The 64,292-nt window shown below is 62.0% G+C and overlaps 3 protein-coding genes across 3 annotated transcripts; 2 read left to right on the top strand and 1 right to left on the bottom strand.

Annotated features, from left to right (window-relative positions):
- Positions 1 to 3,644: 3,644 nt before the first annotated feature.
- LOC148590531 (uncharacterized) lies at positions 3,645 to 16,513 on the bottom strand (the record flags this gene model as incomplete). The annotated part of the gene is made up of 8 exons (XM_088538954.1): positions 16,493 to 16,513; positions 15,642 to 15,783; positions 14,763 to 14,915; positions 11,723 to 11,831; positions 10,215 to 10,314; positions 7,973 to 8,126; positions 4,559 to 4,660; positions 3,645 to 4,381 (listed from the first exon to the last, which is right to left on the bottom strand). Coding segments are annotated over exons 1-8 (1,518 nt in total), but the record flags the coding sequence as incomplete, so codon positions are not given.
- Positions 16,514 to 17,457: 944 nt separating this feature from the next.
- LOC148590530 (serine protease 53-like) lies at positions 17,458 to 45,357 on the top strand. Its single transcript, XM_088538953.1, has 12 exons — positions 17,458 to 17,539; positions 18,114 to 18,149; positions 18,567 to 18,735; positions 23,232 to 23,512; positions 24,932 to 25,113; positions 26,698 to 26,917; positions 28,086 to 28,239; positions 30,790 to 30,814; positions 30,950 to 31,127; positions 40,474 to 40,529; positions 41,669 to 41,760; positions 45,126 to 45,357. The coding sequence occupies exons 1-12, from the start codon at positions 17,458 to 17,460 to the stop codon at positions 45,355 to 45,357; spliced, it is 1,707 nt and encodes a 568-aa protein (XP_088395079.1).
- A 5,462-nt stretch (positions 45,358 to 50,819) lies between these two features.
- Positions 50,820 to 63,878, top strand: LOC148590529 (mitogen-activated protein kinase 7-like). The gene is given in 9 exon segments (XM_088538952.1): positions 50,820 to 50,946; positions 52,217 to 52,382; positions 57,895 to 58,809; positions 59,194 to 59,603; positions 60,604 to 60,861; positions 62,258 to 62,355; positions 62,358 to 62,399; positions 62,716 to 62,837; positions 63,731 to 63,878. Coding segments are annotated over 7 exon segments (1,974 nt in total). The 5' UTR covers positions 50,820 to 50,946; positions 52,217 to 52,382; positions 57,895 to 57,913.
- Positions 63,879 to 64,292: the final 414 nt, after the last annotated feature.

Here is a 64,292-nt window from a genome sequence, read left to right as displayed (position 1 = left end):
CTCGCCGTCACCCCTGCAGCCCCCGCAGCCACCGGGCCGTGCGGCGCCGGGCCCGGGCCCAGCTGTAGAGCAGCCGATAGACCAGGCCCCGTAGGCCCCAATCTCCCAATTTCTCCCCATTTTCTCCCAAATTCTCCCACTTTCTCCCCATTTTTGCCCAATTTCTCCCCATTTCTCACCCTGTCGACGTCCCCCCATGTCCCCCATTGTCCCCCATTGTCCCCAAGTGTCACCACAGCCCCCAGGTCCATGCAGCACCTGGTCTGGCCCCAGCTCTAGAGTAGCCACTAGACTAGGCCCTGTAGGCCCAAATCTCCCAATTTCGCCCCATTTTCTCCGAATTTTCTCCCAAATTCTCCCAATTTCTCCCCATTTTCACCCAAATTTTCCCAATTTCTCCCCATTTCTCACCCCGTTGTCACCCCTGCAGCCCCCGCAGCCACCGGGCCGTGCGGCGCCGGGCCCGGGCCCAGCTGTAGAGCGGCCGGTAGCCCAGGCCCCGTAGGCCCCAATCTCCCAATTTCTCCCCATTTTCTCCCAAATTCTCCCACTTTCTCCCCATTTTTGCCCAATTTCTTCCCATTTCTCACCCTGTCGACGTCCCCCCATGTCCCCCATTGTCCCCCATTGTCCCCAAGTGTCACCACAGCCCCCAGGTCCATGTGGCACCAGGCCCGGGCCCAGCTCTAGAGCAACTGCCAGACCAGGCCCCGTAGGCCCAAATCTCCCAATTTCTCCCATTTTCTCCCAAATTCTCCCATTTTCTCCCAAATTTCACCCAAATTTTCCCAATTTCTCCCCATTTCTCACCTCGCCGTCACCCCTGCAGTCCCCGCAGCCACCGGGCCGTGCGGCGCCGGGCCCGGGCCCAGCTGTAGAGCAGCCGATAGACCAGGCCCCGTAGGCCCCAATCTCCCAATTTCTCCCCATTTTCTCCCAAATTCTCCCACTTTCTCCCCATTTTTGCCCAATTTCTCCCCATTTCTCACCCTGTCGACGTCCCCCCATGTCCCCCATTGTCCCCCATTGTCCCCAAGTGTCACCACAGCCCCCAGGTCCATGCAGCACCTGGTCTGGCCCCAGCTCTAGAGTAGCCACTAGACTAGGCCCTGTAGGCCCAAATCTCCCAATTTCTCCCCATTTTCACCCAAATTCTCCCAAATTCTCCCAATTTCTCCCCATTTTCACCCAAATTTTCCCAATTTCTCCCCATTTCTCACCCCGTTGTCACCCCTGCAGCCCCCGCAGCCACCGGCCCGTGCGGCGCCGGGCCCGGGCCCAGCTCTAGAGCGGCCGGTAGACCAGGCCCCGTAGGCCCAAATCTCCCAATTTCTCCCCATTTTCTCCCAAATTCTCCCAAATTTCTCCCAATTTTCTCCCAATTTCCCCCATTTCTCACCCCACCAACGTCCCCCAATGTCCCCCATTGTCCCCAAGTGTCACCACAGCCCCCAGGTCCATGTGGCACCAGGCCTAGCTCAACTCTAGAGCAACCGCCAGACCAGGCCCCGTAGGCCCAAATCTCCCAATTTCTCCCCATTTTCTCCCAAATTCTCTCAATTTCTCCCCATTTTTGCCCATTTTCTCTCCATTTCTCACCCCACTAATGTCCCCCCATGTCCCCAAGTGTCACCACAGCCCCCAGGTCCATGTGGCACCAGGCCCAGACCCAGCTCTAGAGCGGCCTCTAGACCAGGTCCCGTAGGCCCAAATCTCCCAATTTCTCCCCATTTTCACCCAAATTTTCCCAATTTCTCCCCATTTCTCACCTCGCCGTCACCCCTGCAGCCCCCGCAGCCACCGGGCCGTGCGGCGCCGGGCCCGGGCCCAGCTGTAGAGCAGCCGATAGACCAGGCCCCGTAGGCCCCAATCTCCCAATTTCTCCCCATTTTCTCCCAAATTCTCCCCATTTTCTCCCAAATTCTCCCACTTTCTCCCCATTTTTGCCCAATTTCTCCCCATTTCTCACCCTGTCGACGTCCCCCCATGTCCCCCATTGTCCCCCATTGTCCCCAAGTGTCACCACAGCCCCCAGGTCCATGCAGCACCTGGTCTGGCCCCAGCTCTAGAGTAGCCACTAGACTAGGCCCTGTAGGCCCAAATCTCCCAATTTCTCCCCATTTTCACCCAAATTCTCCCAAATTCTCCCAATTTCTCCCCATTTTCACCCAAATTTTCCCAATTTCTCCCCATTTCTCACCTCGCCGTCACCCCTGCAGCCCCCGCAGCCACCGGGCCGTGCGGCGCCGGGCCCGGGCCCAGCTGTAGAGCAACCGCCAGACCAGGCCCCGTAGGCCCAAATCTCCCAATTTCTCCCCATTTTCTCCCAAATTCTCCCACTTTCTCCCCATTTTTGCCCAATTTCTTCCCATTTCTCACCCTGTCGACGTCCCCCCATGTCCCCCATTGTCCCCCCATGTCCCCAAGTGTCACCACAGCCCCCAGGTCCATGTGGCACCACGCCCAGGCCCAGCTCTAGAGCAACCGCTAGACCAGGCCCCGTAGGCCCAAATCTCCCAATTTCTCCCCATTTTTTCCCAAATTCTCCCCATTTTCTCCCAAATTTTCCCAATTTCTCCCCATTTCTCACCCCGCCGATGTCCCCCCATGTCCCCCATTGTCCCCAAGTGTCACCACAGGCCCAGGCCCAGCTCTAGAGCGGCTGGTAGCCCAGGAACCCGTAGGCCCCAAATCTCCCAATTTCTCCCCATTTTCTCCCAAATTCTCCCAATTTCTCCCAAATTTCTCCCAATTTCCCCCATTTCTCTCCCCATCGATGTCCCCCATTGTCCCCCATTGTCCCCAAGTGTCACCACAGTCCCCAGGTCCATGTGGCACCAGGCCCAGGCCCAGCTCTAGAGCGGCCACTAGACCAGGCCCCGTAGGCCCAAATCTCCCAATTTCTCCCCATTTTCACCCAAATTCTCCCAAATTCTCCTAATTTCTCCCCATTTTCACCCAAATTTTCCCAATTTCTCCCCATTTCTCACCCCCATGTCACCCCTGCAGCCCCCGCAGCCACCGGGCCGTGCGGCGCCGGGCCCGGGCCCAGCTGTAGAGCGGCCACTAGACCAGGCCCCGTAGACCCAAATCTCCCAATTTCTCCCCATTTTCACCCAAATTCTCCCAATTTCTCCCCATTTTCACCCAAATTTCTCCCAATTTTCCCCATTTCTCACCCTGCTAATGTCCCTTCACTGTCCCCAAGTGTCACCACAGCCCCCAGGTCCATGCAGCACCCGGTCTGGCCCCAACTCTAGAGTAGCCGCTAGACCAGGCCCCGTAGGCCCAAATCTCCCAAATTCTCCCCATTTTCTCCCAAATTTTCCCAATTTCTCCCAAATGTATCCCATTTCTCACCCCGCCGACGTCCCCCGTTGTCACCCCTGCAGCCCCCGCAGCCACCGGGCCGTGCGGCGCCGGGCCCGGGCCCAGCTGTAGAGCGGCCGGTAGCCCAGGTAGCCCCGGGCCTTCCCGGGCCTCACGCTGAAGGCCGTGGAGGCCACGGCCAACGTGTAGCCATTGAGCAAAGATGGCCCCGTCCCCGTCACCGCGGCCACCAACGGGGCCAATAGGGCCAATATGGGCGGGAGCCACCGCGGGGACACCCAGGGTGGCCTCGTGTCCCCCCCGGCCGCCGCCACCAGCCCCGCGTTGAAGGCGTCGTAGGAGGCCGCGGGGGAGCCGTCGTAGCAGAAGAAGGCCAGGCCCCACGGCGACCCCGTGGTGGCGTCGTCGTTGTCACCGTTGTCACCATCGTCGTCGTCATCGGGGTCGTCGTCGTCGTCCGATGAGCTGGGGGGGGCTTGGGGGGTCTTGGTGGCCTCAATGGTGGCCCCGATGGCCTCAATGGTCTTGGGGGCCTCAATGGTGGCCCCAGTGGTGGCCTCAATGGTCTTGGTGCTCTCCATGGTCTTGGTGGCCTCAATGGTGGCCCCAATGGTCTTGGTGGCCTCCATGGTCTTGGTGGCCTCCATGGTCATGGGGGCTTCAATGGTAGCCCCAGTGGTGGCCTCAATGGTCTTGGTGGCCTCAATGGTCTTGGTGGCCTCCATGGTCTTAGTGGCCTCAATGGTGGCCCCAATGGTGGCCTCACTGGTCTCAATGGTCTTGGGGGCTTCAATGGTGGCCCCAGTGGTGGCCTCAATGGTCTTGGTGGCCCCAATGGTCTTGGTGGCCTCCGTGGTGGCCCCAATGGTGGCTCCAATGGTGGCCTCAGGGGCCTCAATGGTCTTGGTGGCCCCAATGGTGGCCTCAATGGTCTCAGTGGCCCCAATGGTCTCGGTGGTCTCAATGGTCTTGGGGGCTTCAATGGTGGCCCCAGTGGTGGCCTCAATGGTCTCGGTGGCCTCAATGGTCTTGGTGGCCTCCATGGTGGCCCCAATGGTGGCTCCAATGGTCTTGGTGGCCTCAATGGTCTTAGAAGCCTCAATGGTCTTGGTGGCCTCAATGGTGGGTCCAATGGTCTTGGTGGCCTCAATGGTGGCCCCAATGGTGGCTTCAATGGTCTTGGTGGCCTCAACAGCCTTGGTGTCCCCAACGGTGGCTTCTTTGGTCTTGGTGGCCTCCTTGGTCTTGGTGGCCTCCTTGGTGGCCTCCTCGGTGGCCTCCTCCCGCAGGGCTGCCCGGGCCACCAGCAGGTGCATCCAGGCCACGTTACCTGGGGGGACACGGGGGGTGTCACCAAGGGGACCCAGGGGACACTTAGGGGACCCTTGGGGACACCCAGGGGACACCCAGGGGACACTTAGGGGACCATTGGGGACACTTGGGGACACCTGGGAGACCCTTGGGGACACCCAGGGGACACTCGAGACCCTTGGGGACACCCAGGGAACCCTCGGGGACACCCAGGGGACACTTGGGGACACTTGGGGACACCCAGGGAACCCTCGGGGACACCCAGGGGACACTTGGGGACATGCAGATGGCACTTGGGGACACCCAGGGGACACTCAAGAGACCCTTGGGGACACCCAGGGGACCCTCTGGGACACTTGGGGACACCCAGGGGACACTTGGGGACATGCAGGTAGCTCTTGGGGCCCCTTGGGGACACCTGGGAGACCCTTGGGGACACCCAGGGGACACTTGGGGACACTCAAGAGACCCTTGGGGACACCCAGGTGACACTTGGGGCCCCTTGGGGACATGGGGCAACCCTTGGGGACACCCAGGGGACATTTGGGGACCCTTGGGGACACGCAGGGGACAATTGGGGACACTGGGGCCCCCCCAGGTGACACTTGGGGACATCGAGGACCCTTGGGGACACTGGGTGACCCTTGGGGACATTGGGGACCCTTGGGGACCCCTTGGTGACATTTGAGGACATTGGGAACCCCCAGGTGACACTTGGGGACACTGGGTGACATTGGGGACCCCTTGGTGACATTTGGTGACACTTGGGGACATTGATGATGTCACCGCTCACCCGCGTACACCCGGCTGTGCTCCGCCCCCGGGGGACCCTTGGGGACATTGGGGACCCCCAGGTGACACTTGGGGACACTGGGTGACATTGGGGACCCCTAGGTGACACTTGGGGACATTGGGTGACATTGGGGACCCCTTGGGGACATTGGGGACCCTTGGGGACCCCCAGGTGACACTTGGAGACATTGGGTGACATTGGGGACATTGGGTGACCCTAGGGGACATTTGGGGACATTGGGGACCCCCAGGTGACACTTGGGGACATTGGGGACCCCTTGGGGACATTTGGGGACCCTTGGGGACTCCCAGGTGACACTCGGGGACATTGGGTGACACTGGAGACCCCTGGGGACATTGGGGACCATGGGGGACCCTTGGGTGACACTTGGGGACATTGGATGACCCTTGGGGACATTGGGGACCTTTGGGGACATTTGGGGACCCCCAGGTGACACTTGGGCGACCCTTGGGGACATTGGGTGACCCTAGGGGACCCCTAAGTGACACTTGGGGACACTGGGTGACATTGGGGACCCTTGGAATCACTGGGGACACTTGGGGACACTGGGTGACACTTGGGGACATTGGGGACCCCTAGGTGACACTCGGGGACATTGGGTGACATTGGGGACCCTTGGGGACATTGAGGATCCTTGGGGACCCCTAGGTGACACTCGGGGACATTGGGGACCCTTGGGGACCCCTAAGTGACACTTGGGGACATTGGGGACCCCTAACTGACACTTGGGGACATTGGGTGACATTGGGGACCCCTTCAGGACATTGGGGACCCTTGGGGACATTGGGTGACCCTAAGGGACATTTGGGGACATTGGGGACCCCCAGGTGACACTTGGGGACACTTGGGGACATTTGGGGACATTGGGGGACCCCTAGGTGACACTTAGGGACACTTGGGTGACATTGGGGACCCCCAGGTGACATTTGGGGACATTGGGTGACCCTAAGGGACATTGGGGACCCTTGGGGACCCATTGGTGACACTTAGGGACACTTGGGTGACATTGGGGACCCCCAGGTGACACTCGGGGACATTGGGTGACACTGGGGACCCTTAGGGACATTGGGTGACCCTAAGGGACATTTGGGGACATTGGGGGACCCCTTGGTGACACTTGGGGACATTGGGTGACATTGGGGACCCCGTGGGGGCACTGGGTGACCCTAAGGGACATTTGGGGACATTTGGGGACCCCCAGGTGACACTCGGGGACATTGGGGACCCTTGGGGACATTGGGTGACACTGGGGACCCTTGGGGACATGGGGTGACCCTAAGGGACATTTGGGGACATTGAAGACCCCCAGGTGACACTTGGGGACATTGGGGACCCTTGGGGACCCCTTGGGGACATTTGGGGACACTGGGTGACCCTTGGGGACATTGGGTGACACTGGGGACCCTTGGGGACATTGGGTGACATTGGGGACTCCTTGGGGACATTGGGGACCCTTGGGGACATTGGGTGACCCTAAGGGACACTTGGGGACATTGGGGGACCCCTAGGTGACACTTGGGGACATTGGGGACCCTTGGGGACATTTGGGGACATTGGGTGACCCTAAGGGACATTGGGGACCCTTGGGGACCCCCAGGTGACACTCAGGGACATTGGGTGACACTGGGGACCCCTTGGGGACATCGGGTGACCCTAAGGGACATTTGGGGACATTGGGGACCCCCAGGTGACACCCGGGGACGCTGATGACGTCACCGCCGATGACGTCACGGCTCACCCGCGTACACCCGGCTGTGCTCCGCCCCCGGGGGACCCTTGGGGACCCTTGGGGACATTGGGTGACATTGGGGACCCTTGGGGACATTGGGGACCCCTTGGGGACATTTGGGGACACTGGGTGACACTCAGGGGACATTGGATGACACTGGGGACCCTTAGGGACATTGGGGACCCCCCAGGTGACACTCGGGGACATTGGGTGACACTGGGGACCCTTGGGGACATTGGGTGACATTGGGGGCCCCGTGGGGACATTGGGTGACCCTAAGGGACATTTGGGGACATTGGGGACCCCCAGGTGACACTTGGGGACACTTGGGGACATTGGGGACCCTTGGGGACATGGGGTGACCCTAAGGGACATTGGGGACCCTTGGGGACCCCCAGGTGACACTTGGGTGACATTGGGGACCCTTGGGGACATTGGGTGACCTTAAGGGACGTTTGGGGACATTGGGGACCCCCAGGTGACACTTGGGGACACTGGGTGACACTGGGGACCCCTTGGGGACATTGGGGACCCTTGGGGACCCCCAGGTGACACTTGGGGACATTGGGTGACATTGGGGATCCCTTGGGGACATTGGGGACCCTTGGGGACCCCCAGGTGACACTTGGGGACATTGGGTGACATTGGGGATCCCTTGGGGACATTGGGGACCCTTGGGGACATGGGGTGACCTTAAGGGACGTTTGGGGACATTGGGGACCCCCAGGTGACACTTGGGGACATTTGGGGACACCGATGACGTCACCGCCGATGACGTCACGGCTCACCCGCGTACACCCGGCTGTGCTCCGCCCCCGGGGGGAGGAGCCGCAGCCGCCCGGCCCCGCCCCCCCGGAGCAGCCGGGCCAGGAGGGGGTGACGCTCCCCATAGACCCCGGTGGGGCGGAGGGCGCAGGTGCGGAGACGGCGACCCCCGGCGACCTATAGAGACCCATAAGTGACCCATAGAGACCATAGGGACCCATAGGGACCCATAGAGACCATAGAGACCCATAGGGACCCATAGGGACCCATAGAGACCTATAGGGACCCATAGAGACCCATAGAGACCATAGAGACCCATAGAGACCCATAGAGACCCATAAAGACCTATAGGGACCCATAGAGACCCATAGGGACCCATAGAGACCCATAGGGACCATAGGGACCCATAGGGACCATAGAGACCCATAGAGACCCATAGAGACCATAGAGACCCATAGGGACCCATAGCGACCCATAGGGACCCATAGAGACCTATAGAGACCCATAGAGACCCATAGAGACCCATAGGAACCATAGGGACCCATAGCGACCCATAGAGACCCATAGGGACCATAGAGACCCATAGAGACCCATAGAGACCCATAGGGACCCATAGGGACCCATAGAGTCCCATAGGGACCCATAGAGACCCACAGCGACCCATAGAGACCCATAGGGACCCATAGAGACCCATAGAGACCATAGGGACCCATAGAGACCCATAGAGACCCATAGGGACCCATAGAGACCCATAGAGACCATAGAGACCCATAGAGACCATAGGGACCCATAGAGACCCATAGAGACCCATAGGGACCCATAGAGACCCATAGGGACCCATAGGGACCATAGAGACCCATAGAGACCCACAAGTGACCCACTGAGACCCATAAGTGACCCATAAGTGACCGAAACGGGACCCACAAGTGACCCACAAGTGACCGATCCACCCCCTGGCGACCTGCGACCCACAGAGACCCATAAGTGACCCACATGTGACCCACAAGTGACCCATAAGTGACTGAGTGACGCACAAGTGACCCCCGAGTGACCCCCAAGTGACCGACCCGGACGCCTGGGCCCCTTCCCGGACACTGGGGCCCCTTGTGGATCCCACCCGGACGCCTGGGTCCCCCCTGGAACCCGCCTGGACGCCTGGGCCCTTAAAGGAGCCTGGATGCCTGGGCCCGCTATGGGGCGAGCCCGGACGCCTGGGCCCATCCCGGACTCCCGGACCCTTCCCGGACTCCCAGACCTCTCCCGGACGCCTGGGCCCCTTCCTTGATCCCACCCGGACGCCTGGGCCCATTAATGGAGCCCAGACGCCTGGGCCCATCCTGGATCCCTCCCGGACACCTGGGCCCCTTCCCGGACTCCGAGACCCTTCCCGGACGCCTGGGCCCCTTGTGGATCCCATCCCACCCGGACGCCTGGGCCCCTTCCCAGATCCCACCCGGATGCCTGGGCCCCTTGGGAGGTTATTGGGGTCCCCCGGACGCCTGGGCCCCTCCTGGCTCCCTGAGACCCTCCTGGATCCCACTCGGACTCCTGGGCCCCTTCCCAGACTCCCGGACCCTTCCCGGACTCCTGGACCCTTCCCGGACGCCTGGGCCCCTTCCCGGACGCCTGGGCCCATCCCAGATCCCACCTGGACGCCTGGGCCCATCCCGGACTCCCGGATCCCACCCGGACGCCTGGGCCCTTAAAGGAGCCCGGATGCCTGGGCCTGCTACGGGGTGAGCCCGGACGCCTGGGCCCCTTCCCAGACTCCCAGACCCTTCCCGGACGCCTGGGCCCATCCTGGATCCCTCCCGGACGCCTGGGCCCCTTGTGGATCCCATCCCACCCGGACGCCTGGGCCCTTCCCAGATCCCACCCGGACGCCTGGGCCCCTTGGGAGGTTATTGGGGTCCCCCGGACGCCTGGGCCCCTCCTGGCTTCCTGAGACCCTCCTGGATCCCACTCGGACTCCTGGGCCCCTTCCTGGACCCCCAACCCCTTCCCGGACTCCTGGGCCCTTCCCGGACTCCTGGGCCCCTTCCCGGACGCCTGGGCCCCTTCCCGGACTCCTGGATCCCTCCCGGACTCCTGGGCCCCTTCCCGGACTCCTGGGCCCTTCCCGGACGCCTGGGCCCTTCCCGGACTCCTGGATCCCTCCCGGACTCCTGGGCCCCTTCCCGGACTCCTGGGCCCCTTCCCGGACTCCTGGGCCCTTCCCGGATTCCTGGGCCCTTCCCGGACGCCTGGGCCCTTCCCGGCTCTCACGGTGGCTCCGTTGGCGTCCAGCACCAGCCGCTCGGCCTGGGCCTTGCTCAGCGGGTAGGGGTGCGAGTGGTGGACGGGGTAGGGGGTGTCCTCGTCCCCCCTGCGGGGACAGCGCGGACGTCACCGCCCGGTGACACCGAGGGGGCCCCGGCGTCCGGGAAGGGGCCCAGGAGTCCGGGGAGATGGGAGGGGATGGGGGAGGACCCGGACGCCTGGGCCCCTTATGGGGTTGTCCCATCCCGGACGCCTGGGCCCTTCCTGGATCCCTCCCGGACGCTTGGGCCCCTCTTTGGATAAACGCCCATCCCGGACGCCTGGGCCCCTTCCCGGATTCCCAATCCCCATTCCCAGATTCCCGGTCCCCATTCCCGGATTCCCGCTCCCATTCCCGGATTCCCGGTCCCCATTCCCAATCCCCATTCCCAATCCCCATTCCCAATCCCCATTCCCAATCCCCATTCCCAATCCCCATTCCCCATCCCCATTCCCAATCCCCATCCCCATTCCCACATTCCCATTCCCATTCCCCATTCCCTTCCCCATTCCCTTCCCCATTCCCAATCCCCATTCCCAATCCCCATTCCCATTCCCCATTCCCAATCCCAATCCCCATTCCCATTCCCCATTCCCATTCCCCATTCCCAATCCCCATTCCCATTCCACATTCCCAATCCGCATTCCCAATCCCCATTCCCATTCCCAATCCCCATTCCCAATCCCCATTCCCACTCCCCATTCCCAGATTCCCGGTCCCATTCCCAGTCCCCATTCCCGGATTTTCCCCATTTTCCCACCTCACAAACGGGTCCCCCCTGGTGTTGGGTCCCACCACCTCCATGCTGCTCGTGTAGACCAGGGCCCCCCATTGGATCCCATTCCCACATTCCCAATCCCCATTCCCAATCCCATTCCCAATCCCCATTCCCATTCCCCATTCCCAATCCCCAATCCCCATTCCCACATTCCCAATCCCTATTCCCAATCCCATTCCCAATCCCCATTCCCAATCCCCATTCCCCATCCCCATCCCCAATCCCATTCCCGATCCCCATTCCCACTCCCCATTCCCATTCCCAGTATTCCCATTCCCATTTTCCCACCTCAGGAACGGGTCCCCCCTGGTGTTTGGTCCCACCACCTCCATGCTGCTCGTGTAGACCAGGGCCCCCCATTGGATCCCCATTCCCGGATTTTCCCGCATTTTCCCGGATTTTCGCGGGTTTTCCCGGGTTTTCCCGATTTTCCCGGTCCCCATTCCCAGTATTCCCATTCCCATTCCCAGTATTCCCATTTTCCCACCTCACGAACGGGTCCCCCCTCGTGTTTGGTCCCACCACCTCCATGCTGCTCGTGTAGACCAGGGCCCCCCATTGGATCCCCATTCCCGGATTTTCCCGGATTTTCCCGCATTTTCCCGGATTTTCGCGGGTTTTCCCGGGTTTTCCCGATTTTCCCGGTCCCCATTCCCAGTATTCCCATTCCCATTCCCAGTATTCCCATTTTCCCACCTCAGGAACGGGTCCCCCCTGGTGTTTGGTCCCACCACCTCCATGCTGCTCGTGTAGACCAGGCAGGTGACGCCCCCCGCGCGACACCCGGCGATGACGTTGAGGGTCCCTGGGGGCGGGGCCTCAACGTGACCCCCGGGTGACCCCCGGGTGACCCCCAGGTGACCCCCATGTGACCCCATGTGACCCCAATGGGACCCCCTGTGACCCCAATGTCCCCAATGTCCCCCCATTGTCCCCAGTGTGACCCCAATGTGACCCCCATGTGACCCCCATGTGACCCCAATGTGACCCCCATTGTCCCCAATGTGACCCCAATGTGACCCCCTGTGACCCCCATGTGACCCCCGGGTGACCCCGTGACCCCAATGTGACCCCCATGTCCCCAATGTGACCCCCATGTGACCCCCTGTGACCCCCATGTGACCCCCGGGTGACCCCCTGTGACCCCAATGTGACCCCCATGTCCCCAATGTGACCCCCATGTGACCCCCATGGGACCCCAATGTCCCCAATGTGACCCCCATGTGACCCCAATGTGACCCCAATGTGACCCCCATGTGACCCCAATGTCCCCCCATTGTCCCCAATGTGACCCCCATGTGACCCCCATGTGACCCCCATGTGACCCCCATGTCCCCCCATTGTCCCCAATGTGACCCCAATGTCCCCCCATTGTCTCCAATGTGACCCCCATGTGACCCCCATGTCCCCAATGTCCTTCCATTGTCCCCAATGTGACCCCAAGATGACCCCAATGTGATCTCATGTCCCCCATGTGACCCCCATGTGACGCCAATGTCCCCAATGTCCCCTCATTGTCCCCAATGTGACCCCAATGTGACCCCCATGTGACCCCATTGTCCCCAATGTGACCCCCTGTGACCCCCATGTGACTCCAATGTGACCCCATTGTCCCCAATGTGACCCCCATAGGACCCCCATGTGACTCCATTGTCCCCAATGTTCCCCCATTGTCCCCAATGTAACCCCAATGTGACCCCATGTGACCCCCATGTCCCCCCATTGTCCCCAATGTGACCCCCATGTGACTCCATTGTCCCCAATGTTCCCCCATTGTCCCCAATGTGACCCCAATGTGACCCCCATGTGACTCCAATGTCCCCCCATGTCCCCAATGTGACCCCCTGTGACCCCAATGTGACCCCATTGTCCCCAATGTGACTCCCATGTGACCCCCATGTGACCCCCATGTGACCCCAATGTCCCCCCATTGTCCCCAATGTGACCCCAATGTGACCCCAATGTGACCCCCATGTGACCCCCATGTGACCCCAATGTCCCCAACGTGACCCCAATGTGACTCCCATGTGACCCCATGTCCCCCCATTGTCCCCAATGTCCCCTCAATATCCCCCATGTCCCCCTGTGCCCCCATTGTCCCCAATGTCCCCTTGTCCCCCCATCTCCATGACCCCCCATGACCCCCAATGTCCCCCCATATCTCCCATCCCCCCCATTGTCCCCAAGTCCCCATTGTCCCCAATGTCCCTTCATGTCCCCCCTTGTCTCCCTATTGTCCCCATTGCTCCCAATGTCCCATATCCCCATATTCCCCATGTCACTTCATGTCCCCCCATGTCCCCCATTGTCCCCGTGTCCCCCCATTGTCCCCAATGTCCCTCCATGTTCCCCTATTGTCCCATTATCCCTAATGTCTCCCGTGTCCCAAACGTCCTCCCACGTCCCCAATTGTCCCCATGTCCCCAATTTCCCCCCATGTCCCCAAGTCCCCCATTGTCCCCCCACTGACCCCAATGTCCCCCCATATCTCCCATGTCCCCATTGTCCATGTCCCCAATGTCCCCATTGTCACCAATGTGTCCCCATTGTCCCCATGTCCCCCATGTCCCCAATGTCCCCATTGTCCCCAATGACCCCATATCCCCCATTGTCCCCATATCCCCTATTGTCCTCATTGTCCCCAATATCCCCCCATGTCCCCATGTCCCCCCATATCCCCCAATGTCCCCATTGTCCCCAATGTCCTCAATGCCCCCATGTCCCCCATGTCCCCATTCTCCCCATTGTCCCCCCGTTGTCCCCATATCCCCCACTGTCCCCATTGTCCCCATTCCCCCCATGTCCCCCAATGTCCCCATGTCCCCCATTGTCCCCAATGTCCCCATATCCCCTATTCCCTCCAATGTCTCCCACTCCCCCCATGTCCCCATTGTCACCAATGTCCCATTATCCCCATTCCCCCCATTGTCCCCATTGCCCCCATGTCCCCCATTGTCCCCATGTCCCCCCATATCCCCCAATGTCCCCATTTTCCCCATGTTCCCAATGTCCCCATTGACCCCATAATCCCCAATGTCCCAATGTCCCCATGTCCCCCATTGTCCCCATTCCCCCCAATGTCCCCCATATCCCCAATGTCCCCCCATTGTCCCCTATTGTCCCCTATTGTCCCCATGTCCCCCCATATTCCCCAATATCCCCATTGTCCCCATTCCCCCCATTGTCCCCCATATCCCCAATGTCCCCCATATCCCCATTGTCCCCAATGTCCCCATTCCCCCCATGTCCCCCATTGTCCCCATTCCTCCCATTGTCCCCATGTCCCCCCATATCGCCCAATGTCCCCATTGTCCCCAATGTCCCCATTGTCCCCATTCCCCCCATTGTCCCCCCATTGTCCCCATTGTCCCCATTCCCCCCTTGTCCCCCATATCCCCAATGTCTCCATTGTCCCCAATGTCCCCCATTCCCCCCATGTCCCCCATTGTCCCCAATGTCCCCATTGTCCCCATATCCCCCATTGTCCCCGTTACCCCCCATTGTCCCCATTGTCCCCAATGTCCCCCATTCCCCCCATGTCCCCCATTGTCCCCATTCCTCCCATTGTCCCCATGCCCCCACATATCGCCCAATGTCCCCATTGTCCCCAATGTCCTCCATGTCCCCCCAGCTCCCATTGTCCCCATTGTCCCCATGTCCCCATATCCCCCATTGTCCCCCATATCCCCCATTGTCCCCATGTCCCCCCATATCCCCATTCCCCCCCATGTCCCACCCTGCACGTTGACCCTCCCGATCTCCTCGGCGCTGGCTCCTCCCCACACGTCGACCAGGGCGGCCGCGTGGAAGGCGACGTCGGCGCCGGCCAGGACGGCGGCAACGGGGGCGGCGCGACCCACGTCCCCCCGCACGAACCGGACCCGGGAGCCTGCGGAGCCGCCCGGACGCCTGGGCCCTTCCCGGCCTCCTGGGCCCCTTCCCGGATTCCTGGCCCCTTCCCGGCCTCCTGGGCCCCTTCCCGGACTCCTGGGCCCCTCCCGGACTCCTGGGCCCTTCCCGGACGCCTGGGCCCCTTGGGAGATTATTGGGGTCACCCGGACGCCGGGGCCCCTCCTGGCTCCCTGAGACCCTCTTGGATCCCACCCGGACGCCTGGGCCCCCCTGGACCCCCAACCCCTTCCTGGACGCCTGGGCCCCTTCCCGGACGCCTGGGCCCTTCCCGGACTCCTGGGCCCCTTCCCGGACCCCTGGGCCCCTTGGAGGGTCATTGGGAGTCATTGGGGTCCCCCGGACGCCTGGGCCCCTTCCCGGATCCTACCCGGACACCGGGGCCCCTTGGGAGGTTATTGGGGTCACCCGGACGCCTGGGCCCCCCTGGAGCCCCAACCCCTTCCCGGACGCCAGGGCCCCTCATGGGGTCAATCCCGCCCCGAACGCCTGGGCCCCTTTCCGAGATCCCACCCGGACGCCTGGGCCCCTTGGAGGATCATTGGGAGTCATTGGGGTCCCCCGGACGCCTGGGCCCTTCCCGGACTCCTGGGCCCCTTCCCGGACTCCTAGGGCCCCTTCCCGGACTCCTGGGCCCTTCCCGGACGCCTGGGCCCCTCCCGGACTCCTGGGCCCTTCCCGGACGCCTGGGCCCTTCCCCACTCACCCCTGGGCCCCCGGGCCAGGCTCGGGTCGATCCTCTGGTCGAAGATCCGGAGTTCCCGGAGTTCCGGCTCCTGCTCCAGGATCAGCTGGACCAGGTGGGAGCCCAGGAAGCCGCAGCCGCCGGTGACCACGAAGACCAGGCCCTGCCCGGACGCCGGGGCCCCTCAGAGCCCGCCCGGACGCCTGGGCCCCTCTTGGATCCCAGCCGGACGCCTGGGCCCCTTCCCGGACGCCTGGGACCCCCTGGACACTGGGCACCCCCTTAGATCCCACCAGGATGTCGGGGACCCCCTTTGGATCCCACTCGGACGCCTGGGCCCCCCATTCGTCCCACCCGGACACCTGGGCCCTCCCGGACGCCTGGGCCCCCTTTGTACACTGGGGACCCCCTCAGATCCCACTCGGACGCCTGGGCCCCCCATTCGTCCCACCCGGACGCCTGGGTCCTCCCGGACGCCTGGGCCCCCTTTGGACACTAGGGACCCCCTCAGATCCCACCCGGACGCCTGGGCCCCTCTAGGACACCTCGGGCTCCCCTCCCCTCCCCCCGCAGGAAGGGCCCAGGCGTCCGAGCCGCCCCCCCCCCTCCCCCCTGGCCATTTCGACCGGGACCAAAGTCCAAAAGTGACCACGGAGCCGGGGGGGGGTCCCGGACGCCTGGGCCCCTTCCCGGGCCCGGAACCACGAGCGGAACCGGGAACCTAAAGGGAAAAGGGGCCCAGGAGTCCGGGAAGGGCCCAGGAGTCCGGGAAGGGGCCCAGGAGCCCGGGAAGGGCCCAGGAGTCCGGGAAGGGGCCCAGGAGTTCGGGAAGGGGCCCAGGAGTCCGGGAGGGGCCCAGGCGTCCGGGCTACCTTGCCGTCTCCTCCCGCCATGGTCCCGGTTCGGTCCGGTTCGGTTCGGTTCGGGGTTATGGGGGGAGCGGAGGGGCCCAGGCGTCCGAGCGGCTCCTTCCGTAGGCGCCGCCCGGCCCCGCCCCCCCGGGGGGAGGGGCTCGGACGCCGGGGCCCCCTGGCGGGGCCGGTCAAGGCCGAAGAGGGGCCCAGGCGTCCGGGAGGGGGGGCGGGGAAAGGGGAGGCCCGGACGCCTGGGCCCCTTCCCGAGCTCCTGGGCCCTTCCCGGACTCCTGGGCCCCTTTTAGATCCCACCCGGACGCCGGGGCCCCCTTTAAATCCCACCTGGACGCCTGTGTCCCCCTTGGATCCCACTCGGACGCCTGGGCCCCTTCCCGGACTCCTGGGCCCTTCCTGGACACCTGGGCCCCTTTGGACACTGGGGACCCCCATGGATCCCGCCCGGACGCCTGGGCCCTTCTGGGATCCCACCCGGACGCCTGGGCCCTCCCGGACGCCTGGGACCCCCCCGGACGCCTGGGCCCCCTTTAGATCCCACCCGGACACCGGGGCCCCTCATTCATCCCGCCCGGACGCCAGGGCCCCATCCCGGACTCCTGGGCCCCTCTTGGATCCCACCCGGACGCCTGGGCCCCCTTTGGACACTGGGGACCCCCATGGATCCCGCCCGGACGCCTGGGCCCCATCCTGGACGCCTGGGCCCTCCCGGACGCCTGGACCCCCTTTAGATCCCACCCGGACGCCTGGGCCCTTCCCAGACGCCTGGGCCCCCAATGGGGAATCCCCCAGGTGCCCCCAGGGTTCTGGGTTAGGAAAGGGGAAGGGGGAAGGGCCCAGGCGTCCGGGAGGGGCCCAGGCGTCCGGGGAAGGGCCCAGGCGTCCGGGAGGGGCCCAGGCGTCCGGGTTGGGGGGTGGGGTCAGGGTTAAATCCGGTTCCGTCCCCGGCTCCGGCCGCAGTCGCCGGGATGGGGACGAGGAGGAGGATGAGGAGGATGAGGAGCCTCCGCGGAGCCTTCGCGCTCGTCCTGGCGCTGGCGGTGACGGGATGTGAGCGGAGGGGCCCGGGCGTCCGGGTGGGATCTGGGAAGGGGCCCAGGCGTCCGGGAAGGGTCCGGGAATCCGGGAAGGGACCGGGAATCTGGGGAGGGGCCCAGGAGTCCGGGAAGGGCCCAGGAGTCCGGGAAGGGACCGGGAATCCGGGAAGGGGCCCAGGAGTCCGGGAAGGGCCCAGGCGTCCGGCCGGACCGGTCCAACTGGAAGCGCCGACCCGACGGCCGCAGCCAAAGGGGACCCAGTCACCTCTGAGGCATCCCCGGACGCCTGGGCCCCTTCCCGGATTCCTGGGCCCTTCCCGGACTCCTGGGCCCTTCCCGGACTCCTGGGCCCCTTCCCGGACTCCTGGGCCCCTTCCCGGATTCCTGGGCCCTTCCCGGATTCCTGGGCCCTTCCCGGACTCCTGGGCCCTTCCCGGACTCCTGGGCCCCTTCCCGGATTCCTGGGCCCTTCCCGGATTCCCGGTCCCTTCCCGGACTCCTGGGCCCTTCCCGGACTCCTGGGCCCCTTCCCGGACGCCTGGGCCCTTTCCCAGGATCCTGATTCTGACCCTTCTCCCCCCCTCCAGATGCTGCAGAGGAGCCTGAAGACGATTGGATGCCGGGTGAGTTTTATGCAAATAACGGCCCATTATGCAAATGCCTCCATGTATATTCATGAGGAGCCCCCTCGCTGCCTCCCTATTGGCTGGGGGTTGTGACCCCCCCCCAAGGGGCCCCGGCGTCCGGGCGCTGCCCAAACGTTTCCTTCCCCCCCGGGGGTTGCGAAAGGGCCAAATGGGGCAACATGGGGTGGGGGGGGCGGGGAAGGGCCCAGGCGTCCGGGAAGGGCCCAGGAGTCCGGGAAGGGGCCCAGGAATCCGGGAAGGGGCCCAGGCGTCCGGGAAGGGCCCAGGAGTCCGGGAAGGGCCCAGGAGTCCGGGAAGGGCCCAGGCGTCCGGGAAGGGGCCCAGGCGTCCAGGAAGGGCCCAGGCGTCCGGTAAGGGGCCCCGGCGTCCGGCCGCGCTCACGTCCCGTCCCAGGCGGCCCCTGCGGCCTCCAGCGGCACCGGGGCCGGGTCGTGGGCGGTTCCGCCGCCCTCCCGGGTCAGTGGCCCTGGCAGGTCAGTCTGCAGCACCGGGGGGTCCACGTGTGCGGGGGGACCCTGGTGGCGCCGACCTGGGTCCTCACGGCCGCCCACTGCTTCCAAGGGTGAGTGATGGGGCCGGGGGGCGCGTGGGGGCTTCATTGGGTCCCCTTGAACCTCGTTGGGTCCCCTTGGAGTCGTTGGGTCACCTAGAGCATCACTGGATCCACTAGAACATCATTGGATGCCCTAGAGCTTTCTTGGGTCTCCTACAACTTTGTTGGGTCCTTTAGTTCTATTGGGTCCCCTAGAGTGTCAGTGGGTCCCGTTGGAACCATTGGGTCACCTAGAGCATTTTTGGGTCCCCTAGAACCTTCTTGGGTCCTTTGGCCCCATTGGGTCCTTTAGAGCATCAGTGGGGCACCTTCGATGTCATTGGGTCCCTTTAGTCCTCGTTGGGTCCCCTAGAGCATTTTTGGGTCCCCTAGAACCTTCTTGGGTCCATTGGCCCCATTGGGTCCTTTAGAGCATCAGTGGGGCACCTTCAGTGTCATTGGGTCCCTTTAGTCTTCATTGGGTCCCCTAGAGCATCGGTGGGTCCCCTTGGGCATCGTTGGTTCCCCTTGGCACCATTGGGTGACCTAGGATGTCACTGGGGACCTGGAGCTTTGTTGGGTCTCTATGGTCCCCATTGGGTGCCCTAGAGCATCAGTGGGGCCATTCTAACATCATTGGATCCTTTGGCCCCATTGGGTCACCTAGATTGTCATTGGGGCTCTTGAACGTCATTGGGTCCCCTTGGAACCGTTGGGTCACCTAGAGCGTCAGTGGGGCTCCTTGGACGTCATTGGGTCCCCTAGAGCGTCATTGGGTCCCCTGGCCCCGTTGGGTTCCCAAGAGCATCAATGGGACCCCTTGAATGTCATTGGGTCCCCTTGGAACCATTGGGTCACCTAGAGCGTCATTGGGTCCCCTAGAACCTTGTTTGGTCCCTATGGTCCCCGTTGGGTCCCCTAGAGCGTCAATGGGGCCCTTTGAACCTCATTGGGTCCCCTTGGAGCCGTTGGGTCCCCTAGAGCGTCAATGGGTCCCCTAGAACCTGGTTGGGTCCCCTAGAACCTTGTTGGGTCCCTTGGTCCCGTTGGGTCCCCTTGAACATCATTGGGTCCTCTTGGAGTTGTTGGGTCACCTAGAGCGTCTTTGGGTGTCCTTGAACGTCATTGGGTCCCCTTGGAACCATTGGGTCCCTTTAGAACCATTGGGTCACCTAGAGCGTCATTGGGGCCCCTTGAATGTCATTGGGTCCCCTTGGAACCACTGGGTCCCCTAGAGTGTCAATGGGCCCCCTTCAACATCATTGGGTCCTTTTGGAACTGTTGGGTCACCTAGAGCATCACTCCGTCACCTAGAACCTGTTTAGGTCCCCAGGACCTTGTTGGGTGCGCTAGAACCTTGTTGGGTCCCTATGGTCCCCGTTGGGTCCCCTAGAGCGTCATTGGGTGTCCTTGGATGTCATTGGGTTCTCTTGGAACTGTTGGGTCCCCTAGAGCATCAATGGAACCCCTTGAACCTCATTGGGTCCCCTTGGAACCGTTGGGTCACCTAGAGGGTCATTGGGTCCCCTAGAACCTGGTTGGGTCCCCTTGGAACCGTTGGGTCACCTAGAGTGTCGTTGGGTCACTTAGAACCTTCCTGGATCCTTTGGTCGCCCTAGAGTGTCATTGGGTCCCCTTGGAACCACTGGGTCCCCTAGAGCATCAATGGGGCCCGTTGAACGTCATTGGGTCCCCTTGGAGCCATTGGGTCACCTAGAGTATCATTGGGTCCCCTAGAACCTTGTTGGGTCCTTTTGGCTCCCATTGGGTCCCCTAGAACCTTGTTGGGTCCCTTGGTCCTGTTGGGTCCCCTTGAACATCATTGGGTTCCCTTGGAACCATTGGGTCACCTGGAGCGTCATTGGGTCCCCTAGAACCTGGTCGGGTCTTTTGGCCCTATTGGGTCCCCTTGAACCTCATTGGGTTCCCTTAGAACCGTTGGGTCACCTAGAGCATCAATGGGCCCCCTTGAACGTCATTGGGTCCCCTTGGAGCCGTTGGGTCACCTAGGGTTTCACTGGGTCCCCTAGAACCTTGTTTGGTCCCTATGGTCCTTGTTGGGTCACCTAGAGCGTCACTGGGGCCCCTTGAACCTCATTGGGTCCCCTAGAACCTTGTTGGGTCCTTTGGCCCTGTTGGGTCCCCTAGAGCATCAATAGGGCCCCTTGAACGTCTTTGGATCCCCTTGGAACCGTTGGGTCACCTAGAGTGTTGTTGGGTCACTTAGAACTTTCTTGAGTTCTTTGGTCCCCCTAGAGCATCTTTGGGTCTCCTTGCAACCGTTGGGTCACCTAGAGCATCATTGGGTCACGTAGAACCTGGTTGGGTCCCCTAGGACCTTGTTGGGTCTCCTAGAACCTTTTTGGGTCTCCTTGAACGTCATTGGTTTCCCTTGGAACCATTGGGTTACCTGGACCGTCATTGGGTCCTCTAGAACCTTGTTGGGTCTCTTGGTCTTCCTAGAGTGTCATTGGGTCCCCTTGGAACCACTGGGTCCCCTAGAGTGTGAATGGGCCCGTTTAACGTCATTGGGTCCCCTTGGAGCCGTTGGGTCACCTGGAGCGTCATTGGGGCCTCTAGAACCTGTTTGGGTCCCCTAGAACCTTGTTGGGTCCCTTGGCCGCCTTGGGTCCCCTAGAGCATCAATGGGTCCCCTTGAACCTCATTGGGTCCTCTTGGAGCCGTTGGGTCACCTAGAGTGTCATTGGGTCCCCTAGAACCTCATTGGGTCCCCTTGGAGCCATTGGGTCACCTAGGGTGTCATTGGGTCTCCTTGGACGTCACAGGGTCCCCTTGGAACCGCTGGGTCACCTAGAGCGTCATTGGGTCCCCTACAACCTTGTTGGGTGCCCTAGAACCTTGTTGGGTCTCTTGGCCCCGTTGGGTCCCCTAGAGCGTCATTGGGTCCCCTAGGGCATCATTGGGTCCCCTTGAAACCACTGGGTCATCTAGACCCCGTTGGGTCTCCTAGGGTGTCAATGGGGCCCCTTGAACATCATTGGGCCCCCTTGGAGCCGTTGGGTCACCTAGAATGTCATTGGGGCCCCTTGAACGTCGTTGGGTCCCCTTGGAACCGTTGGGTCACCTAGAGCGTCATTGGGTCTCCTAGAGCATCATTGGGTCATCTAGAACCTTGTTGGGTCCTTCTGTCCCCATAGAGTGTCATTGGGTCCCCTTGGAACTGTTGGGTCCCCTAGAGCGTCAATGGGGCCCCTGGAACCTCATTGGGTCCCCTTAGAACCATTGGGTCACCTAGAGGGTCATTGGGTCCCCTAGAACCTTGTTGGGTGCCCTAGAACCTTGTTGGGTCCCTTGGCCCCGTTGGGTCACCTAGAGCGTCAATGGGGCCCCTTGAACCTCATTGGGTCCCCTTGGAACCGTTGGGTCACCTAGAGCGTCATTGGGTCCCCTTGGACCTTGTTTGGTCCCTATGGTCCCCGTTGGGTCCCCTAGAGCGTCACTGGGTCCCCTTGAACGTCATTGGGTCCCCTTGGAACCGTTGGGTCACCTAGAGCGTCATTGGGTCCCCTTGGACCTTGTTTGGTCCCTATGGTCCCCGTTGGGTCCCCGAGAGCGTCACTGGGTCCCCTTGAACGTCATTGGGTCCCCTTGGAACCGTTGGGTCCCCTAGGGTGTCATTGGGTCCCTTGGCCCGATTGTCTGCGACGTCCCCAATGTCCCCAATGTCCCCATTGTCCCTGTTATCCCCAATGTCCCCATTGTCCCCATTATCCCCGTTGTCCCCATTGCTCACCCCATTGCTCACGTTGTCCCCATTGCTCACGTTGTCCCCAATGTCCCCATTGTCCCCATTGTCCTCGTTATCCCCGATGTCTCCCTTGTCCCCAATGTCCCCAATGTTCCTGACGTCCCCATTATCCCCAATGTCCCCAATGTCCCCAGTGTCCCCATTGCCCCCAATGCCCTCATTATCGCCAATGTCCTCATTGTCCCCAATGTCCCCAACGTACCCATTGTCCCCATTGCCCCCATTGTCCCCAACGTCCCCAACATCCCCATTGTCTCCATTATCCCCAATGTCCCCATCGCCCCCAACGTCCCCATTGTCCCCAATGTCCCCATCGTCCCCAATGTCCCCATTGTCCCCAACGTCCCCATTGTCCCCCATGCCCTCAACGTCCCCATGGCCCCCATTGTCCCCATTGTCCCCATCGCCCCCAACATCCCCATTGTCCCCATTGCCCCCAATGTCCCCATTGTCCCCCATGTCCCCAACATCCCCATTGCCCCCAACATCCCCAATGTCCCCATTGCCCCCATTGCCCCCAACATCCCCAATGTCCCCATCGTCCCCAATGTCCCCATCGTCCCCATTGTCCCCATTGTCCCCATCGCCCCCAACATCCCCATTGTCCCCAATGTCCCCATTGCCCCCAATGTCCCCAATGTCCCCATTGCCCCCAACATCCCCATTGTCCCCATTGCCCCTAATGTCCCCATCGTCCCCAATGTCCCCATCGTCCCCATTGTCCCCAATGTCCCCAACGTCCCCATCGTCCCCGCAGCGCCAACGGCTCCCGCGGGGCCCTCCGCGATTGGCTGGTGGTGGCCGGGCGCCTCCGCCTGGGTGACGCCGGGGGACAGGAGCGGCGCCCGGTGGCCCTGTGGCCCCACGAGGGCTACGACGGGGACGTGCGGGGCGGCCACGACCTGGCCCTGCTGCAGCTGGGGACAGCGGTGACGTGGGGACCCCGCGTGGCCCCCGTGTGTCTGCCCCGGCCACGGCACCCGCTGCCCTTCGGGGGCCGCTGTTGGGTGACGGGGTGGGGACACGTGGGCGAGAACGGTGAGATGGGGACGGGGGTGGCACTTGGGGACATTGGGGAGAATGGGGACATTGGAGACAATGGGGACGTTGGGGCCAATGGGGATGTTGAGGTCAATGGGGACAATGGGGACATTGGGGTCAATGGGAGTGTTGGGGCCAATGGGGATGTTGGGGCTATTGGTGACAATGGGGATGTTGGGGACAATGGGGACAATGGGGATGTTGGGGATGTTGGGGACAATGGGGACGTTGGGGGTCAATGGGGACAATAGGGGTCAATGGGGATGTTGGGGACATGGAGGGTGTTGGGGACACCAGGGAGATGGAGGGCACTGGGGACGTTGGGGCCATTGGGGACAATGGGGACATGGGGGACAATGGGGGACAATGGGGACATTGGGGACAATGGGGACATTGGGGACATTGGGGAAAATGGGGACATTGGGGACGTTGGGGGTGTTGGGGGCATTGGGGACAATGGGGACGTTGGGGATATTGGGGACAATGGGGACATTGGGGTCAATGGGGACAATGGGGGTCAATGGGGGCAATAGGGGTCAATGGGGATGTTGGGGACATGGGGGACCCTGGGGACATGGGGGACACTGGGGACATTGGGGATGTTGGGGACGTTGGGGTCAACGGGGACAATAAGGGTCAATGGGGATGTTGGGGACAATGGGGACATTGGGGACGATGGGGATGTTGGGGCCATTGGGGACAATGGGGACAGGGGGATATTGGGGACATTGGGGACAATGGGGATATTGGGGACAATGGGGACGTTGGGGACATTGGGGACACTGGGGATGTTGGACCCATTGGGGACAATGGGGACGTTGGTGACAATGGGGATGTTGGGGACGTTGGTGGAACATTGGGGACGTTGGTGACAATGGGGACATTGGGGACACTGGGGATGTCGGGGCCATTGGGGACAATGGGGACGTTGGTGGCGCTTGGGGACGTGGGGACCCCGCGTGGCCCCCGTGTGTCTGCCCCGGCCCCGGCACCCGCTGCCCTTCGGGGGCCGCTGTTGGGTGACGGGGTGGGGACACGTGGGCGAGAACGGTGAGATGGGGACGGGGGTGGCACTTGGGGACAATGGGGACAATGGGGACAATGGGGACATTGGGGATGTTGGGGGGGTTGGGGGGATTGGGGGCATTGGGGAGAATGGGGACATTGGGGACAATGGGGACGTTGGGGACAACGGGGGTGTTGGGGCCATTGGGGACAATGGGGATGTTGGGGACAATGGGGACGTTGGGGACAATGGGGTCAATGGGGACAATGGGGGTCAATGGGGACGTTGGGGACATTGGGGGCACGTGGTCGAGGGTGGTGTGAATGGGGACATTGGGGACCCCCTGTCCCCCCGTGTCCCCCCGTGTCCCCAATGTCCCCCACTGTCCCCAATGTCCCCATTGTCCCCAGTGTCCCTCCCGGCCGGGTCCCCGCTCCAGCAGGTGGCCCTGGAGCTCCTCAGTCCCCCGACCTGTAACTGTCTCCATGGGCTGCTGCGACGGCCGGAGCTGGCGGCGCCGGCCAAGGCCACCATGGTCTGCGCGGGGACAACGGGGACGACGGGGACAACGGGGGCACATGGGGCATGCCAGGTGACGGGGACATTGGGGACATTGGGGACATTGGGGATAATGGGGACATTGGGGACATGGGGGGTTATGGGGACATTGGGGACATTGGGGACATGGGGCACATTGGGGACATGGGGGGACATTGGGGACATGGGGGCACACGGAGCTGGCGGCGCCGGCCAAGGCCACCATGGTCTGCGCGGGGACAACGGGGACAGCGGGGACAACGGGGGCGCACGGGGCCTGCCAGGTGACGGGGACATTGGGGACATTGGGGACATTGGGGACAATGAGAGACATGGGGACAATGAGGGACATGGGGGACATGGGGACATGGGGGACATTGGAGACATTGGGGACATGGGGGGTTATGGGGACATTGGGGACACAGGGGCACACGGAGCTGGCGGCGCCGGCCAAGGCCACCATGGTCTGCGCGGGGACAACGGGGACAGCGGGGACGACAGGGGCGCACGGGGCCTGCCAGGTGACGGGGACATTGGGGACATGGGGGACATTGGGGATAATGGGGACATGGGGGGTTATGGGGACATTGGGGACATTGGGGACATTGGGGACATTGGGGACATGGATAATGGGGATAATGGGGACATTGGGGACATGGAGGATAATGGGGACATAGGGGGTTATGGGGACATTGGGGACATTGGGGACATGGAGGATAATGGGGATAACGGGGACATTGGGGACATGGGGGACATTGGGGACATGGGGGCACATGGAGCTGGCGGCGCCGGCCAAGGCCACCATGGTCTGCGCGGGGACAAGGGGGACAACGGGGACGCACGGGGGCACATGGGGCCTGCCAGGTGACGGGGACATTGGGGACATTGGGGACATTGGGGGACATGGAGGGAACATGGGTGACATAGGGGACATGGGGGGACATGCAGGCTCATGGGGGGACATGAGGGGACATAGGGGACATCAATGACCCCCGGGTGTCCCCATTGTCCCCATTGTCCCCAAGGCCGACTCGGGTGGTCCTGTCGTGTGCGCCCAGGGTGGGATATAGGGGGACATGGAGGGACATGGAGGGACATGGAGAGACATGGGGGGACATGAGGGGACGTTGGGGACATAGAGGGACATGAGGGGACATGGGGGGACATAGAGGAACATGGAGGGTCATAGAGTGACCTGGGAGCACATGGAGGGACATGGAGGGACATGGAGGGACATTGGGGACATGGAGGGACATGGGGCCTCATGGGGGGACATAGGGACACCCAAGTGACCCCCGTTGTCCCCATTGTCCCCAAGGCCGACTCGGGTGGCCCCGTCGTGTGCGCCCAGGGTGGGATATAGGGGGACATGGAGGGACATGGAGGGACATGGAGAGACATGGGGGGACATGAGGGGACATGGAGAGACATGAGAGGACATGGAGGCTCATGAGGGGACATGAGGGGACATTGGGGACATGGCGCGACATGGGGGGACATGAGGGGACATTGGGGACATGGAGGGACATGGGGGGTCATGAGGGGACATTGGGGACATGGAGGGACATGGGGGGACATGAGGGGACATTGGGGACATGGGGACACCCAAGTGACCCCCATTGTCCCCATTGTCCCCAAGGCGGACTCCGGCGGCCCCGTCGTGTGCGCCCAGGACGGCCGCTGGCTCCAGGCCGCCATCTTGAGCTTCAGCGTGGGCTGCGGCCGCCCGGGGCTCCCGGCCGTGGCCACCGCGGTGGCCGCTCACGCCGGGTGGCTCCGGGGCCACCTCCCCCCGGGGGCCTTCGCGCCCCGGCCCCGGGAGCCGCCGCCGCCCGCGATGGAGGACGGGAAGTGTCTGGGTACGGGGAGGGGCCCCGGCGTCCGGGGGGGATCCGGGAGTCCGGGAAGGGACCGGGAGGACAGGAAGGGGCCCAGGAGTCCGGGAAGGGCCCAGGAATCCGGGAAGGGGCCCAGGAGTCCAGGTGGGATCCAGGGGGGTCCCAGGAGTCCAGGAATGGGGCCCGGGAGGCTGGGAAGGGGCCCAGGCGTCTGGGTGGGATCTGGGAGTCCAGGAATGGGGGCCAGGAGTCCGGGGGCGGGTGGGAAAGGGCCCAGGCGTCCGGGGGGGATCCAGGAAGGGCCCCAGTGTCCGGGAAGGGCCCAGGCGTCCAGGAAGGGAGCAGGAATCTGGGAAAGGGGCCCAGGAATCTGGGAAAGGGGCCCAGGAGTCTGGGGAGGGCCCAGGAGTCCGGGAAGGGACCGGGAAGCCAGGAAGGGGCCCAGGCGTCCGGGTGGGATCCAGGGGGGTCCCAGGAGTCCAGGAATGGGGTCTGGGAAGCTGGGAAAGGGCCCAGGCGTCCGGGAAGGGGCCCAGGCGTCCGGGAAGGGCCCAGGAGTCCGAGAAGGGATCGGGAATACGGGAAGGGCCCGGGGGGGTCCCAGGCATCCGGGAAGGGCCCAGGAGTCTGGGAAGGGCCCAGGAGTTCGGGTGGGATCTGGGAAGGGGCCCAGGCGTCCAGGAATGGGGCCCGGGAGGCTGGGAAGGGCCCAGGAATCCGGGAAGGGCTCAGGAGTCCGGGGGGGATCCAGGAAGGGCCCAGGCATCCGGAAAAGGGCCCCGGTGTCCAGGAAGGGGCCCAGGAGTCCGGGAAGGGCCCAGGCGTCCGGGAAGGGGTCCAGGAATCCGGGAAGGGGCCCAGGCGTCCGGGGGGGATCCGGGAGTCCGGGAATGGGGCCCAGGAGTCCGGGGGGGGTGGGAAAGGGCCCAGGCGTCCGGGAAGGGGCCCAGGAAACCGGGAAGGGGCCCAGGAGTCCGGGAAGGGCCCAGGAGTCTGGGGAGGGGCTGGAAAGCCAGGAAGGGGCCCAGGCGTCCAGGTGGGATCTGGGAAGGGCCCAGGAGTCCAGGAATGGGGCCCGGGAGGCTGGGAAGGGCCCAGGAGTCCGGGAAAGGGCCCAGGCGTCCGGGCGGGCTCCGTGCCGCTCCCGGCGTTCCGGCGTTCCGGCATTCCGGCGGCTCCGTCCCCGCAGGCTGCGGGATGCAGGGGGGGCCCCGGCTGCAGCGCCCCCCCCCGCGGGGGCTCCCGCCCTGGGCCGTGATCCTGGCGTTCCGGGATCGTCCCGTGTGCGCCGGGAGCCTCCTGGGAGCCGGGATCGTCCTGAGCGCGGCCGGCTGCTTCCTGGGGTGGGAGAGCGGGAATGGGGATCCGGGAATGCGGGAATGGGGATGGGGATGGGGATGGGAATGTGGGAATGGGGTCCTGGAATCTGGGAATGGGGATGCGGGAATGGGGATGGGGATGTGGGAATGGGGATGGGAATGGGGATGGGAATGTGGGAATGGAGATGGGAGTGTGGGAATGGGGATGGGAAAACGGGAATGGGGTCCTGGAATCTGGGAATGGGGATGGGAATGCGGGAATGGCGATGGAAATGGGGATGGGAATGCGGGAATGCGGATGGGAATGTGGGAATGGGGATGGGAATGCGGGAATGGGGATGGGAGGCCGGGAATGGGGATGGGAATGCGGATGGGAATCTGGGAATGGGGATGGGAATGCGGGAATGGGGCTGGGAAAACGGGAATGGGGATGGGAATGTGGGAATGGGGATGGGAGTGCGGGAATGGGGATGGGAATGGGGATGGGAATGTGGGAATGGGGATGGGAATGTGGGAATGGGGATGGGAATGTGGGAATGGGGATGGGAATGTGGGAATGGGGATGGGAATGCGGGAATGGGGATGGGAATGGGGATGGGAATGTGGGAATGGGATGGGAATGTGGGAATGGGGATGGGAAACCGGGAATGGGAATCTGGGAATGGGGATGGGAAACTGGGAATGGGGATGGGAAACCAGGAATGTGGCCCTGGAATCCAGGAATGGGGATGGGAATGTGGGAATGGGGATGGGAATGCGGGATTGGGGATGGGAGTGCGGGAATGGGGATGGGAAACTGGGAATGGGGATGCGGGAATGCGGGAATGGGGTCCTGGAGTCCGGGAATGGGGATGGGAATCTGGGAATGGGGACCTGGAAACCGGGAATGGGGCTGGGAATCCGGGAATGGGGATGGAAATACGGGAATGGGGATAGGAATCCGGGAAGGGGGATGGGAATCTGGGAATGGGGATGGGAATGCGGGAAGGGGGATGGGAATGTGGGAATGGGGATGGGAATGCGGGAAGGGGGATGGGAATGTGGGAATGGGGATGGGAATGTGGGAATGGGGATGGGAGTGCGGGAATGGGGATGGGAATGTGGGAATGGGGATGGGAAACTGGGAATGGGGATGGGAAACTGGGAATGGGGATGGGAATGGGAATGTGGGAATGGGGATGGGAGTGCGGGAAGGGGGCCCTGGGATCCGGGAATGGGGCCCAGGAGTCCAGGAAGGGGCCCAGGATTCTGGGAATGGGGGCCCAGGCGTCCGGAAATGGGGTCCTGGAATCCGGGAATGGGGCTGGGAATACGGGAATGGGGATGGGAGGCCAGGAATGGGGATGGGAATGCAGGAATGGGGATGGGAATGCGGGAATGGGGATGGGAAACCGGGAATGGGGTCCTGGAATTTGGGAATGGGGTCCAGGAGTCCGGGAATGGGGTCCTGGAGTCTGGGAAGGGGGTTTGGATTCCGGGAATGGGGCTGGGAATCTGGGAAGGGGGTCCTGGGATCCGGGAAGGGGTCCTGGTGTCTGGGAAAGGGCCCAGGAGTCCGGGAATGGGGCTGGGAATCCGGGAATGGGGCTGGGAGGCCGGGAAGGGGGTTCTGGAATCCGGGAATGAGGTCCTGGAGTCTGGGAATGGGGTTCTGGAATCTGGGAATGGGGCTGGGAATCTGGGAAGGGGGCCTTGGAATCCGGGAATGGGGCTGGGAGGCCGGGAAGGGGGTTCTGGAATCCGGGAATGAGGTCCTGGAGTCTGGGAATGGGGTTCTGGAATCTGGGAATGGGGCTGGGAATCTGGGAAGGGGGCCTTGGAATCCGGGAATGGGGATGGGAGGCCAGGAATGGGGATGGGAATCCGGGAAGGGGGCTGGGACTCCGGGAAGGGGGTCCTGGAATTCGGGAATGGGGTTCTGGAATCTGGGAATGGGGCTGGGAATCCGGGAAGGGGGCCCTGGGATCTGGGAAGGGGCCCAGGATTCCGGGAATGGGGTCCTGGAGTCCGGGAATGGGGTCTTGGAATCTGGGAAAGGGGCCCTGGAATCCAGGAATGGGGTCTGGGAGGCCGGGAAGGCGGGTTTGGATTCTGGGAAGGGGCCCAGGCGTCCGGGAATGGGGTCCGGGAGGCTGGGAAGGGGGTTCTGGAATCTGGGAAAGGGGCCCTGGAATCCAGGAATGGGGTCTGGGAGTCCAGGAAGGGGCCCAGGATTCCGGGAATGGGGGCCCAGGCGTCTGGGAGGGGGGTCTGGGAGTCCGGGAATGGGGTCCTGGAATTTGGGAAGAGGGTCCGGGAGTCCGGGAATGGGGTCCTGGAATTTGGGAAAGGGGCCCTGGAATCCGGGAAAGGGGCCCTGGAATCTGGGAATGGGGCCCTGGAATCTGGAAAGGGGGTCCTGGAATCCAGGAATGGGGTCTGGGAATCCAGGAATGGGGTCCTGGAATCCGGGAATGGGGCCCTGGAATCCGGGAATGGGGCTGGGAATCCAGGAATGGGGTCCTGGAATCCGGGAATGGGGCCCAGGCGTCCGGCCCCCCCTCACCCCACGTCCCCCCCATTGTCCCCAACCAGGCGCCAGGTCCCCGAAAACTGGACGGTGACGACGGCGCCGCCGGGAGGGACCCGGGAATCCGGGAATGGGACCTGGGAATCCGGGAATGGGACCCGGGAATCCGGGAATGGGGCTCCGGAATCCGGGAATGGGACCCGGGAATCCGGGAATGGGGCCCAGGCGTCCGGGTGGCGCCTGTCCCTGCACGGGGCCTTCGTGTCCCCGCGGGGCCGCCACGACCTGGCCCTGCTGCGGGTGTCCCCAAGTGTCCCCTGGGGTCCCCTGCGGCGGCCCCTGTGTCACCCCCGCGCGGGGACGGCGCCCGCCGGGCGCTGCTGGAGCCCCGTGGTGGCACCGGGTGAGTGGCACCGATGTCACCGATGTCCCCAATGTCCCCAAGTGTCACCAAGTGTCACCAAGTGCCACCTCGGGTGTCCCCAAGTGCCACCTCGGGTCCCCTAAGTGTCCCCTGGGGTGTCCCCAAGTGGCACTGAGTGTCACTTTGAGTCCCCTGGGGTGTCCCCAAGTGTCCCCAAGTGTCACCTCGGGTCCCTAAAGTGTCCCCTGCGGTGTCACTGAGTGTCACCTGGGTGTCCCCAAGTGTCCCTAAGTGTCACCTCAGGTCCCCTGGGTGTCCCCAAGTGCCACTTTGGGTGCCCTGGGGTATCCCCAAGTGTCACCTTAGGTCCCCTGGGTGTCCCCTGGGGTGTCCCCAAGTGTCACCTTGAGTGTCACCGAGTGTCCCCAAGTGCCCCCTAGTGTCCCTAAGTGTCACCTCGGGTTCCCTGGGTGGCCCCAAGTGTCACTGAGTGTCCCCTGGGGTGTCCCCAAGTGTCACTGAGTGTCCCCTGGGTGTCCCCAAGTGTCCCCTGGGGTCCCCTGCGGCGGCCCCTGTGTCACCCCCGCGCGGGGACGGCGCCCGCCGGGCGCTGCTGGAGCCCCGTGGTGGCACCGGGTGAGTGGCACCGATGTCACCGATGTCACCGAGTGTCACCAATGTCCCCAAGTGTCACCAAGTGCCACCTCGGGTGTCCCCAAGTGCCACCTCGGGTGTCCCCAAGTGCCACCTCGGGTCCCCTAAATGTCCCCTGGGGTGTCCCCAAGTGGCACTGAGTGTCACTTTGAGTCCCCTGGGGTGTCCCCAAGTGTCCCCAAGTGTCACCTCGAGTCCCTTAAGTGTCCCCTGGGGTGTCACTGAGTGTCACCTGGGTGTCCCCAAGTGCCACTTTGGGTGCCCTGGGGTATCCCCAAGTGTCACCTTAGGTCCCCTGGGTGTCCCCTGGGTTGTCCCCAAGTGTCACTTGAGTGTCACCGAGTGTCCCCAAGTGTCCCCAAGTGTCCCTAAGTGTCACCTCGGGTTCCCTGGGTGTCCCCAAGTGTCACTGAGTGTCACTTTGAGTCCCCTGGGGTGTCCCCAAGTGTCCCCAAGTGTCCCCTGGGGTGTCACTGAGTGTCACCTGGGTGTCCCCAAGTGTCCCTAAGTGTCACCTCAGGTCCCCTGGGTGTCCCCAAGTGCCACTTTGGGTGCCCTGGGGTATCCCCAAGTGTCACCTCAGGTCCCCTGGGTGTCCCCTGGGTTGTCCCCAAGTGTCACTTGAGTGTCACCGAGTGTCCCCAAGTGCCCCCTAGTGTCCCTAAGTGTCACCTCGGGTCCCCTGGGTGTCCCCAAGTGTCCCCTGGGGTCCCCTGGGGTGTCCCGTGTGTCACCCCCGCACGGGGACGGCGCCCGCCGGGCGCTGCTGGAGCCCCGTGGTGGCACCCGGTGAGTGGCACCGATGTCACCAATGTCCCCAACTGTCACCTTGGTCCCCTGGATGTCCCCTGTGGTGTCCACAATGTCCCCAAGTCCCACTTTGGGTCCCCTGGGTGTCCCCAAGTGTCACCTTGAGTCCCCTGGGTGTCCCCGGGGTGTCCCCAAGTGTCACTGGGTGTCCCCAAGTGTCACTGAGTGGCACCTTGGGCCCGTTGGGGTGTCCAAAAGTGTCACCTCAGGTCCCCTGAGTGTCCCCAGTGGTGTCCCCAAGTGTCACTGAGTGTCCCCTGGGTGTCACTGAGTCTCCCCAAGTGTCCCCAAGTGCCACTTCGGGTCCCCCAAGTGTCCCCTGTAATGTCCACAATGTGACCAAGTGCCACCTCAGGTCCCCTAAGTGTCCCCTAGGATGTCCCCAAGTGTCACTGAGTGTCACTTTGAGTCCCCTGGGGTGTCCCCAACTGTCCCCAAGTGCCACCTTGGGTCCCCCAAGTGTCCCCTAGGATGTCCCCAAGTGGCACTGAGTGTCACTTTGAGTCCCTTGGGGTGTCCCCAAGTGTCACCTCAGGTCCCCTGGGTGTCCCCAAGTGTCACTTGAGTGTCACCGAGTGTCCCCAAGTGCCCCCTAGTGTCCCTAAGTGTCACCTCGGGTTCCCTGGGTGTCCCCAAGTGTCCCCTGGGGTCCCCTGGGGTGTCCCCTGTGTCACCCCCGCGCGGGGACGGCGCCCGCCGGGCGCTGCTGGAGCCCCGTGGTGGCACCGGGTGAGTGGCACCGATGTCACCGAGTGTCACCGATGTCCCCAAGTGTCCCCAATGTCCCCAAGTGTCACCAAGTGCCACCTCGGGTGTCCCCAAGTGCCACCTCGGGTCCCCTAAGTGTCCCCTGGGGTGTCCCCAAGTGGCACTGAGTGTCACTTTGAGTCCCCTGGGGTGTCCCCAAGTGTCCCCAAGTGTCACCTCGGGTCCCTTAAGTGTCCCCTGGGGTGTCCCCAAGTTTCACTGAGTGTCACCTGGGTGTCCCCAAGTGTCCCTAAGTGCCACCTTGGGTCCCCCAAGTGTCCCCTAGGATGTCCCCAAGTGGCACTGAGTGTCACTTTGAGTCCCTTGGGGTGTCCCCAAGTGTCACCTCAGGTCCCCTGGGTGTCCCCAAGTGCCCCCTAGTGTCCCTAAGTGTCACCTCGGGTTCCCTGGGTGGCCCCAAGTGTCACCTCGAGTCCCCTGGGTGTCCCCAAGTGCCACCTCGGGTCCCCTAAGTGTCCCCTGGGGTGTCCCCAAGTTTCACTGAGTGTCACCTGGGTGTCCCCAACTGTCCCTAAGTGTCCCCAAGTGTCCCTAAGTGTCACCTCAGGTCCCCTGGGTGTCCCCAAGTGCCACTTTGGGTCCCCTGGGGTATCCCCAAGTGTCACCTTAGGTCCCCTGGGTGTCCCCTGGGGTGTCCCCAAGTGTCACTTGAGTGTCACCGAGTGTCCCCAAGTGCCCCCTAGTGTCCCTAAGTGTCACCTCGGGTTCCCTGGGTGGCCCCAAGTGTCACTGAGTGTCACTTTGAGTCCCCTGGGGTGTCCCCAAGTGTCCCCAAGTGTCACCTCGGGTCCCTTAAGTGTCCCCTGGGGTGTCACTGAGTGTCACCTGGGTGTCCCCAAGTGTCCCTAAGTGTCACCTCAGGTCCCCTGGGTGTCCCCAAGTGCCACTTTGGGTGCCCTGGGGTATCCCCAAGTGTCACCTTAGGTCCCCTGGGTGTCCCCTGGGGTGTCCCCAAGTGTCACTTGAGTGTCACCGAGTGTCCCCAAGTGCCCCCTAGTGTCCCCAAGTGTCACCTCGGGTCCCCTGGGTGTCCCCAAGTGTCCCCTGGGGTCCCCTGGGGTGTCCCCTGTGTCACCCCCCGCGCGGGGACGGCGCCCGCCGGGCGCTGCTGAAGCCCCGTGGTGGCACCCGGTGAGTGGCACCGATGTCACCGATGTCCCCGAGTGTCACCAAGTGTCCCCCAATGTCACCAAGTGTCACCAAGTGTCACCTCGGGGCCCCCTGTGGTGTCCCCAAGTGCCACCTCGGGTGTCCCCAAGTGCCACCTCGGGTCCCCTAAGTGTCCCCTGGGGTGTCCCCAAGTGGCACTGAGTGTCACTTTGAGTCTGCTGGGGTGTCCCCAAGTGTCCCCCAAGTGTCACCTCGGGTCCCTTAAGTGTCCCCTGGGGTGTCACTGAGTGTCACCTGGGTGTCCCCAAGTGTCCCCTAAGTGTCACCTCAGGTCCCCTGGGTGTCCCCAAGTGCCACTTTGGGTCCCCTGGGGTATCCCCAAGTGTCACCTTAGGTCCCCCTGGGTGTCCCCCCGGGTGTCCCCAAGTGTCACTTGAGTGTCACCGAGTGTCCCCAAGTGCCCCCTAGTGTCCCCTAAGTGTCACCTCGGGTTCCCTGGGTGGCCCCAAGTGTCACTGAGTGTCCCCTGGAGTGTCCCCCAAGTGTCACCTTGAGTCCCCTGGGGTGTTCCCAAGTGTCCCCCTCGGGTCTCCTGGGGTGTCCACAATGTCCCCAAGTGCCACTTTGGGTCCCCTAAGTGTCCCCTAGGATGTCCCCAAGTGTCACTGAGTGGCACCTGAGTGTCACCGAGTGTCCCCTGCAGTGTCCCCAAGTGTCACCTCGGGTCCCCTGGGTGTCCCCTGTGGTGTCCACAATGTCCCCAAGTGCCACTTTGGGTCCCCCTGGGGTATCCCCCAAGTGTCACCTTAGGTCCCCTGGGTGTCCCCTGGAGTGTCCCCCAAGTGTCACCTTGAGTCCCCTGGGTGTCCCCAAGTGTCCCCAAGTGTCAGCTCGGGTCCCCTGGGGTGTCCACAATGTCCCCCAAGTGCCACTTTGGGTCCCCTAAGTGTCCCCTACGATGTCCCCAAGTGTCACTGAGTGTCACTTTGAGTTCCCTGGTGTGTCCCCCAAGTGTCACTGAGTGGCACCTGGGTGTCACTGAGTGTCCCCCTGCAGTGTCCCCCAAGTGTCACCTTGGGTCCCCTGGGTGTCCCCTGTGGTGTCCACAATGTCCCCAAGTGCCACCTTGGGTCCCCTAAGTGTCCCCAAGTGTCACGGAGTGTCATCTTGGGTCCCCTGGGTGGTCCCAAGTGTCACTGAGTGTCCCCTGGGTGTCACCAAGTGTCCCCTGGGGTGTCCCCAAGTGTCACTGGGTGTCCCCCAAGTGTCCCCAAGTGTCACCTCAGGTCCCCTGGGTGTCCCCTGGAGTGTCCACAATGTCCCCAAGTGCCACCTTGGATCCGTGGGGTATCCGCAAGTGTCACCTTAGGGCCCCCCTGGGTGTCCCCCTGGGGTGTCCCCCAAGTGTCACTTGAGTGTCACTTTTGAGTCCCCTGGGGTGTCCCCCAAGTGTCCCCAAGTGTCACTGAGTGTCACTTTTGAGTCCCCCTGGGGTGTCCCCAAGTGCCACTTTGGGTGCCCTGGGGTATCCCCAAGTGTCACCTTAGGTCCCCTGGGTGTCCCCTGGGTTGTCCCCAAGTGTCACTTGAGTGTCACCGAGTGTCCCCAAGTGCCCCCTAGTGTCCCTAAGTGTCACCTCGGGTTCCCTGGGTGTCCCCAAGTGTCCCCTGGGGTCCCCTGGGGTGTCCCCTGTGTCACCCCCCGCGCGGGGACGGCGCCCGCCGGGCGCTGCTGGAGCCCCGTGGTGGCACCGGGTGAGTGGCACCGATGTCACCGAGTGTCACCAATGTCCCCAAGTGTCCCCCAATGTCCCCAAGTGTCACCAAGTGCCACCTCGGGTGTCCCCCAAGTGCCACCTCGGGTCCCCTAAGTGTCCCCTGGGGTGTCCCCAAGTGGCACTGAGTGTCACTTTGAGTCCCCTGGGGTGTCCCCAAGTGTCCCCAAGTGTCACCTCGGGTCCCTTAAGTGTCCCCCTGGGGTGTCACTGAGTGTCACCTGGGTGTCCCCAAGTGTCCCTAAGTGTCACCTCAGGTCCCCTCGGTGTCCCCAAGTGCCACTTTGGGTGCCCTGGGGTATCCCCAAGTGTCGGTGTCCCCAAGTGTCACTTGAGTGTCACCGAGTGTCCCCAAGTGCCCCCTAGTGTCCCTAAGTGTCACCTCGAGTCCCCTGGGTGTCCCCAATTGTCCCTAAGTGTCACCTCGGGTTCCCTGGGTGGCCCCAAGTGTCCCCTGGGGTCCCCTGGGGTGTCCCCTGTGTCACCCCCGCGCGGGGACGGCGCCCGCCGGGCGCTGCTGGAGCCCCGTGGTGGCACCGGGTGAGTGGCACCGATGTCACCGATGTCCCCAAGTGTCACCAATGTCCCCAAGTGTCACCAAGTGCCACCTCGGGTGTCCCCAAGTGCCACCTCGGGTCCCCTAAGTGTCCCCTGGGGTGTCACTGAGTGTCACCTGGGTGTCCCCAAGTGTCCCTAAGTGTCACCTCAGGTCCCCTGGGTGTCCCCAAGTGCCACTTTGGGTGCCCTGGGGTATCCCCAAGTGTCACCTTAGGTCCCCTGGGTGTCCCCTGGGGTGTCCCCAAGTGTCACTTGAGTGTCACCGAGTGTCCCCAAGTGCCCCCTAGTGTCCCTAAGTGTCACCTCGGGTTCCCTGGGTGGCCCCAAGTGTCATTGAGTGTCCCCTGGGGTGTCCCCAAGTGTCACCTTGAGTCCCCTGGGGTGTCCCCAAGTGTCCCCTCGGGTCCCCTGGGGTGTCCACAATGTCCCCAAGTGCCACTTTGGGTCCCCTAAGTGTCCCCTAGGATGTCCCCAAGTGTCACTGAGTGTCACTTTGAGTCCCCTGGTGTGTCCCCAAGTGTCACTGTGTGGCACCTGAGTGTCACCGAGTGTCCCCTGCAGTGTCCCCAAGTGTCACCTCGGGTCCCCTGGGTGTCCCCTGTGGTGTCCACAATGTCCCCAAGTGCCACCTTGAGTCCCCTAAGTGTCCCCAAGTGTCACTGAGTGTCATCTTGGGTCCCCTGCGTGGTCCCAAGTGTCACTGAGTGTCACCTGGGTGTCACCAAGTGTCCCCTGGGGTGTCCCAAGTGTCACTGGGTGTCCCCAAGTGTCACCAAGTGTCACCTCAGGTCCCCTGGGTGTCCCCTGGAGTGTCCACAATGTGACCAAGTGCCACCTCAGGTCCCCTAAGTGTCCCCTAGGATGTCCCCAAGTGTCACTGAGTGTCACCTGGGGTCCCCTGGCTGTCCCCAAGTGTCACCTCGGGTCCCTTAAGTGTCCCCTGGGGTGTTCCCAAGTGTCACCTCAGGTCCCCTGGGTGTCCCCAAGTGTCACCTTAGGTCCCCTGGGTGTCCCCTGGGTGTCCGCAAGTGTCACTTGAGTGTCACCGAGTGTCCCCAAGTGCCCCCTAGTGTCCCTAAGTGTCACCTCGGGTTCCCTGGGTGGCCCCAAGTGTCACTGAGTGTCCCCTGGAGTGTCCCCAAGTGTCACCTTGAGTCCCCTGGGGTGTCCCCAAGTGTCCCCTGGGGTCCCCTGGGGTGTCCCCAAGTGTCACTTGAGTGTCCCCAAGTGTCCCCAAGTGCCCCCTAGTGTCCCTAAGTGTCACCTCGGATTCCCTGGGTGGTCCCAAGTGTCATTGAGTGTCCCCTGGAGTGTCCCCAAGTGTCACCTTGAGTCCCCTGGGGTGTCCCCAAGTGTCCCCTCGGGTCCCCTGGGGTGTCCACAATGTCCCCAAGTGCCACTTTGGGTCCCCTAAGTGTCCCCTAGGATGTCCCTAAGTGTCACCGAGTGTCCCCTGGAGTGTCCCCAAGTGTCACTAAGTGTCACCTAGGGTGTCCCCTGTGGTGTCCACAATGTCCCCAAGTGCCACCTTGGGTCCCCTAAGTGTCCCCAAGTGTCACTGAGTGTCACCTCGGGTCCCCTGGGTGTCCCCAAGTGTCACTGGGTGTCCCCTGGGAGGTTGTCCCCAAGTGTCCCCAAGTGCCCCCAAGTGCCACCTCGGGTCCCCTAAGTGTCCCCTGGGGTGTCCCCAAGTGTCACCGAGTATCTCCTGGGTGTCCCCAAGTGTCACCGAGTGTCCCGTAGGTGTCACCACGTGTCTCGTGGGTGTCCCCAGGGTGTCCCCAAGTGTCACTGAGTGTCACCTCAGGTCCCCTGGGTGTCCCCAAGTGTCACCGGGTGTCACCAAGTGTCACCAAGTGTTCCCAAGTGTCACCTCGGGTCCCCTAAGTGTCCCCTGGGGTGTCCCCAAGTGTCACCGGGTGTCCCCAAGTGTCACTGGGTGTCCCCAAGTGCCACCTCGGGTCCCCTAAGTGTCCCCTGGGCTGTCCCCAGGTGTCACCGAGTGTCCCCTGGGTGTCACCACGTGTCTCGTGGGTGTCCCCAGGGTGTCCCCAAGTGTCACTGAGTGTCACCTCGAGTCCCCTGAGTGTTCCCTGGCTGTCCCCAAGTGCCACCTCGGGTCCCCTAAGTGTCCCCTGGGGTGTCCCCAAGTGTCCCTTGGAATCTCCCATGTCCCCAATGTCCCTCAATGTCCCCCATGTCCCTCAATGTCCCCCAATGTCCCCATGTTCCCCCATGTCCTCCAATGTCCCTCATGTCCCCGTGTCCCCCCCATGTCCCCAATGTCCCTCCCTGTCCCCAATGTCCCTCATGTCCCCGTGTCCCTCTATGTCCCTCATGTTCCTGTGTCCCCCCATGTCCCCATGCCCCCAATGTCCCCATGTCCCCAATGTCCCTCATGTCCCTGTGTCCCCCCATGTCCCCAATGTCCCCCCATGTCCCCAAGGTCCCCTCCCTGTCCCCAATGTCCCCAATGTCCCCCCATGTCCCCGTGTCCCTCCATGTCCCCCAATGTCCCTCATGTCCCCAATGTCCCCAATGTCCCTCATGTCCCCAATGTCCCCCCATGTCCCCGTGTCCCCCATGTCCCCCCATGTCCCCAATGTCCCCCCCATGTCCCCAATGTCCCCAATGTCCCCCCATGTCCCCGTGTCCCCCAATATCCCCCATGTCCCCAATGTCCCCCCATGTCCCCAATGTCCCTCCCTGTCCCCCATGTCCCCATGTCCCCCATGTCCCCAATGTCCCCCATGTCCCCAATGTCCCTCCCTGTCCCCCATGTCCCCATGTCCCCAATGTCCCCGTGTCCCCCCATGTCCCCAATGTCCCTCCCTGTCCCCAATGTCCCCAATGTCCCCATGTCCCCAGGCTCGGCCCTCTCTGAGGACCTCCTCAACGTGGAGGTGACAGTGGAAGGTCCCTGCGGTGACGGGGACGTCCCCGATGACGAAACCATCTGTGTCACCCTCCCCCCTGGCGTCACCGCCGCCCAGGTCAGGGGACATTGGGGACATTTGGGGCTCCTTTGGGGTATTTTGGGCTCCTTTGGGGTATTTGGGGATATTTTGGGGGTCTTCGGGGTATTTTGGGGTCCTTTGGGATATTTTGGGGGTCTTTGGGGTATTTTGGGCTCCTTTGTGGTATTTTGGGGTATTTTGGGGTCCTTTGGGGTATTTTGGGGGTCTTTGGGGTATTTTGGGCTCCTTTGTGGTATTTTGGGGTCTTTGGGGTATTTTGGGGTCCTTTGGGATATTTTGGGGGTCTTTGGGGTATTTTGGGGTATTTTGGGGTCTTTGGGGTATTTTGGGGGTCTTTGGGGTATTTTGGGGTATTTTGGGGTCTTTGGGATATTTTGGGGTCCTTTGGGGTATTTGGGGGTCCTTTGGGATATTTTGGGGGTCTTTGGGGTATTTTGGGGTATTTTGGGGTCTTTGGGATATTTTGGGGGTCTTTCGGGTATTTTGGGGTCCTTTGGGGTATTTTGGGTCCTTTGGGATATTTTGGGGGTCTTTGGAGTATTTTGGGCTCCTTTGTGGTATTTTGGGGTATTTTGGGGGTCTTTGGGGTATTTTGGGGTCCTTTGGGGTATTTTGGGGTCTTTGGGATATTTTGGGGGTCTTTGGGGTATTTGGGGCTCCTTTGGGGTATTTTGGGGTTTTTGGGATATTTTGGGGTCTTTGGGATATTTTGGGGGTCTTTGGGGTATTTGGGGGTCCTTTGGGGTATTTTTGGGCTCCTTTGGGGTATTTTGGGATATTTTGGGGTATTTTGGCATCCTTTGGGGTATTTTGGGGGTCTTTGGGTATTTTGGGCTCCTTTGTGGTATTTTGGGGTCTTTGGGGTATTTTGGGGTCCTTTGGGATATTTTGGGGGTCTTTGGGGTATTTTGGGGTATTTTGGGGTCTTTGGGGTACTTTGGGGTCTTTGGGATATTTTGGGGGTCTTTGGGGTATTTTGGGGTCCTTTGGGGTATTTTGGGCTCCTTTGTGGTATTTTGGGGTATTTTGGGGTCCTTTGGGATATTTTGGGGGTCTTTGGGGTATTTTGGGCTCCTTTGTGGTATTTTGGTGTATTTTGGGGTCCTTTGGGGTATTTTGGGGGTCTTTGGGGTATTTTGGGCTCCTTTGTGGTATTTTGGGGTCTTTGGGTATTTTGGGGTCCTTTGGGTTATTTTGGGGTCCTTTGGGATATTTTGGGGGTCTTTGGGGTATTTTGGGGTATTTTGGGGTCTTTGGGATATTTTGGGGGTCTTTGGGGTATTTTGGGCTCCTTTGTGGTATTTTGGGGTCTTTGGGGTATTTTGGGCTCCTTTGGGGTATTTGGGGATATTTTGGGGTCCTTTGGGATATTTTGGGGGTCTTTGTGGTATTTTGGGCTCCTTTGTGGTATTTTGGGCTCCTTTGTGGTATTTTGGGGTCCTTTAGGATATTTGGGGGGTCTTTGGGGTATTTTGGGCTCCTTTGGGGTATTTTGGGGTATTTTGGGGGTCTTTGGGGTATTTTGGGGTCTTTGGGATATTTTGGGGGTCTTTGGGGTATTCTGAGGGTCTTTGGGATATTTTGGGGTCCTTTGGGGTATTTTGGGCTCCTTTGGGGTATTTTGGCGTCCTTTGGGGTATTTTGGGGTCTTTGGGATATTTTGGGGGTCTTTGGGGTATTTTGGGCTCCTTTGGGGTATTTTGGGGTCTTTGGGATATTTTGGGGGTCTTTGGGGTATTTTGGGCTCCTTTGTGGTATTTTGGGGTATTTTGGGGGTCTTTGGGGTATTTTGGGGTCTTTGGGGGTATTTTGGGGTCTTTGGGATATTTTGGGGTCTTTGGGGTATTCTGGGGTCCTTTGGGGTATTTTGGGGTCTTTGGGATATTTTGGGGTCTTTGTGATATTTTGGGGTCTTTGGGTATTTGGGGGGTCCTTTGGGGTCCTTTGGGGTATTTTTGGGGTCCTTTGGGGTATTTTGGGGTCTTTGGGATATTTGGGGGGTCTTTGGGGTATTTTTGGGGTCCTTTGGGGTATTTGGGTTTTTTTGGGATATTTTGGGGGTCTTTGGGGACATTTGGGGGTTCTGGGGACATTTCGGGCTCCTTGGGGACATTCTTGGGGCTTTGGGGTCCCTTTGGGTCCCCTGGGGTCACTTTGGGGTCTTTGGGGACATTTTGGGCTGCTTGGGACATTTTGGGACATTTCTGGGTCTTTGGGGCCATTTTGGGGCTCATTTGGGCCCTTTTGGGTCATTCTTGGGTCTTTGGGGCCATTTTGGGGTCTTTGGGGTCATTTTTGGGCTCCTTGGGCCCCCTTTGGGTCATTTCTGGGGTCTTTGGGGAAATTTGGGGCTCATTAGGGCCATTTTGGGGTCATTTTGGGGCAATTTTTGGTCTCCTTGGGGCCCTTTGGGGGTCATTTCCGGGGTCTTTGGGGACATTTTGGGGCTCATTTGGGCCATTTTCGGGTCTTGGGGGTCATTTTTGGGCACCTTGGGCCGTTTTGGGGCAGTTTTGGGCTCATTTAGGACATTTTGGGTCATTTCTGGGGTATTTGGGGTCATTCTGGGGCTCCTTTGGGACATTTTGGGCTCATTTGGGATATTTCGGGTCATTTCTCAGGTCTTTGGGTCCATTTTGGGGCTCATTTGGGCCATTTTGGGGTGTTTGGGGACATCTTTGGGCTCCTGGGGCCCTTTGGGGTCATTTTGGGGGTCCTTCGGGACATTTTGGGGTCCTTGGGGACATTTTTGGTCATTTTGGGGTCTTTGGGGCCATTTTTGGGCTCCTTGGGGCCCTTTTGGGTCATTCCTGGGGTCTTTGGGGCCATTTTGGGGCTCATTTGGGCCATTTTGGGGCTTCTTGGGGCCATTTTGGGGGAATTTCTTGGTCTTTGAGCAGATTTTGGGTCCCTTGGGGCCATTTTGGGTCATTTCTGGGTTTTTTGGGTCCATTTTGGAGCCATTTGGGATATTTTGGGTCCGCTGGAGCCATTTTGGGGTCTTGGGGTGCATTTTGAGTCATTTCTGGGGTCTTTGGGGCCATTTTGGGGCCCATTTGGGCTATTTTGGGGCTTATTTGGGACATTTTGGGTCGTCCTGGGGTCTTTGGGCCATTTTGGGGCTCATTTGGGCCATTTTGGGATGTTGGGGGCCATTCTGGGTCATTCCTGGGGTCTGTGGGTCATTTTGGGGCTCATTTGGGACATTTTGGGGCTCATTTGGGACATTTCGGGTCATTCTTAGGGTCTTTGGGGCCGTTTGGGGGCTCATTTGGGCCATTTTGGGCCATTTTGGGTCATTTTGGGTCATTGCTGGGGTCTTTGGGGTCATTTTGGGGCTCATTTGGGCCCTTTTGGTGTCTTGGGGGCCATTTTTGGGCTCCTTGGGCCCCATTTGGGTCATTTCTGGGGTCTTTGGGGCCATTTTAGGGCCCATTTGGGCCATTTTGGGGCTCATTTGGGCCATTTCTGGGCTCTTTGAGGCCATTTTAGGGCCCATTTGGGCCATTTTGGGGCTCATTTGGGACATTTCGGGTCATTTTGGGGGCTCATTTGGGACATTCAGGGTCATTTCTGGGGTCTTTGTGCCATTTTGGGGCTCATTCGGGCCCTTTTGGGATCTTGGGGGCCATTTTGCGTCATTCCTGGGGTCTTTGGGCCATTTTGGGGCTCATTTGGGCCATTTTTTGGCTCCTTGGGCCCCTTCCATGGCAATTCTGGGGTCTTTGGGGTCATTTTGGGGCTCATTTAGCCATTTTGGGTCATTTTGGTCTCCTTGGGGCCATTTTGGGTCATTTTTGGGCTGCTTGGGGCCCTTTTGGGTCATTTCCGGGGTCTTTGGGGCCATTTGGGGGCTCATTTGGGCCATTTCTGGGTCTTGGGGGGCCATTTTAGGGTATTTGGGGCCATTTTGTGTCATTTTGGGGCTCATTTGGGCCGTTTTGGGGTCTTGGGGGTCGTTTTTGGTCTCCTTGGGCCCCTTTTGGGGTTATTTCCGGGGTCTTTGGGGCCATTTTGGGGCTCGTTTAGGACATTTTGGGTCATTTCTTGGGTCTTTGGGGCCATTTTGGGGCTCATTTGGGCCATTTTGGGGCTCATTTGGGCCATTTTGGGGTCTTGGGGGTCGTTTTTGGTCTCCTTGGGCCCCTTTTGGGGTTATTTCCGGGGTCTTTGGGGCCATTTTGGGGCTCATTTGGGCCATTTTGGGTCATTTGGGGGTCTTTGGGGCCATTTTGGGTCATTTCTGGGGTCTTTGGGGCCCTTTTGGGTCATTTCCGGGGTCTTTGGGGCCATTTTGGGGCCCATTTGGGACATTTCGGGTCATTTCTGGGCTCTTTGAGGCCATTTTAGGGCCCATTTGGGGCTCATTTTGGGGCCCATTTGGGACATTTTAGGGCTCATTTGGGACATTTAGGGTCATTTCTGGGGTCTTTGTGCCATTTTGGGGCTCATTTGGGGTAATTCTGGGGTCTTTGGGGCCCTTTTGGGGCTCATTTGGGCCCATTTTAGTGTCTTGGAGGTCATTTTGGGGCTCCTTGGGGCACTTTTGGGTCATTTCTGGGGTCTTTGGGGCCATTTTGGGTCGTTTTGGGGTCTTTGGGGCCATTTTGGGTCATTCCTGCCTCCTTGGGGCCATTTGGGGGCTCATTTGGGCCATTTCCGGGGTCTTTAGGGCCATTTGGGGGCTCATTTGGGATGTTTTGGGGCTCATTTGGGCCCATTTTGGGGCTTATTTGGGCCATTTTGGGTCATTTGTGTGGTCTTTGGGGCCATTTTGGGGTCTTGGGGGTCATTTTGGGGCTCCTTGGGCCCCTTTTGGGTCATTTCCGGGGTCTTTGGGGCCATTTTGGGGCCCATTTGGGACATTTCGGGTCATTTCTGGGCTCTTTGAGGCCATTTTAGGGCCCATTTGGGGCTCATTTTGGGGCTCATTTGGGACATTTAGGGTCATTTCCGGGGTCTTTGTGCCATTTTGGGGCTCATTTGGGCCCTTTTGGGATCTTGGGGGCCATTTTGCGTCATTCCTGGGGTCTTTGTGGTCATTTTGGGGCTCATTTGGGCCCTTTTGGGATCTTGGGGGCCATTTTGGGTCATTCCTGGGGTCTTTGGGGCCATTTTGGGGCTCATTTGGGCCATTTCTGGGCCCTTTTGGGCCATTTCTAGGTCTTTGGGGCCCTTTTGGGGCTCATTTGGGGCCATTTTGGGGTCTTTGGGGCCATTTTGGATTCATTTGGGCCATTTCCGGGGTCTTTAGGGCCATTTTTGGGGCTCATTTGGGATGTTTTGGGGCTCATTCGGGCCATTTTGGGTCCCATTTGGCCCCTTTTCGGGCTCCTCGTGGCCATTCTCTGTCCCCTCGGTGCCACCTCCCCGATGTCCCCGCAGGTCCCCCCGGGGGCTCCCCTGGCCTGTGACCGCGGTGGCACCTGGTTCCTGGCGGGACAGCGCCCTCGACGTCACCCTCGACGTCACCATCGACGTCACCATCAATGTCACCATCAATGTCACCGTTGACGTCACCGTCGGGGACGCGGGTGACGTTCACGGCCGCCGCCCCCCACGCGCGCTGGGTGGCCCGCGACGCCCGCGACGCCTTTTTCCTGGACCCCCCCGGTGACGATGGCCCCGATGGGGACATTGACGTCGACCCCGATGAGTTCGACCGATGGGTGGAGCGGGGACGAGGTGACGGTGGCCCCGTGTCCCCAGTGTCCCCAATGTCCCCATGAGGGTCCCCAGTGTCCCCAATGAGGGCCCCTGTGTCCCCATGAGGGTCCCCTTGTCCCCAATGAGGGTCCTGGTACCCCCAATGTCCCCATGAGGGTCCCCTTGTCCCCAGTGTCCCCATAGAAGGTCCTGGTGTCCCCATGTCCCCAGTGTCCCCAATGAGGGTCCCTGTGTCCCCAATGTCCCCATAGAAGGTCCTGGTGGCCCCAATGTCCCCATGAGGGTCCCCTTGTCCCCAATGTCCCCATAGAAGGTCCTGGTGCCCCCGATGTCCCCATGAGGGTCCCCTTGTCCCTGTGGCCCCACAGGGGGCCTGGTGGCCCCAATGTCCCCATAGAAGGTCCTGGTGTCCCCATGAGGGTCCCTGTGTCCCCAATGAGGGTCCCCTTGTCCCAATGTCCCCAATGAGGGTCCCTGTGTCCCCATGAGGGTCCCCTTGTCCCCAGTGTCCCCAATGAGGGTCCTGGTGGCCCCAGTGTCCCCATAGAAGGTCCTGCTGTCCCCATGAGGGTCCCTGCTGTGTCCCCAATGAGGGTCCCCTTGTCCCCAATGTCCCCAATGAGGGTCCCTGTGTCCCCATGAGGGTCCCCTTGTCCCCAGTGTCCCCATAGAAGGTCCTGGTGGCCCCAATGTCCCCATAGAAGGTCCTGGCGGCCCCATGAGGGTCCCTGTGGCCCCAATGAGGGTCCTGGTGTCCCCAATGTCCCCAATGAGGGTCCCTGTGTCCCCATGAGGGTCCCCTTGTCCCCAGTGTCCCCATAGAAGGTCCTGGTGGCCCCAATGTCCCCATAGAAGGTCCTGGTGGCCCCATGAGGGTCCCTGTGGCCCCAATGAGGGTCCCTGTGTCCCCATGAGGGTCCCCTTGTCCCTAGTGTCCCCATAGAAGGTCCTGGTGTCCCCATGTCCCCTGTGTCCCCAATGGGGGTCCCTGTGTCCCCATGAGGGTCCTTGTGTCCCTAATGTCACCAAGGAGGGTCCCTGTGGCCCCAAGGAGGGTCCCCTTGTCCCCTGTGGCCCCAATGAGGGTCCTGGTGGCCCCAATGTCCCCATAGAAGGTCCTGCTGTCCCCATGAGGGTCCCTGTGTCCCCAATGAGGGTCCCCTTGTCCCCAATGTCCCCAATGAGGGTCCCTGTGTCCCCAATGAGGGTCCCCTTGTCCCCTGTGGCCCCAATTAGGGTCCTGGTGGCCCCAATGTCCCCATAGAAGGTCCTGGTGGCCCCATGAGGGTCCCTAGTGTCCCCATAGAAGGTCCTGGTGGCCCCAATGTCCCCATAGAAGGTCCTGGTGTCCCCATGAGGGTCCCCGTGTCCCCAATGAGGGTCCTGGTGGCCCCAATGTCCCCATAGAAGGTCCTGGTGGCCCCATGAGGGTCCCTGTGGCCCCAATGAGGGTCCTGGTGCCCCCAATGTCCCCATGAGGGTCCCTGTGTCCCCATGAGGGTCCCCTTGTCCCCAGTGTCCCCATAGAAGGTCCTGGTGTCCCCATGTCCCCAGTGTCCCCAATGAGGGTCCCTGTGTCCCCAGTGTCCCCATAGAAGGTCCTGGTGGCCCCAATGTCCCCATGAGGGTCCCCATGTCCCCAGTGAGGGTCCTGGTGTCCCTAATGTCCCCAACGAGGGTCTCGGTGTCCCCATGTCCCCAATGTCCCCAATGAGGGTCCCTGTGTCCCCAATGAGGGTCCTGGTGGCCTCAGTGTCCCTAATGAGGGTCCCCTTGTCCCCAGTGTCCCCATAGAAGGTCCTGGTGGCCCCAATGTCCCCATGAGGGCCCCTGTGTCCCCAATGAGGGTCTCGGTGCCCCCATGTCCCCAATGAGGGTCCCTGTGTCCCCAATGTCCCCATAGAAGGTCCTGGTGTCCCCATGACGGTCCTAGTGGCCCCAATGAGGGTCCCTGTGTCCCCATGTCCCCATGAGGGTCCCCATGTCCCCAGTGTCCCCATAGAAGGTCCTGGTGTCCCCAATGTCCCCCATGAGGGTCCCCGTGTCCCCAGTGAGGGTCCCTGTGTCCCCATGAGGGTCCTCTTGTCCCCTGTGTCCCCAGTGAGGGTCCTGGTGGCCCCAATGTCCCCAATGTCCCCATGAGGGTCCCCATGTCCCCAATGAGAGTCCCCATGTCCCCAATGAGGGTCCCTGTGTCCCCAATGAGGGTCCCAGTGTCCCCAATGTCCCCATAGAAGGTCCTGGTGTCCCCATGTCCCCAATGAGGGTCCCCTTGTCCCCAGTGTCCCCATAGAAGGTCTTGGTGTCCCCATGTCCCCATGAGGGTCCCTGTGTCCCCAATGAGAGTCCCAGTGTCCCCAATGTCCCCATGAGGGACCTGGTGGCCCCAATGAGGGTCCTGGTGCCCCCCATATCCCCATAGAAGGTCCTGGTGTCCCCATGTCCCCAGTGTCCCCAATGAGGGTCCCTGTGTCCCCAATGTCCCCATGAGGTTCCTGGTGCCCCAATGAGGGTCCCTGTGTCCCCATGAGGGTCTCGATGGCCCCAATGAGGGTCCTGGTGGCCCCATGAGGGTCCTGGTGGCCCCAATGTCCCCATAGAAGGTCCCGGTGGCCCCCTTGTCCCCAAGGAGGGTCCTGGTGTCCCCATGTCCCCATTGTCCCCAATGAGGGTCCTGGTGTCCCCAATGTCCCCATAGAAGGTCCCAGTGGCCCCATTGTCCCCAATGTCCCCATAGAAGGTCCCGGTGGCCCCATTGTCCCCGCGAGGCTCCCGGTGTCCCCAAGGTCCCCATTGACGTCCCCAATGTCCCCCCAGGTCCTGCTGGCCCCACAGAAGCTTCGGGGCTCCGCGACGCCGCCGATGTCCCCACGGGGGACCCGGGTGTCCCCGCAGAGGACACCGGTGTCCCCAACGTCCCCAACGTCCCCACGGAGCCTCCCGGTGTCCCCAATGTCCCCATGGGGGTCCCCAATGTCCCCAATGTCCCCATGGAGCCTCCTGATGTCCCCAATGTCCCCAATGGGATCCCTGATGTCCCCAATGTCCCCAATGTCCCCATGGAGCCTCCTGGTGTCCCTGATGTCCCCAGTGTCCCCATGGGGGGTCCCAATGTCCCCAGTGTCCCCATTGGGGGTCCTGATGTCCCCAATGTCCCCACGGAGCCTCCTGGTGTCCCTGGTGTCCCCAATGTCCCCATGGAGGGTCCTGATGTCCCCAGGGTCCCCAATGTCCCCATGGGGATCCCTGATGTCCCCAATGTCCCCAATGTCCCCATGGAGGGTCCTGGTGTCCCTGGTGTCCCCAATGTCCCCATGGGGATCCCTGATGTCCCCAATGTCCCCAATGTCCCCATGGAGGGTCCTGATGTCCCCAGGGTCCCCAATGTCCCCATGGGGGTCCCCAATGTCCCCAGTGTCCCCATTGGGGGTCCTGATGTCCCCAATGTCCCCATGGAGCCTCCTGGTGTCCCTGATGTCCCCAATGTCCCCATGGAGGATCCCAATGTCCCCATGGAGCCTCCTGATGTCCCCAGGGTCCCCAATGTCCCCATGGGGGTCCCTGATGTCCCCAATGTCCCCACGGGGGGTCCTGATGTCCCCAATGTCCCCAATGTCCCCATGGAGCCTCCTGGCGTCCCTGATGTCCCCAATGTCCCCACGGAGCCTCCTGGTGTCCCCAATGTCCCCAATGTCCCCATAGGGGTCCCCAATGTCCCCATTGAGGACCCCGGTGTCCCCAACCCTGCCTGACGAGGCTCCATTTTGGGGCAAAAACCCCGGATTTGGGGACCCAAAAGCCTAGGAATTCCCCCCAAAACAGCCGCTCGCCCCCCACCCCCCCAAAAACCTGCAATTTCCCCCCCAAAATCCCCCCATTTCCCCCAAATCCCCCCATTTCCCCCCATTCCCCCCTCAAACCTGTTGCCCCCAAAACCCCAATTTTTTGCCCTAAAAATTCCCCCAAATCGCCAAAATTTGCCCCAAAACCCTGCTCTCCCGCCCCCAAAATCCCGCTATTTCACCCCAAAAAACTGCCATCCCCCCACTTCCTGCTCCCCAAATCCCTATTTTTCACCCCAAAATCCCCTTTTTTGCCTCCAAATCCCTGTTTTTCACCCCAAATTACCCATTTTCCACCCCCAAATTCCCGTTTTTGGCCCCAAAATCCCCATTTTCCGCTTCCAAATCCGCATTTTGAGTCCCAAATTCCCGGTTTTCGCCCCCAAAACCTTTCCCAGAAGGGGCGGGGCTTCGCTCCGGGCCCCGCCCCCGGTGACGTCACGCGCGAATAAAGACCCCCGCTTGAGACCCGCCGCTTCCGCCTCTCTTTGTCCCCGCGATGACGTCGCGCCGCCCTCGGCCAATCAGCGCGCGGGGAGAGGGGAGGGCGGGGCCGCTTTCTCGGAAGGGGGAGAGGGAGGGATTTCCGGTTCCCGTCGCGTCACTTCCGGCTCGGGCGGCGGCGGCGGCGGGAGGTGAGAGCGGCCCCGGGATCCCCCCCCCCTCCCCGCGCGCGGTCTCCATGGCAACCGCCCCCCCGCGTCTCCCCGGCAACCGCCCCCTCCCCGCGCGTCGCCCTGGCAACGGCGGGGGGGGGGCGGGGGCTCCGCGCGCCGCCCCGGGAACTGCTCCCCCCTCCCTCCCCGGGCGTCGCCCCGGCAACAGCGGGGGGGGCGGGGGCTCCGCGCGTCGCCCCGGCAACCACCCCCCCCCCCCCGCGCGCGTCGCCCCGGTAACCGGCACCTCCCCCCCCCCGCGTCGCCCTGGCAACCGCCCCCCCCCGCGTGTCACACTGGCGACCGCGCCCACCCGCGTTGCCCCGGCAACCGCCCCCCTCCCCGCACCCCCCTCCCCAACCGGCCCCCCCCCCCCGCGTCACCGTGGCAACCGGCCCCCCCCCCCCGCGCGTTGCCTCCTCCCCTCCCCGGGCCCCCCCCGCAACCGCCCCCCCCCCCGCGCGTTGCCCCGGCAACCGCCCCCCCCGCGCGTCACCGTGGAAACCGCCCCCCCCTCCTCGCCCCGGCAACCGGCACCCCCCCCCCGCGTCGTCCTGGCAACCGCCCCCCCCGCGCGTTGCCCTGGCAACCGCCCCCTCCCCGCGCCCCCCGCAAGCGCCCCCCCCACGCGTCACCGTGGCAACCGCCCCCTCCCCGCTCGTTGCCCCGACAACCGCCCCCTCCCCTCCCCAACTGGCCCCGCCCCCGTGCGTCACCCTGGCAACAGCGGGGGGGGGCGGGGGGCTCCACTCGTCACCATGGAGACGGCGCCGCGTGGCGGGGGGGGGGACTGGGACTCCCAGGTCCCCCCTATGACGTCACCCCCCCCCATATGACGTCACCCCTCGGCAGCCATGACGTCGCCGGAGGAGGAGGAGGGGGCGGGGCCCGGCGGGCGGCGGGGGCGGGGCCCCCTGGCGCTGCTCCGCGCCCGGGCGCTCGACGTCACCTTCGACGACGTCGGCGACGACTACGAGGTCATCGAGACCATCGGGACGGGGGCCTACGGGGTGGTCAGCTCCGCGCGGCGCCGCGACACCGGTGAGCGGGGCAGGGGGTGGGGGGGGCCGGGGGCCTGGGACCCCTTTTGGGGTGTCGTGGACGCCTGGGTTCAATCTGGGCTCTCCCGGACGCCTGGGCCCTTTTTTGGGGTCACCCGGACGCCTGGGTCCAAATTGGGGTCACCCGGACGCCTGGGCCCCCTTTTGGGTGTCCCGAATGACTGGGTCCAAATTGGGGTCACCCGGACACCTGGGTCCAAATTGGGGTGTCCCGGACGCCTGGGCCCTTTTTTGGGGTCACCCGGACGCCTGGGCCCTTTTTTGGGGTGTCCCGGACACCTGGGTTCAATTTGGGCTCTCCCGGACGCCTGGGCCCCTTTTGGGGTCACCCAGACGCCTGGGTCCAAATTGGGGTGTCCCGGACGCCTGGGTTCAATTTGGGGTCCCCCGGACGCCTGGGCCCTTTCTGGGGTGTCCTGGATGACTGGGTCCCTTTTGGGGTCACCCGGACACCTGGGTCCAAATTGGGGTGTTCCGGACGCCTGGGCCCTTTTTTGGGGTCACCCGGACGCCTGGGCCCCTTTTTGGGTGACCCGGACGCCTGGGTTCAATTTGGGGTCACCCAGACGCCTGGGCCCCTTTTGGGGTCCCCCGGACGCCTGGGTCCAAATTGGGGTCACCCGGACACCTGGGCCCCTTTTTGGGTGTCCCGGACACCTGGGTCCTTTTGGGGGGTGTCCCGGACGCCTGGGCCCCTTTTGGGGTCACTCGGACACCTGGGTCCAAATTGGGGTCACCCGGACACCTGGGCCCCTTTTTGGGGTCCCCCGGACGCCTGGGTCCAAATTGGGGTCACCCGGACGCCTGGGCCCCTTGGGGGGGACATTGGGGTCACCCGGACGCCTGGGCCCCCTTTTGGGTGTCCCAGACGCCTGGGCCCCTCTTTGGGGTGTCTTGGATGACTGGGTCCAAATTGGGGTCCCCTGGACACCTGGGTCCAAATTGGGGTCTCCCGGACACCTGGGCCCCTTTTTGGGGTCACCTGGATACCTGGGTTCAATTTGGGGTCACCCGGACGCCTGGGCCCCTTTTTGGGTGTCCCGGACGCCTGGGCCCCTTTTGGGGTCACCCAGACGCCTGGGTCCAAATTGGGGTCCCCTGGACACCTGGGTCCAAATTGGGGTCCCCCGGACGCCTGGGCCCCTTGGGAGGGTCTCTCGGACACCCGGGGCCTTTTGGGGGGTCCCCCGGCCGCCGGGGCCCCTCCCACGCCCCTAACCCCGCCCCCTTGCCGCGGTGGGCGTGGCCAGGCCAGGCCGTGGCCATCAAGAAGATCCCGGACGCCTTCGACGTGGTGACGACGGCCAAGCGGACCCTGCGCGAGCTCAAGATCCTGCTGCACTTCAAGCATGACAACATCGTGGCCGTGCGCGACATCCTGCGCCCGCCCGCGCCCGACGGCGCCTTCCGCTCCGTGTGCGCTTTGGGGTGATTTGGGGCGTTTTTGGGGTTTTTTTTGGCGTTTTTTGGGTGTTTTTTGGGTGTTTTTCGTATGTTTTTTGACGTTTTTACGGCATTTTTTCGGGTGTTTTCGTGCCGTACTTGAAGCACGACAACGTCGTGGCCGTGCGCGACATCCCGCGGCCGACGGCGCCTTCTGCTCCCTGTGAGTTTTTGAGCATTTTTGGGCGATTTGGGGCGTTTTTGGGTGTTTTTTTTGGCATTTTTTCTGTTCTTTTGGCGTTTTTTGGGTGTTTTGGAGTCAATTTGGGGTGTTTTGGTGGTCTCCTTCAAGCACGACAACATCGTGGCCGTGCGGGACCTGCTGCGCCCGCCCGCGCCCGACGGCGCCTTCCGCTCCGTGTGCGGTTTGGGGTGATTTGGGGCTTTTTTTGGTCTTTTTTTGGCGTTTTTGGGGTGTTTTTTGGGCGTTTTGGGGGCGTTTTTCGCATGTTTTTTGATGTTTTTACGGCATTTTTTAGGGTGTTTTCGTGCTGCCCTTCAAGCACGACAACATCGTGGCCGTGCGTGACATCCCGCGCCCGACGGCGCCTTCCGCTCCGTGTGCGGTTTGGGGTGATTTGGGGCGTTTTTGGGTGTTTTTTTGGCGTTTTTAGGTGTGTTTGAGCGTTTTTTGGTGTTTTGGGGCGTTTTTGGGCGTTTTTGGGGCTTTTTTTGACGTTTCTTGGGTGTTTTTTGGGCGTTCTGGGGTGTTTTCCTGCTGCACTTCAAGCACGACAACATCGTGGCCGTGCGCGACATCCTGCGCCCGCCCGCGCCCGACGGCGCCTTCCGCTCCGTGTGCGGTTTGGGGTGATTTGGGGCGTTTTTGGGTTTTTTTTTGGCGTTTTTGGGGCGTTTTTCGGGCGTTTTTTGGGTGTTTTTCGCATGTTTTTTGACGTTTTTACGGCATTTTTTTGGGTGTTTTCGTGCCGTACTTGAAGCACGACAACGTCGTGGCCGTGCGCGACATTCTGCAGCCGACAGCCCCTTCTGCTCCCTGTGAGTTTTTGAGCATTTTTGGGCGATTTGGGGCGTTTTTTGGTGTTTTTTTTGGCATTTTTTCTGTTCTTTTGGCGTTTTTTGGGTGTTTTGGAGTCGATTTGGGGTGTTTTGGTGGTCTCCTTCAAGCACGACAACATCGTGGCCGTGCGCGACATCCTGCGCCCGCCCGCGCCCGACGGCGCCTTCCGCTCCGTGTGCGTGTTTTGGGGTGATTTGGGGCGTTTTTTGGGGTTTTTTTGGCGTTTTTGGGGTGTTTTTTGGGTGTTTTTCACATGTTTTTTGATGTTTTTACGGCATTTTTTCGGGTGTTTTCGTGCTGCATTTCAAGCACGACAACATCGTGGCCGTGCGCGACATCCCGCGCCCGATGGCGCCTTCCACTCCATGTGCATTTTTTGAGCGTTTTTGAGCGTTTTTGGGCGTTTTTGGGCGTTTTTTGCATATCTTTGGCTTTTTTTGCATTTTTGGGCGTTTTTGGGGCGTTTTTTGGGTGTTTTTTGACTTTTTTGGGCGTTTTTGAAGTGTTTTCGTGCCGTACTTCAAGCACAACATCGTGGCCGTGCGCGACATCCCGCGCCCGACGGCGCCTTCCGCTCCGTGTGCGTTTTGGGGGCATTTTTTAGCCTTTTTAGGTGTTTTTGAGCGTTTTGGGGCGTTTTGGGGTGTTTTTGGGCGTTTTTGGGGTTTTGACGTTTCTTGGGTGTTTTTTGGGCGTTCTGGGGTGTTTTCCTGCTGCACTTCAAGCACGACAACATCGTGGCCATGCGCGACATCCTGCGCCCACCCGCGCCCGATGGCGCCTTCCGCTCCGTGTGCGTTTTCTGAGCATTTTTTAGCGTTTTTGGGTTTTTTTTGGCCTTTTTTGGGCATTTTTTGGGCGTTTTTTGGGTGTTTTTCGCATGTTTTTTGGCGATTTTACGGCATTTTTTCGGGTGTTTTCGTGCTGTACTTGAAGCACGACAACATCGTGGCCGTGCGCGACATCCCGCGGCCGACGGTGCCTTCCGCTCCGTGTGCGTTTTGGGTGTTTTTAGGTGTGTTTGAGCGTTTTTTGGTGTTTTGGGGCGTTTTTTGGGGTGTTTTTTGACGTTTTTAAGGCGTTTTTGGGTGTTTTTGTGCTGCACTTCAAGCACGACAACATCGTGGCCGTGCGCGACATCCTGCGCCCGCCCGCGCCCGACGGCGCCTTCCGCTCCGTGTGCGGTTTGGGGTGATTTTGGGCGTTTTTGGGTGCTTTTTGGGTGTTCTTTGGGCGTTTTGGGGGTGTTTTGGGGGCGTTTTGGGGCGGTTTTGGGGTGTTTTTTGGTGGTGGCTCAACCCAACCCAACCCTCCACCCATCCCAACCCAACCCAATGCTCAACCCAACCCAACACTCAACCCAACCCAACCCCAACGCTCAACCCAACCCAACCCCAATGCTCAACCTGATGCAACACTCAACCCAACCCAACGCTCAACTCAACCCCAATCCAACCCAACACTCAACCCAACCCAACACCCAACCCAACCCCAACGCTCAACACAACACAACACTCAACCCAACCACAATCCTAATGGTCAATCAACCCAATGGTCAACACAAGCCAATGCTCAACCCAACCTAAAACCATCACTCAACCCAACCCCAACCCAACGCAAACCCAACCCAACCACAACCCCAATGCCCAACCCAACCCAATAGTCAACCCAACCTCAACCCAACCCAACGCTCAACCCAACCCAACGCTCGACCCAACCTAAAACCAACACCTAACCCAACCCCAACTCAACATAACACTCAACCCAACCCAACGCTCAACCCAATCCCAACCCAACGCTCAACCCAACCCAACGCTCAACCCAATCACAACCCCAGTGCCCAACCCAATCCAACACTCAACCCAACCCAACGCTCAATGCAACCCAACCCTCAACCCAATCCAACCCAATGCTCAACCCAACACTCAACCCAATCCCAACCCAACGCTCAACCCAACCCAACGCTCAACCCAACCTAAAACCAACGCTCAACCCAACCCAACACTTAACCCAAACACAACCCAACGCTCAACTCAACCCAACCCAACACTCAACCCAACCCAACACCTAACCCAACCCCAACGCAACCCAACGCTCAACCCAACTCAACCCAACTCGATGCTCAACCCAACCCAAACCCAACCCAACGTCCAACCCAACCCAACGCTCAACCCAACCCAACGCTCAACCCAACCCAACGCTCAACCCAACCCTACACTCAACCCAACGTCCAACCCAACCCAACGCTCAACCCAACCCAACGCTCAACCCAACCCTACACTCAACCCAACGCTCAACCCAACCCAACGCTCAACCCAACCCAATGCTCAATCCAACCCAACGCTCAACCCAACCCTACACTCAACCCAACCCAACCTCAACCCAACCCAACCCTCAACCCAACCTCAACCCAACCCAACGCTCAACCCAACCCAACCTCAACCCAACCTCAACCCAACCCAACGCTCAACCCAACCCAACGCTCAACCCAACCCTACACTCAACCCAACCCAAACCCAACCCAACGCTCAACCCAACCCAACGCTCAACCCAACCCAATGCTCAATCCAACCACAACCCCAATGCTCAACACAACCCAATAGTCAACCCAACCCAACGCTCAACCCAATCCAACGCTCAACCCAACCTAAAACCATCATTCAACCCAACCCTACACTCAACCCAACACTCAACCCAACGCAATGCTTAACCCAATCTAAAACCATCACTCAACCCAACCCCAACATAACCCAACGCTCAACCCAACTTAAAACCAACACTTAACCCAATCTCAACGCAACCCAACGCTCAACCCAACTCAACCCACCCCAATGCTCAACCCAACACTCAACCCAACCCAACGCTCAACCCAACCACAACCCCAATGTTCAACCCAATGCAACACTCAACCCAACCCTACACTTAACCCAACCCAAACCCAACCCAACCACAACCCCAATGCCCAACCCAACCCAATAGTCAACTCAACCTCAACCTAACCGAACCTCAACCCAGCCCAACACTCAACCCAACCTAAAACCAACACTTAACCCAACCCCAACCCAACCCAACGCTCAACCCAACTCAACGCTCAACCCAACCCAACGCTCAACCCAACCACAACCCCAATGTTCAACCCAATGCAACACTCAACCCAAACCCAACGCTCAACGCAACCCAACTCTCAACCCAATCCAACCCAATGCTCAATCCAACGCTCAACCCAACCCCAACCCAACCTAAAACCATCATTCAACCCAGCCCTACACTCAACCCAACCTCAACCCAACCCAATGCTCAACCCAACCACAACCCCAATGCCCAACCCAACCCAGTAGTCAACCCAACCTCAACCCAACCCCACGCTCAACCCAACCACAACCCCAATGTTCAACCCAATGCAACACTCAACCCAAACCCAACGCTCAATCCAATCCAACCCAATGCTCAACCCAACACTCAACCCAACCCCAACCCAACGCTCAACCCAACCCAACGCTCAACCCAACCTAAAACCATCATTCAACCGAACCGTACACTCAACCCAACCTCAACCCAACCCAATGCTCAACCCAACTCAACCCAACCCAATGCTCAACCCAACACAACCCCAATGCTCAACCCAACCGAACACTCAACCCAACCGAACACTCAACCCAACCCAATGCTCAACCCAACACAACCCCAATGCTCAACCTAACCGAACGCTCAACCCAACCCAACACTCAACCCAACCCAACGCTCAACCCAACCCAATGCTCAACCCAACCACAATCCCAATGATCAACCCAACCCAACACTCAACCCAACCCAATGCTCAACCCAACCACAACCCCAATGCTCAACCCAACCCAATAGTCAACCCAACCTCAACCCAACCCAACGCTCAACCCAACCTAAAACCAACACTTAACCCAACCCCAACTCAACGTAACACTCAACCCAAACCCAACGCTCAATCCAATCCAACCCAATGCTCAACCCAACACTCAACCCAACCTAAAACCATCATTCAACCCAGCCCTACACTCAACCCAACGTCAACCCAACCCAACGCTCAACCCAACTCAACCCAACCCAATGCTCAACCCAACCCAACCCCAATGCTCAACCCAACCGAACACTCAACCCAACCCAACACTCAACCCAACCCAATGCTCAACCCAACCCAATGCTCAACCCAACCCAACCTCAACCCAATGCAACACTCAACCCAACCCAACCCTCAGCCCAACCCAACCTTAACCCAACCCAACGCTCAACCCAACCCAACCCTCAACCCAACCCAACGCTCAACCCAACCCAACGCTCAACCCAACCCAACGCTCAACCCAACCCAACACTCAACCCAACCCAACCACAACCCCAATGCCCAACCCAATGCAAAGCTCAACCCAACCCAACCTCAACCCAACCCAACGCTCAACCCACCCCATCGCTCACCGCGCTCTCCTCTCCCCGCAGCTACGTGGTCCTGGACCTCATGGAGAGCGACCTGCACCAGATCATCCACTCCCCGCAGCCGCTCACGCTGGAGCACGTCCGCTACTTCCTGTACCAGCTCCTCCGCGGCCTCAAGTACATCCACTCGGCCAACGTCCTCCACCGCGACCTCAAGCCCAGCAACCTGCTGGTCAACGAGAACTGCGAGCTCAAGATCGGCGACTTCGGCATGGCGCGCGGCCTGGGCGCCGAGCCGCGCCACGCCAAGGCCTTCCTCACCGAGTACGTGGCCACGCGCTGGTACCGCGCGCCCGAGCTGCTGCTGTCGCTGCACGGCTACACGCGCGCCATCGACATGTGGTCGGTGGGCTGCATCTTCGCCGAGATGCTCGCGCGGCGCCAGCTCTTCCCCGGCCGCAACTACGTGCACCAGCTGCAGCTCATCATGGCCGTGCTGGGCACGCCGCCCGCCGCCGTGGCCGCCGCCATCGGCGCCGAGCGCGTCCGCGCCTACGTGCAGAGCCTCCCGCCGCGGCCGCCGGTGCCCTGGGAGAGCCTCTTCGGCGGCGCCGAGCCGGCCGCGTTGGCCCTGTTGGGCCGGATGCTGCGGTTCGACCCGCGCGAGCGCCTGGGGGTGGCCGAGGCCCTCGGCCACCCCTTCTTGGCCAAGTACCACGACCCCGAGGACGAGCCCGAGTGCGTGCCGGCCTTCGACTTCGCCTTCGAGCGCCGCGCGCTCACCAAGGAGGACATCAAGGCGGCCATCGTGGCCGAGATCGCCGCCTTCCACGCGCGCCGCGACGGCATCCGCCGCCGCATCGCCCTGGCGCCCGCCCAGCGCCCGCCCAGCGACGCCCCGGGCACCATCAATGGCCCCCAACTCAACGTGGATGGGTCTCAAGTCAACTTCAATGGGGCCCAGGTCAACATGGATGGGTCTCAAGTCAATTTTGGTGGGGCGCAGGTCAACGTGGATGGGTCTCAAGTCAACTTCAATGGGGCACAAGTCAACGCCGATGGGTCCCGGGTCAACTTCAATGGGTTACAACTCAAGACTGATGGTTCCCAACTCAACTTCAGTGGGGCCCAGGTCAACGTCGATGGGTCTCAAGTCAACTTCAATGGGGCACAAGTCAACGCCGATGGGTCCCGGGTCAACTTCAGTGGGTCGCAAGTCAAGACTGATGGTTCCCAACTCAACTTCAATGGGTCTCAAGTCAACGTTGACGGCGCCCGAGTCGACTTTGGTGGCGCCCGCGTCAACCTTGATGGTTCCCAGGTCAACGTTGAGGGCCCCATGGCCAACCGGGACGGCCCCAGGGTCAACGCCGATGGCTCCGTGGTCAACGTGGACGGATCTCGGGTCAACGCGGTCAACAACGCCAATGGGGGCAACGCGACCTTGGCCAACGCAACCATGGCCAACGCGACCATGGCCAACGCGACCATGGCCAACGCAACGATGGCCAACGCGACCTTGGCCAACGTCGACCTGGCCTTGACCAACACGGTCCTGGCCAACGCGGTGCTGGCCATGGGCGGGGCCTGCGGCGACGTGGACATGGCCAGCCCCGCCCCCGGCCCCGCCCCCGGCGACTGCCCAATGGCGTCGCCCCGCGTGAAGGCGGAGCCGCCGCCCCCCGCCCGCCGCGACGGCGCCATCTCGGCCGACACCAAGGCCGCCCTCAAGGCGGCGCTGCTCAAGTCGGCGCTCCGGGGGCGGGGCCGAGGTGGGCGGGGCCAGGAGGGCGGGGGTGGGCGGGGCCCCATGGGGGGCGGTGACACCCAGACGCCGGGGCCCCTTGTGGTGACACCCGGATGCCTGGGCCCGTTGTGGGTGACACCCGGACGCCGGGGGTGGGTGACACCCGGACGTGGGTGACACCCGGACGCCTGGGCCCCTTGGTGACACCCGGATGCCCGAGCCCCTCGTGGTGACACTCGGACACCTGGGTCCCTTGTGGTGACACCCGGACGCCAGGGCCCCTTGTGGTGACACCCGGACACCGGGGCCCCATGGGGGGCGGTGACACCCGGACGCCGGGGCCCCTTGTGGTGACACCCGGACGCCGGGGCCCTTTGTGGTGACACCCGGACGCCAGGGCCCCTTTGGGTGACACCCGGACACCCGGGCCCCTTATGGGTGACACCCGGACGCCGGGGGTGGATGACACCCGGACGCCTGGGCCCCTCGTGGGTGACACCCGGACGCCGGGGCCCCTCGTGGTGACACCTGGACACCCGGGCCCCTTGTGGGTGACACTTGGACACCTGGGCCCCTCGTGGGTGACACCCGGACGCCGGGGCCCCTTATGGGTGACACCCGGACGCCGGGGCCCTCGGTGACACCCGGACGCCGAGGCCCCTTGGTGACACCTGGACGCCGGGGGTGGGTGACACCCGGACGCCTGGGCCCCTTATGGGTGACACCCGGACACCGGGGCCCTCCATGGGTGACACCCGGGCCCCTTGTGGTGACACCCGGACGCCGGGGCCCTTGTGGTGACACCCGGACGCCAGGGCCCCTTTGGGTGACATCCGGACGCCGGGGCCCCTTATGGTGACACCTGGACGCCGGGTCCCTTGTGGGTGACACCCGGACGCCTGGGCCCCTCGTGGGAGGTGGGTGACACCTGGACCCCTTATGGGTGACACCTGGATGCCAGGGCCCCTTTGGGTGACACCCGGACGCCGGGGCCCCCTCTGACCTCCCTTCCTCTCCCCCCACAGAGGCTCCGTGTGGGGCGGCCCCGGGGCCGGCGGAGGCGGCGGCCGCCCCCGAGGGCCGTCGGGCGGTGACGGCGGCCGAGCGGCAGCGCGAGCGGGAGGAGAAGCGGCGGCGGCGGCAGGAGCGGGCGCGCGAGCGCGAGCGGCGCCAGCGCCGGGAGCCCCGGGGCCGCGGGGAGGCCCTGCGGGGGCTCCCGCTCAGCGACGACGACCGCAACCTGCTGGAGCGGTGGACGCGGATGCTGCGCGGCGCCAACGGGAGCAACGGGGGCAACGGGGGCAACGGGAGCAACGGGGTCAACGGGAACAACCTGGTCAACGGGACCAACCTGGTCAACGTGGTCAATGGGACCAGCGCGACCAACCTGGTCAACGGGACCAACGTGGTCAACGGGAACAACCTGGTCAATGGGACCAACCTGGTCAACGTGGTCAACGGGAACAACCTGGTCAACGTGGTCAATGGGACCAGCGCAACCAACCTGGTCAACGGGACCAACCTGGTCAACGTGGTCAATGGGACCAACGTGGTCAACGGGACCAACCTGGTCAACAGGACCAACGTGGTCAATGTGGTCAGTGGGACCAGCGGGACCAACCTGGTCAATGGGACCAACCTGGTCAACGTGGTCAGTGGGACCAGCGGGACCAACGTGGTCAATGGGACCAACCTGGTCAATGGGACCAACCTGGTCAATGAGACCAACGTGGTCAGCGGGACCAACCTGGTCAACGTGGTCAACGGGAACAACCTGGTCAATGTGGTCAATGGGACCAACGTGGTCAACAGGACCAACGTGGTCAACGTGGTCAATGGGACCAGCGGGACCAACGTGGTCAGCGGGACTAACCTGGTCAACGGGACCAACCTGGTCAACATGGTCAATGGGACCAGCGTGGCCAATGGGAGCAACATGGTCAATGGCACCAACGTGGTCAACATGGTCAACGTGGCCAATGTGGCTACGAACATGACCAACCTGGTGGCCACCGGGTCCAGTCTAGTCAATGCGGCCGCCAATGGCACCAGTGTGGCCACTGCGGCCAACATGGTGGCCGGCATGAGCAACATGGCAACCAACACGGCCAACGTGGCCACCAACATGGTCAATGTGACTAACATGAGCAACATGGCAACTAGTGTGACCAGCGTGACGAACATGGCCAATGTGGCAACCAACGTGAGCAACATGGCCACCAACATGGGTAATGTGGCCAACATGACGACCAGTGTGGCCAACATGACCAACGCGAGCGACGTGGCGACTAACATGGCCAAGGCGACCAACGTGGCCACCAATCTGACCAGCATGACCAACACGGGCAACACGGCCACGAAAGTGACCAACGTGGCCAACATGGCGACCGATGTAGCCAACACGACCAACGTGGCCAAGGCGGCCAACGTGGCCACCAGCGAAACCAACGTGGTCACCAATGTGGCCAACGTGGCCAACATGGTCAACATGATCAACGTGGCCACCAACGCGGCTACCGACGTGGCCAATGTGGTCAATGCGGCCACCAACGTGGCCAACATGGTCAACATGATCAACGCGGCCAACGTGGCCACCAACGCGGCCACCGATGTGACCAACACGGCCAACGTGGTCAACATGATCAACGTAGCCAACGTGGCCACCAACGTGGCCACCAGTGTGGCCAATGTGACCAACGCGGCCAACGCGGCCACCGACGCGCCCAACGTGGCCACCGTGGGCAGCGGCGCCCCCATGGGCTGGGCCAGCGACGACGTCCCCGACGTGGCCACCGTGACCCAGCAGCTCTCCAGGTCGCAGGTGAGAGACGCCGGGAAGGGCCCAGGAGTCCGGGAAGGGGCCCAGGAGTCCGAGAAGGGCCCAGGAGTCCGGGAAGGGCCCAGGAATCCGGGAAGGGCCCAGGAGTCCGGGAAGGGTCCAGGAATCCGGGAAGGGGCCCAGGAGTTCGGGAAGGGGCCCAGCAATCCGGGAAGGGGCCCAGGCGTCCGGGAAGGGGCCCAGGAGTCCGGGAAGGGCCCAGGAATCCGGGAAGGGGCCCAGGTGTCCGGGAAGGGCCCAGGTGTCCGGGAAGGGGCCCCGGCGTCCGGGTTTTCCGGCGCTGACGCCCCCCGCGCAGGTGGAGGATCCGCTGCCCCCCGTGTTCTCCGGGACCCCCAAGGGCAGCGGCGCCGGTTACGGCGTCGGCTTCGACCTCGAGGAATTCCTGAGCCAGTCGCTGGACATGGAGGCGCCCGACGGGTGAGCGGGGACCGGGAAGGGGCCGGGAATCTGGGAAAGGTCTTGGGAATCTGGGAAGGATCCGGGAGTCTGGGAAAGGGCCCGGGAGATTGGGAAAGGTCTTGGGAATCTGGGAAGGATCCGGGAATCTGGGAAAGGGCCCGGGAGCGCGAGAATGGGGTCCCGGCATCCAGGAAAAGGGCCCAGGCGTCCGGGAAGGGTCTGGGAATCTGGGAAGGATCCAGGAATTCGGGAAGGATCCGGGAGTCTGGGAAAGGGCCCGGGAGATTGGGAAAGGTCTTGGGAATCTGGGAAGGGCCCAGGAATTTGGGAAAGGGCCCAGGAGCGCGAGAAGGGGGTCCTGGCATCCAGGAAAAGGGCCCAGGCGTCCGGGAAGGGGCCCAGGCGTCCGGGAAGGGTCCGGGAATCTGGGAAGGATCCAGGAGTCCGGGAAGGATCTGGGAGTCCGGGAAAAGGGCCCGGGTATCCAGGAGGGGCCCAGGAATCTGGGAAGGGTCCAGGAATCTGGGAAGGGGCCCAGGCGTCCGGGAAGGGGCCCAGGCGTCCGGGAAGGGGCCAGGAGTCCGGGAAGGGGCCCAGGAGTCCGGGAAGGGCCCAGGAGTCCGGGGAGGGCCCAGGAGTCCGGGAAGGGCCCAGGAATCCGGGAAGGGCCCAGGCGTCCGGGAAGGGCCCAGGAATCCGGGAAGGGGCCCAGGAGTCCGGGAAGGGCCCAGGAATCCGGGAAGGGTCCAGGAGTCCGGGAAGGGCCCAGGAGTCCGGGATGGGCCCAGGCGTCCGGGAAGGGGCCCAGGAAACCGGGAAGGGGCCCAGGAATCTGGGAAGGGCCCAGGAATCCGGGAAGGGCCCAGGAGTCCGGGAAGGGCCCAGGCGTCCGGGCTCACCCCGCCCCCCAGGCCGGCGGACTCGGCTCCGCTCTCCGCGTCGCTCCTGGCCGATTGGCTGGACGTCCATTCCCTGAGTCCGGCCGCCCTCGAGAGCCTCCAGCGGGATCTGCAGCTGGGATCGCCCGTCCTGCTGCCCGACGAGCTGCCCGACGCGTGACGGGACGGCCGGGAACATCCCGGGAATCCGGGAACGGCCCGGGAATCCGGGGAAATCCCAGGAATCCGGAATGGGAATCCAGAAACGTCCCTGGGATGGACCCTGGCGTTGGGAAACGTCCCAGGAATCCGGGAACGTCCCAGGAATCCAGAATGGGAATCCAGAAACGTCCCTGGGATGGGCCCAGGCATCCGGGAGAGTCCCAGGAATCCGGAATTGGATCCAGGCATTCAGGAAGGGCCCGGGAATCTGGGAACGTCCCTGGGATGGGCCCAGGAGTCCAGGAAGGTCCCAGGAATCCGGAATTGGGTCCCAGGAATCCGGGAACGTCCTAGGAATCCGGAATGGGCCCTGGTATCCGGGAAAGTTACGGGAATCTGGGAACATCCCAGGAATCCGGAATGGGAATCCAGA

The sequence above is a fragment of the Tinamus guttatus genome, unplaced genomic scaffold, assembly GCF_059628265.1.
Source record: "Tinamus guttatus ecotype Peru unplaced genomic scaffold, ASM5962826v1 Tinamus_guttatus_pri_ptg001278l, whole genome shotgun sequence".
NCBI classification, from domain to species: Eukaryota; Metazoa; Chordata; class Aves; order Tinamiformes; family Tinamidae; genus Tinamus; species Tinamus guttatus.
Note: the sequence above shows the minus strand (reverse complement) of the source record. Positions and strands in the feature narration are given on the sequence as shown.

What these genes read in the sequence shown, in the direction of transcription:
- LOC148590530 (XM_088538953.1), top strand. Translation starts at nt 17,458, where the DNA reads ATGGGGACGAGGAGGAGGATGAGGAGGATGAGGAGCCTCCGCGGAGCC. An exon ending in TGAAGACGATTGGATGCCGG is followed by an intron (nt 18,150 to 18,566) that starts GTGAGTTTTATG and finishes GTCCCGTCCCAG; the next exon opens with GCGGCCCCTGCGGCCTCCAG. An exon ending in AGGTCCCCGAAAACTGGACG is followed by an intron (nt 30,815 to 30,949) that starts GTGACGACGGCG and finishes AATGGGGCCCAG; the next exon opens with GCGTCCGGGTGGCGCCTGTC.